The 72,089-nt window shown below is 36.2% G+C and overlaps 2 protein-coding genes across 2 annotated transcripts; one reads left to right on the top strand and one right to left on the bottom strand.

Annotated features, from left to right (window-relative positions):
- Nucleotides 1-38,639: 38,639 nt before the first annotated feature.
- Nucleotides 38,640-39,663, top strand: LOC129884274 (uncharacterized). Its single transcript, XM_055958597.1, has 3 exons — nucleotides 38,640-38,799; nucleotides 38,901-38,976; nucleotides 39,369-39,663. The coding sequence occupies exons 1-3, from the start codon at nucleotides 38,640-38,642 to the stop codon at nucleotides 39,661-39,663; spliced, it is 531 nt and encodes a 176-aa protein (XP_055814572.1).
- Nucleotides 39,664-52,418: 12,755 nt separating this feature from the next.
- LOC129884273 (uncharacterized) lies at nucleotides 52,419-55,694 on the bottom strand. The gene is made up of 2 exons (XM_055958596.1): nucleotides 53,508-55,694; nucleotides 52,419-53,444 (listed from the first exon to the last, which is right to left on the bottom strand). The coding sequence occupies exons 1-2, from the start codon at nucleotides 55,692-55,694 to the stop codon at nucleotides 52,419-52,421; spliced, it is 3,213 nt and encodes a 1,070-aa protein (XP_055814571.1).
- Nucleotides 55,695-72,089: the final 16,395 nt, after the last annotated feature.

Here is a 72,089-nt window from a genome sequence, read left to right as displayed (position 1 = left end):
AGGAAGAAAATTTATGGTTTCAATCTTCAAGTTCTTCAAGCTCCACTATTGTAAGGCTTTGAATATTAAGGTATGTGAAAATTTATCCATGGATCCTTTCCATCCATGGATTCCCAAAGGTTTTTCTCTTCTCTATCAAATTAAATTCTACAAATTCTAGGGTGTTTGATCAAATTGTATTGGGTCAATTCAGTTATGCCTCTACTTAATTCCAATTGTATATTCACACATGATTTGAGTTAAATTACATGTTTTCCATTTGCAAGGACCCATGCATTATTCTATGAATTTCAAGTTTTAAACCATGAACTTATGATCAAGGATATATGTATGATTTATGAAAGTTATGTATTATGATTCAAGTTTGTTTTCAAGTATAAAACCATGAACTGTGAAAGATGTTCTCACAATATGCAAGATATGATGATATCGATGCTTAGAAAAGTAAGTATCCACAAGATCAAGTTTTGATCATGTTTTTAAGCAGCTATTCTTATGGTGTATTTTCATGATATTGGATTAGTTGTTTTACCTTTATTAATGACTATGTTTTATGAATTCCATTGGGATATTGACTAACTACTGAGAGGAATTTGAGGTGGAGTTCAGTCTGGAAGCTCAAGAAGCAATCCAAGGGAGCCCTAGTAGCAACCTCTAGTCCCAGACTACATTGCCCTCGTAGGTTTCCCTTAATTAGCCTAGCTAGTGGATCCATAATTAGCTCAAGTTTATGATGTTCTCACAAAGTCTACCTTGGCAAGTAGGCTCTCTCTTTTTGGTGTGGTAGTGACACCAGATTCCATATCATAGCTTACATGGTCTGAAATGTCGATTAAATGTCTTATCCTACACATGTATATTCTCTATTATACGTTCTTGTTATGTTTTATGATGTATTGACCATCTGATATGTTTCAAGTGTTTCCCACTTTTGTTCAAGTTTTCAAGATATTGGTCATGCATATATAGACTATGTCTGATTATCACTGTTCATGTATGCTTCTCACATACTTAGTGAATTCCATGAACTAACGTATTCTTTTTGCCTACATTATGATATAATATTGGGACCGACGATCATCACGCTCATCTTCCCGCTCTTGGAAAGATTGGATTGCTTAGCTTTGTCTTGATTGGTGAGTCCTCATGCTTCGAGGATATAACCAACATTAGTTTATATTTCTTTCTATGACTTTAAACTTTTCTTAGTTGAGCTAGGGCTTGTCTTATGCCCCCATCTAGACTAGTAAAGGCATGTTTAGACTTTCTTGAGTATGTAGTTTTATTTATTTGGACATATATCTTTGAGTTTTTTCTTTATTCGAGATTTTATTTTTGAGACTTATCTTCTACATTATGTATTCATTAATATCTTTACTTACCTTATCTATGCAATTCATCTTAAGAGACATGGTTGGATTTCTTCGGGATTATAATCATTGTGTCACGTTAAGGGACTAGCTTGGATTGTGATATGAGGTTCAACAAGAAAGGTAAGCTTAGCCCTCGCTATATTAGCCCCTTCGAAATTCTTGATTGTGTGGGGCCAGTGACTTATAGGTTGGCTCTACCACCTATCTTGTTTGGAGTTCACCCCTTTTTTCATGCATCTATGTTGAAGAGGTACCATGAGAATGAAGATTACATTATTAAGTGAGATTCAGTCTTGTTAGACAAATATCTTCAGTATGAGGAGGAACCTATTTTAATTCTTGATCGTGATTTCTGGAAGTTGATGACTAAAAATATCAAGACAATAAAGGTGTAGTGGAAGCATCTTCCAGTTGAGGAATCTACTTGGGAGATCGAGAAGGACATGCAGGATAATTACCTCACTTGTTCGAAGACTCAGATGCTACTCTAATCTTGACTTAGCTAAGTTTTCCTATTTGATCACTTAGGAAGGAGAAATGGATAAATGGATATCTATTGTAATAATAAGTTTCAGCCATTATTGGGAAGCCATTAGTGAAAGATTTTGGACAGAAAAACCATTGAGTAGTAACTTAGACAATTTCAGGCTATGTTAGTCCTAGACAAAATATGAGTGATGCGAGGTCTAGGGAAATTCGGGGATGGAGTGGAATTAATTTCTATGTTTGGATTTGATTTTATCATATCCAAGACATTAAAGATCTGTAAGGCCTCGCGGAAGTGAATTCGAGTAAGTAGAACTCCCACAATCAAATTTGGCGTGAAAGGATTACATTAGAATGTCAAGTTTTGAGGTTGTTTTGAGAAATGGAGGTTTGGGGGGATGAATTCTGAGTTTTTTTCTCCATGAAAGCCTATATTGAGGGACTAATGCCACTACGGCAGGGCCATTATAGCAAGATAGTTGCGGGGTTTAAGTCAGCAAAAGTCCCAAAATTATTTTTAGTGCTGCAACTTGGTTCTTAGAGAGATAGAGTATTTCTTTTTAGTTTCCATAAAATCCTTTGATAAAGATAAGTTAATCATTCCTCTAAATTTTAATTCGATTCTTAGACCTTAGAATCTAAGAAAATTCTCTTAGGTGAAAGTTTTGACCTGAAAACAATGGTGGGAAAAATCTTAGTTGGGTGGTATAATCATGAAATTTGCCAAGTGTTAGGATTTTGATATAACTCGGGCATTATAGGCCATTTTTCATTAATTCTTTATATTTTTTAGACGAAAACACAAGCCAAAGCATTCGAAAGAGGGAAATCTCCAGTTCTTTAGAGTTTCAAAGGCTTGTTTCGAGGTAGGTGATGTGGTGTTTCAACTGTTTGTGTTATATGTGCATGTTAACTACTCCGTTAGTATTGAATGTATGATATATGATTAGGGAAAAGGACAGAACCTGAATTGAAATAATAATTGTGATCATATTGCATGCAATGAATGTTTACTTGGCTATAAAAGTGTTTTGTTATTCATTGTGGTTATGATTGTGATATGTGATTTCTTGTGGATTCGGATCTACATTGTAGCAATGGGATTGGGTACTAGCCGGTACACTAACTAATGAAATTGGCACCACGCAATAAACTAACTATTGGTACAGGAACCACACTTGGTACACTAATAGTTTGGACATGAGTTCCATGAGAGAACCAGTGGTTGTTGTATTATGATCGATCATATTAATTATGTATAATAATTAGAGTGTAGCGACTAGGAGTCCAGTATTTCTATAATTGTGTTGTAATTGTATATTATCTACTTTACTAAGTTGTAGTTTCTTTTTTATATTTCATTTATTGAAAATGATCGTGTGATCCTACCAGTACACTATGGTTATGTGCTTATACTGCACTTGTTTTTTCTTCGTTGAGTATAGGGCATCTTCGGGCGGCTATTGAGAGACCTTAGTTGAGAGATACTTGATTGTTCAAATTCAAGGGTGAGTCGGTTCTTTCAGGTTGCCATGAATTCTTCTTGGTTCTTAGTCCTTCCTTTCAGACTTGGACACTTTCAGACATTTTAATTTATGGTAATTGCTTTTGGGGGTTGCATCCCCGTTTGCTAGAATTTAGATAAAAGTTTTGTATAATGCCTTTCAGGTTCTATGAAGTTTATTTTTGCAATGTTTTTTTACATTTTGTTGAGTTTATGGGGACTAAACTTTTATATGTTTAAACTACTTCCACTTAGTTAAATGCATGATTTTTCACTTATTAGAATCATGATGTTGGGTTAGTTGAGGTGGTATTGATTCCCCCACTGGAGGGTTAGTGTGGGTGCCACTTACGATTGGCCAGGGTCGTGACATTAAATTATTGATTTATATCTCACGTCTAAGAATAAAAATTAACACTCAGTGAAATCGTTTTTGTCAATTATTTTTCATAAATATCGACATACTACTAACAAATTAATTAAGTCAAAGAATAAAGAATGACATAATTAATTCGAATGCAATTTATTTATATATATATATACTACCTTAAAAGCATGAGCTACAAAAACTGAAAGTTAAATTACGTAAATACCCCTCATTTATGTATAACCCCTAAAGTATGTTATTACCCCTCACTTAATCTATACTAAAATAACCCCTAACTAACCAGACGTCAGACTACAAATTCCTCCCATGCGATACGCCGCCACTCCCAACTCCCTCAAACTTAACAATCGTCTGCTTTCATTCAAATTTAACAATCGTCTGCTTTCATCAACAGCTATGCCAACGACCAAACGTTCCCAAGAAATGCAACTTCTGAAATTTACCTATTTATATCTCCCAATCTTATTTTTTCCCCTCACATTAAAAATCATACTTCTCCAAGAAAATGCATAGTTTTTCCCTGCTTATTATTCTTCAAACAGCGTTCTTATTTATCTCAAACCTTCAAGTGCACTTTCTTCTCTACTTATCTTCTTTCCTTGTTTTGGCAGACCACATTTAAACATGTAAGTTTTTATTCTCCTTATTGTTCCAGTAACGCTAATTTGTGGACAACTTTCACCGCACAGTACTTGTGCTCCTAAAATTGTTATTACATGTTTAACGATTCCTTTTAACTTGCAGCACACCATATTTGTGCTCCTAAAATTGCTATAACCTGTTAACCCATTCCTTTTACTTTATCAAATACACATAGACGCCCGTTATTAATATTGGTACTCACTTTCTCCTCTGTCTCTCTATCCATCCAGATTCGGCACATATGGCGACTGAAACAGAACTATCAAATCATTGCCTGCCCATAAACAAGATCCCAAAATAGTCTGTTGATTGGGTGATGAGAGTATTAGTTATTCGAAAGAGTTCTGCAATTCCGTACAATAATTCATGTCATGAAGGCACTTACCAAACGATAATATTAGTTGACGACGAGGTAATATCTTTTACACTCTGCTTTCCTGAATACATGTCTCACTCCATTCAACGTCGTTTAATTCAATATTAGGGGACAAAGCTGCAAGCAACACTATTTAATAAGCATATCGACACATGGAAGGAATTCTTGAAGACAAATAAGAGTTACTACATTGCTAATGGACGGTTGGATCGGGTCAACCCCAACTACACATCGGCGCACAAAGAAGTTGAACTGTCCATTACAGAAAACATAATCATAAAGGAGACTGATCATGATGTATCAACACACAAATTCTCGGATGGCTTGTATCTTTGGAACACGCTAAGAAATTGCCAAATGGTTCTATATTCGGCAACTCTTTACACAATTCAATTTATAAATTCATGCAAATACATGATAGCTATCACTAATAAACATGACCTCTATTCAGATTTGATTTGCGTGTTAGTTACGGTGAACCCCCTCATTGTAAAAGGCGAAAGCAAACGACGCAAAATTGTTGTCACTAATGAAATGTAAGCTTCACTTGTAGTTTCACTTGTTTTCTCACTAGCATTATAAATAACAGACAAGGCATTTACAATATTTGAATACTTATAATCCAGAATGGAGCATACAACTGTTACTCTATGGGAAGATTTGGCAGAAAACAATGGGAAGATTTGAAACAACTGTTACTCTTCAGAAGCTGAAACATGATCAACCTATCCTAGCCATATGTGACGTGCGAGTCTCGATCTATAAAGGTATTACACAACCTCTTCTATCTGCTAATTTAAGAAATATTATACAATTCCTCACTTTCCTAACTAGGGACATTTGGGATATCAACTATACCCGTGAGCAGTGTGTTGATCAATCCTATGTTTCAAAAAGCACTAGACCTTCGTACCTGGTACACTTTCATTTTGTACTATAATAGCCAATATTTATTAAACATTACTTCAAGAAGCTATGTTGCAACTATAATTTAACAACATAGCCAAGCAATTTAATTGGGGGCAACTATATAGCAGAAAAACTATTCTTAATTATGTGCACCAAGTATTTAACCGCATCCGATATGCAGGCGTGAAGTCATAAAGGCCGAAAAGAAGGATATTACCATCACACCAAGCATCGTAATGAAAAAAAGCCACAGAAGTGACGTTACCCAATCTTATGGATGGGATGCTCGGACAAACACAGGTACCTACTAACAACACTTTATCTATCCACAAATGACCATTAGTCGTTACCAAAAATAATGTTGAATATTGATTATTAACAATGTCCAGGAATCATTATACAAGTTCAAAGACAAAATTGTTGACATACTCAACAAAGATGTGTCATGGTACTCGTCCTGCAAGAAATGCCACAAGAAAGTGGAGGTTATAAAAGATTTAGCGAATTGTAGAAATTGCAACATCAAAAATGTCGAATTTGAAATGAGGTTAGACTTCCAAGAAAGGTCATTCTACATTTCCAGATTACAAAAACATGTTTTACTGTTAATTCTAAGTTGTTCCCCTTTGCTTTTAAAGCTATTGCTTACGGCTTGAAGTTTCTGCTGGAGAACAACGTGCCCGGGTTATACTTTTTGACGCAGCCCAGAATTTACTTGGCTGCAGCGTCCAAGAGTACATCGCATCAACCTCGCTAACACCATATACTTATAATATCTTACACTATACATCATCAACATTGACAAATTGTATGAAAAACTTACTTACAACTATTAACTCTAATATATCCAACTGTTGGCATTTCTTATAGAAGGAACAATGTCTGAACAACCGCAGATTGGTGTTGAGTAAAGAAAAGTAATTTAACTTCCTTGCCTGCATCGATATGAATAATTCAAACCCACGAAGGAGTTTAGTTGCTCAGGAAATACATGCAAGTGAAGATGAAGCACCAATAATAGTGGTAGAAGCATCAAAATCACTGACCCCATGAAACAAGAGGGTAAAGAACTGTAGAGCATATGAAATACATGACCAAGAAGATGAAGCACCACACATAGTGGAAGATGAACTATCCGTGAGGCCACAAAGGAAAAGGGGCAGGAAAACAAATAAAGAAAAGCTCCAAATCCAAACTACAAAAACAAAAGTTGAGGCACAATAGATGACTTCCTTCATAGTGCAACTTACCCTGGAGTTCTGTCTACAGCTAAACAAACGTCTCTACCTTAATGTGTGAATCTTATTAGTTTAGTCTTATGTTTATCAAATATACGTACATACTGTAGCTTAATGTATGTATCTTATTAGTTTAGCTGCCTGTACACCTAAACGAGCCCCTGTACCCTAATGTCTAAAACTTTTTAGTCTCATGTTTATTTCATAATGTATGTATGTACTATAGCTTAATGTATGTATCTTATTAGTTTTCCTCCCTGTTTATGTAATGTTTGTATGTTTTCACATAACTTTGTCTCAAATATGAACATTGGAGCGCATGTATTATTCAAACCTCAAATACTTGGTGGACAAATTTCCAACTTGCTGGATTTTCAGTATTATCAATTTACATAACATTTAAGTATGATTTCTTATCAAGTTTACAAGAAAAAAAACCTCTGAAATAATCTGCAGCTCCAATACTACAGAACTTTGGTCGATTTTTAGCAAAAAGGATGCTGGGAGCAGGACAAATTTGTCTGTCAAGTTTAGTGTCGTAAAATTTATTAATTACCTCCAACATATCACCAATGCTGATAATGAATGCATTAGGTAGAGGACTAATTTGTTTTTACCTAAAAACCATCTAAGTAGGGCTTGCTGTGTGAAATTGAATTGATGATTCATTATGTTTACTTCGTTCAAACGATTGCTATGGCTATGTTTAACCTGTCTCTATTGAAAATAACCTTACAAATTTATTCCCCTCAGTAAGTACTATCTTATTCATTAAACAGGAAACATGAAACTGAATGTGTGGATACAATTTGGGATTACTATAAAAAAAGGAGGAAGATTAATGAAACGTCTTAAAAAGATTAGCAAATTACACACATGACTTCTAGCCCCACAAATTTGGTTTAGAATTGTAATTATTGGTGGTTGATAGTTAAACTATCTAGGAACATAATTTCACTATGATAGTTGGTGAAAGTTGATTTGCACATCCAAGCGGCTATTATTTTGGATAAGTAACTACAAATTCATTCTAAAGAACTATAAGGTTATTGCATTAACCTCCTTAACTTATAACTTGCAGGATCCTTTCGATGGATAGCATGTATCAAAATACTACAGAGCTCCACCAGCCCGACAAATGTCCAGGTACATATCACACCAATGTAAAACATTTTAACGCTTATGTGCTTTATAACCCCTTCTTACGCGCGTGTGTTTGGGAACAGTCATTAAGCTACGTAAGATGCAAGCAGATTTGGTGAATCCGCAACTAGCACAAAAGAGAATTCAATATCTGATGAAAACATTTCAACAATTGAGAGCTCGAGTTTATAATGCAACAGTGATTGATCCCCCGTATATAAATTGACTGCATATCTATTGTTTTTTTGCAAAATACTATGTATAAGCTTTTCAGACATCTGAATTACAATTACCGTACTCAAAAATGTGAACCATCTGTACAATATTTATCCATCATCTTTCAATTTAGGTCAATCTATTAATTAAAATGTCAAATGGCACTATGCGCCGTACCACTGAAGACTAATTAACAACTACTTCCATGCTCTAATCCATAATAGCTATCACTAATTTACATATCCTGAAATACGAGAAGACCATCAAAGTGCAATTTTCAAACAGCACACTACTGTCATGTACACTTACAAATTTAAATTATGATGCACTTTATATGGTATTCACAAAAGGTAACCTATATTTATGCATTCGCCATAAATACGGGTCCAAAATGATATTTTAAGCTCAATTAGTTGCTTATAATTTATATTAAGCCTCATTAACAAATTTGGCCTCGAACCAATAAGAAATATTAAAACACCATACTACAATCACCGCCGAACAACGAAAACAAAAGATTGGACACGAAGCGAACTAGACAAGCATAATGGAGAATTACTTACAAAGTTATATTAGGTGAGTCATAATCATTCCTTTCAACTAATTGTTAAGATTTACAATAAATAGTGGGAATCCACAGAGAATAAAATCACCCCGAAAAATACAACAATTAAAGAAGCAATAACATTATTTTGTGTTCTGTTCGTTCACCAACACCAACTTAATAAGATATGAACTACGTCACATATCGTGACGCCTAACACTACAGTACCGTAATTCCTCTATAATGATTTTCGACCCTTTATGCTTTTCCTCAATTCCATCCCGAACAAATAAAACAAATACATAAGCAATAACATTATTTTGAGTTCATTTTGTTCGCCAACGCCAACTTTATAAGATAATGAACTAAATCAGAAATCGAGAGGCCTAACACTACCGTAAAACTGAACACCGAAATTCATTTTTACGGATTTTCAACCCTTTAGGATTTTCTTCAAATCCGGCGTTAAATTAGGAAGAATCTTTTAGAACTACCCACTACGGTTACAGCACAATAACATAAATTGCATCCTCTATCAAAAGATGTCAGTCCAACCATTGTCACCCCTTCACACAGGCCGTTTTAAAAGGAATAGACCGACGTCGATCAGATCAAACTAAAGGTACTCGAAATCTTTAAGGAATTGTTAACATATCGACGCAACATTCAAATACTATCGACTTCATAATTACAGAGTTCCGCCCACTACACATTGAGACAACTACACCATTGATTTATTAACCGTCTATTGGTGCTTTAGTTGCACATACATCTTTACGGCTTTTCAAATTAGGGAATATGCAAAACATTCAGAATTGTTGGAGAGAACAGGAATTGCGAACGGTAAATTGTAGGTACCACATTATTCACATATTCCAATTACGAAGCTTCAGAGTACTCTGGCTATGCGAACATCTCCCAATACTGTCTGCTTTCATATTCGCAAACTGGTACTAAAGCCAAAAATGAACAAAGCACTGTTAGGGACCATGGAGGGAAAAAAACAATCACTGGTGCTGAGATTTGTTAGCGTTACCTGTGGAGGTGTTGAAAAATATGTTTGCCTCCCTAAGTACACTACTTTGAAAGAATTACACCCTAGATATCCAAAAAGAAGTTTATGCCATTCATAATTTGCCTGAAACAAATCAAGCAGACTCAAAAGTCTATCTCCCTAAACCGCACCCAATAGAAAAATCACTCCAAAATAAAAATCCTTATGTTTGCGAGCAAGCCATTGAACATTACTACTACTTGCTGCCCCGTAGTAAACGAACAAAATGGTTAGGTAGGACTGTACACACGGTTAAGGGATGCACACCAGTGAGAAGAACCACACAAAGAGGGATAAAAAGGAAATAACTGCACCGATGAAGACACCTGAAGAAGATGTACTACCAAAAAACCAACCATTGCCGTGACGGACTGTTGTATAGGGGTGATTTTAGATAATTATAAGAGCTTGTTATATGGACTTGTCGACATTTACTTAATATTAGACATCTTAAATCTTAGTTAGAAAATTAACCAGTGTCTGTAGCACGCACACGTTGTTGACATTTCGTAAGAAAGAATCAAACATAACAAAAATCACAAATAAGAGAGAAGGTTGAGATGCCAGAGACTGCTGAAAATATGCCCTCGATTAATTCAAAAATTGTAAAATTTACAGGTAAATATGGTACCGTGTTGACATTGTATTAATGTCTTACCTTATTTACATCCTAATTGATTATTGACTATTATATTTCATTACACTAAATCAAAGTAACAACTGATGCTTTTACTAATACACAAATTCAAATGGTCATAAATTTTGACTCCGAACTCCAAAAATTGCAATTTTGGTGGCGTTGGAAAAAAGACTCAAAGACCTTTAATTTGATAGGTCATGGTCCACCCAATGGATTATATTCTAAGAGATATGGTCGTTTGAAGTTGATCCTTATACAAACTCATCCTAAAAGTTAGTCGATTAGAAGTCTTTGGACTCGACTTGGTGTTAGAGATCTCTTATGATCATAAAACACATCTAATACACTTCAAATATTTAAGAATTGATCCTAACTCATATATAAAATTACAAGTCATTCAGTTCGAGTCTACACACACGTGAAGAAATGTTCGAGTCTTTGCGAAAAACATTCCGGGGTGTTACATTATCTCCCCCTTGGGATCATTCGTCCTCGAATTAAGATCGACCAGAGTTGGACTCGATGAATGAATAACAATCGAGACTCATTCAAATCAACCAATCAATGAAATCAAGCAATCTAGACAATCGGTTATTCAAACTCAAGAATAGACAAATCATTTCAAGTTAAGAATAGGGACATTACCTTCCTCATTCTCATCATTAGGCACGAATAGAACATCGAATTTCTATCAAACGAATCATTCAAACATCTCCATCATCAACCGTCAAACTCCAATTCATGAGCGACATCCCAATCCTCTTCACAATTTCGTAAGACCACCATATCAGTGCCCAAACTTCCCCTTCTTTTTGAGCCTCATAACACCCTTCATGTATATCCAATCATTCCCCCAAAAGTCATCCATAGCCTACTACCATCACCCTCATAGTTTCAATCACACACTCAAGCCTATCACTCTAACCACCTCAACCACATCTAAGAATTGTCAGGCTTACTTTGGTTCATTACCCTATCATCTCCCCCTTAGTTCAAAGGCAACAACTAAAGGATACTAACTAGACACCCAAAGCAACTCATAAAATTAGAGCCTCATTCAAATCTATACTATCTCATATACACCTCTTAAGCCTCTTTTTACCAAATGACGTAGCCTCAATTCACTATTTACATCTGAGGATCACATACCCATCCATTCATAACACATACTCCTCGTAAGTTAATATCTTAATCTCTTACATACGTCATGTCAATCCTACTAAATCAAATCTTAAAACTCGCACTATCACAGTCATTCATTATAGCTCATTACTCACCTTATAGATACTTCACTCTAGTTACAGGCCTCAATCAGCCAACATTCTCACTATTTGAGTTCTACTCCTCTAACACCCTCTTTCTAACTCTACAATCATTCTACCAATCATAGCTCACCATGCCTCAAATCCATTCCATCGGATGGTGACACTTATCATTTAGATACACAACTTCCCCCTCGAAGATAACATTCAAATCAAGATTTAGAGATGAGATTCTGGGATATATCTTGCTTTGGCTCAAACGCATGATTCATTTGAATTTGAGTGCATTCTTTCAAATCAATAGACTTAAGTACACTGATCGGCTCCTCACAAGCCTTGTGCAGTCTCTTCACATTCTCAAGACTTTACTTGAGAGTAACTCCTTAACAAGAATCTGAGATTTACTGTTTCAACCACCTTGAGTATGAGGGGTAGTTAAACAGATTTGAGCAACGACCGAATTAGAAGGGAACTCTCAAAGAGTTAAACTCTATTGCACAAATTTAGAATATGAAAGAAGTGAAACAATTTTTAATGTCCTATAGCCTCCTGATTATAAGTGTGGTTCACAACATACCCATAAGCAAGACTCTACTAGACACAACTTCATAGACTCTCTAGAACTCTTGAACTCTGTGCTCTGATACCAAGTTTGTCATGCCCCGGAAGGGTACCCTAGACGTGGCCGGCACTCAAAGACCATTGCTGGTCCCCAAGCAAACCACCTAGTCCAATCACACATCCGTTCATTCAATTAATCAGCAAAAGGTTTAAAATAAGGAAATAATTTAGTAGGCAATTCAAATCATCAATCTAACTCAAAAAAAGAAAGGTCATGGGCCAACAAATCAAACTCCAATCTATGTCATTAAATAGTTTGACAAGAATAATTCAAGAAAATAAAATACTCAATCGACCCATCATTATGAAGCCTCTATCACTACTATCTAATTGGTGTCAATGACATGTTCATGGCTACCTCAAATCAGAATGAAAAGGACTAAACTCAGCGTAAGAATAACATAAGTGGTGTCCTCCGAATGTAGGGGAGGACTCACCAATAAGCTGAGTGTGAATATGTCACGCCCCGAGAGAGTACCCTAGATGTGACCGGCACTCGAAGACCATTACTGGTCCCCAAGCGAATAACTTGGTCCAATCACACATCCATTCACTATCAATCAATCAGTATAAAGTTTAAAATAACGAAATAATTTGGTGGCCAATCCAAATCAACGATCTAACTCAAGAAAGAAAGGCCATGGGCCAATAAATCAACTCCAATATTTTTCATTAAAATACTTTGACAAGAATAATTCAAGGAAAGAAAATACTCAATCAACCTATCACTATCTAGTCTATGAAGCCTCTATCACTACTATCTAATTGGTGCCACTGACATATTCATGGCTACCTCAAATCAAAGTAAAAAGGCTAACTCGACGCAAAATAACATAAGCGGTGTCCTACGAATGTAGGGGAGGACTCACTAATATGCTAAGTGTGTATAGATCTTTAATGGTGCTCTAATTGATAATCTCTTAAACATGTCTCTATATCATGAAATGATGCAGGTCGAAATAGACGTCAGTACATGGAATATACGAGTATGTAATATGGCAAAATGAAACATACCTCAAGGAAGAATAATGTTGGTTCAAATATCTCAAATCAGAAAGATAAGAGAGACTCAATCAAAGTGTCATAAGTCTAAAGTAAGAATACATTTTTAGAAAAAGACCAATCATATACCATACAATCAAATCCAATCATGTACAATACAGTTCAATCAAATTATTTACAATTCGATCATATCCAATCATGTACAATTCGATCCAATCCAATCATATATCATCCGATTTAATCCAATCATATCACGTATCCAATCCAATCCAATCACATACCATCAACTCTAATTCAATCACATATTATCTAATCCAATCCAATCACATACCCAATTCAATCCAATCCAATCATATGCAATCAACTCAATTCAATAGATATGCAAATTAAAATTTTGCAATATTTTATGATTCAACTCAATCATCTACAATCACAATCAAACCAATCCTACCAAGCAAAATCTATTCAATTGGAAGTTTCTTTAACCGACAACTATCACCATATGAGCGAGTGATAGTACAATAAGTCAACGTTGTTTCCACGTCCGTTCATACCTTGCCAGGGTAAAAACGAATCAACAATCATGGATCCATAACCAATAAGTCCTATCATGTCAGGACAATAATTTAGGAAGCATCCAACTTTAACAGTTCAACCCTCTCCTACGTTTGGTGACGTAGTTTATTGGTTCGAGTATGAACTATACTCTTACCCAATTCGGTGCTCGATACTCCTCCCAAGACTCAATATGCTCATATCTATCAAGTGAGTAAAATACTCAAAATACTCATTTAGTCTCATTGTACTCTTTCAAATCAACTCATTTAGTCTCATTGGACTCTTTTCATAACTCAAATCAAATCTGGCCTCATTGGACCTTTTTTCCAATCGACTCATCTCAAATTATCAAACTCATCTCCTTAAAATTGATACAATCTCAACTCAATCTAAAAATTGATATTTTAAAGTAAAAATGCTCAACTCATTTATACTCAAAATACTCATGTTCAAAAATGAGAATTTAAGAGACTTTTTTAAACTCCGTTTATGCTTAAACTCTTTCTAAATCAAAGATGAAAATAATCACTCTTTAAACTCAAAATAGTGTATAAATAGTTTATGCAAAAATGTTCACAAATCATTTATTTAAAACTCCTTCTCAAAAGATCATTTATTTTCACAATGTTCATAAGACTCCAATCAAATCAAATTATGCAAATCACATATCACATAATCACATTAGACTCCAATCCACTTCACCTCAAGCATCATCATCAACATACCTCTTCATCAATCATTCTACTTATGTTTAAAGATAACCATCACTCACATCATCATCAAACATCACCATTTACATCATCATCAAACATCATTATTCACATCATTGTCAAACATCATCATGCACATCATTATCAAACATCTTGCTCCAAAATCGTTATTTAATTCTATATTCCATTTATAGAAACAAAAGTGACATTCTAGCTCTACCAATATTTCATTTGTTTTTATGCCATCCACATTCATAACTATGCGAATTCTCATATAACTCAAAATCAATTTCATCAAACTAATGTAAAATAATACCTCATTTCACTATGAAAATAATATTGTTTTTATTTTACATAAAAACCATCAATCTCATCTTCAAGATAAATTATGACCAAAAAGAAATTTCATCTTGGGTTCATGTGAATGAATACATGAATCCATACTCTCAATAAAGTCAACTCAAGAACATCATTAACACATTTTAGTAATATTCTATAGTTTAGGAAATTTCAAGAAAACCTTCATAAAAGGTTTAAATCTTTCATAACTTCTATCCAACACATCTATGGACATATGGAAGAACTCAATCCATATTTTAGGTTAGCCTTACATACCTTAGAGTAGATTTTGAAGAAACCTTATTGTTGGGTCTTCAATGGGAAGCTTGAATCCTTGAGCTTTTGAGGGAAAATATTATTGGAGATGTTTTAAAGAGAAGAGGGGATGAAGATTAGGGTTTTTGGGAGGTGAGATGGCTGAAAAAATGATCCCAAAACGTTCTATGTTAGGGTATATATGTTTAGAAAAAATGCCCAAGTTGCCCCTCTTCAAAATCTGGAAAACTGGCAAAAATCTTGCTGGCGCTATAGTGGCGTGTCGCACCACTGCAGTGCCAAGCCAAAATGGGCTTAAAAGCCTGCACACCTAATAGTGGCACATCGCGCCAAGGACCAAACTACTGAGGCTATTTTCTGGCGCTATAGTGGCGCGTCACGCCCTTCCAGCACTAAGCCTAAATTTTCTGGGTTTCGGAAAATGGGCTTAAAAACCCTGCACACCTAATAGTGGCATGTAGCTCCAAGGACCAAACTATTGAGGCTTGTTTCTGGCGCTATAGTGGCGCGTCACACCCTTGCAGCGCCAAGCCTAAATTTTCTGGGTTTAGAGTCCAGGCTTGAAATTCCTGCAGTACTAGCCTATAGAAAAAAGGTCATAACTTTTGACTCCTAACTCCAAAAATTATAATCTTGGTGGAGTTGGAAAGAAGACTCAATGACCTTTAATATGGTAGTAGGGGGCCACCCAGTTCGTTATATTCAAAGAGATATGTTCATTGGAAGTTGACCCTTATACGAACTCATTCAGAAACTTAGTCTAGACTAATTCTTTGGACTTGACTTGCTGTTAGAGATTCCTTATGTCCCCTAAACACATATAACACACTTCAAATACTTAGGAATTAATCCTAACTCATATATAAAATTACAAGTCCTTCGGTTCGAGTCTACACCCATGTGAAGAAATGTTCGAGTCTTTGTAAAACAAAATCAGGGTATTACAGTATAGATCCTTAATGGTGCTCCTATTGATGATCTCTTAAACATGTCTCTGCATCATGAAATGATGCAGGTCCAAACGGACGTCAGTATATGGAATGTACGAGTATGTAATATTGAAAAATGAAACATACCTCAAGGTAGAATAATATCAGTTCAGAAATCTCAAATCAGAAAGATAAGAGAGACTCAATCAAGGTGTCATAAGTCTAAATTAAGAACACAGTTTAGACAGAGAGCAATCATAAACCATCCAATCCAATCTAATAATGTATAATATAATTTAATTAAATCATTCAATCCAATCCGATCCAATCCAATTATATACCATACGATCCAATCCAATCATATAAAATCGGTCCAATCCAATCATATACAATCCGATCCAATCCAATCATATAAAATCCGATCCAATCCAATCATATACCATCCAATTCAATCCTATCACATATCATCTAATCCAATTCAATCATATACAATCAACTCAACAATCACGTCAAAGGACTCAATTTAATAGATATGCAAATTAAAATTTAGCAATGTTTTACAATTCAACTTAATCATCTACAATCACAATCAAACCAATCATATCATGCACAATCCACTCAATTTGGGAGTTTTTCTAACCGACAAACATCACCTATGAGCTAGTGATGTACAACAAGTCAAAGTTGTTTCCACGTCCGTTCATACTTTGCCAGGGTATGAACGAATCAACCAAATCAAGTCCTATCATTTTAAGACAATAAAATGGGAAACATCCGACTTTAACGGTTCAATCCCTTCCTATGTTGGCTACATAGTTCATGGGGTTCGAATATGGACTATAGTCTTACCCAATTCGGTGTTCAATACTCCTCTCAAGACTCAATATGCTCATATCTATCAAGTGAGTAAAATACTCAAAATACTCATTTAGTCTTATTGGACTCTTTCAAATCAACTCATTTAGTCTCATTGGACTCTTTTCAAAACTCAATCAAATCTGGCCTCATTGGACCTTCTTTCAAATCAACTCATCTCAATCATCAAGCTTTTCTCTTTAAATTTGATACCATCTCAACTCAATGAATGCAGAAAATATTAGATGCATTTAAAACATAATTTCAACTCCTCAACTCAAACTCAAAATAGATATTTTTATGTAAAAATGCTTCAACTCATTTATACTCATGTTCAAAAATGATAATTTAGAGACTTCTCAAACTCAACTCATGCTTAAACTCTTTTTAAATCAAAGATGAAAATAATCATTCTTTAAACCTAAAATAGTGTATAAATAGTTTATGCAAAAATGTTCACAAATCATTTATTTAAAAATCATTCTCAAATAATCATTTATACTCATATGAATCCAATCAAATCAAATTATGCAAATCACATATCATGTAGTCACATTAGACTCCAATCCATTTCATCTCAAAATATCATCATCAACATAACCTCTTCATCAATCATTTTTCCGTAGTTAAATAAACATCATTCACCTCATCATCAAACATCATCATTCATATCATCATCAAACATCTTGCTCCAAAATCCTTATTTAATTCTATGTTTAATTTATAGAGACAAAAGGACATTCTAGCTCTACCAAGGTTTTGTTCCTTTTTATGTCATTCACATTCATAACTATCCTAATTCATTCTTTTCATTCCAATCAATACATATACACAAAAACCATCAATTTCAACCTCAAGACAATTATGACAAAAAGAAATCTCATCTTGGGTTCATGTGAATGAATACATGAATCCATACTCTCAACAAAACTCCACTCAAGAACACCATCAATACATATGAATTTATATATAAAAATTCATTTGTAGTCAATAATATGAAAGAAAACTATTTAGTAATTCAAGTCATGAAAATCATCAATCAATTAATAGTATATAAAAAAAGTATTCTATAATTTAGGAAAAATTCAAGAAAACCTTCATAGAAGGTTCAAGCCTTTCACAATCTTCATCCAACACATCTATGGGGCATATGGAAGAACTCAATCCATATTTTAGGTTAGCCTTACATACCTGGAAATTGAAGGAAAACAAGACTTGAAGGAATGGCTTAAAACCTCACTCTTCTTCTTCTTCTCCAATTCTTTCTCTCAACATTCTTGGGTGTTTTTGGAGACAAAACCCTTAAAAACTGAGGTGGGGAGGAAATGGTGATAGCTAGGGTAGTGTTTTAGATATAGGATGGGTGGGAAAGGTCCAAATTGCCCTTTTTTCAAGAAAAATCTAAAAAACGCATCTGAAAACCTGCAGGTCTAATAGTGGCATGTCGCGCCAAGGACCAAACTATTGAGGCTAGTTTCGGGCGCCATAGTGGCGTCGGGCGCTATAGTGGCGCCGGGCGCCACTGCAGCTCCAGGCCTGAATTTTTCTACAGTACTAGTCTGTAGTAAAATGGTCATAACTTTTGACTCCCAACTCCAAAAGTTACAATCTTGGTGGCATTGGAAAGAAGACTCAAAGACCTTTAATTTGATAGATCACCACCCAATTCATTATATTCGAAGTGATATGGTCGTTTGAAGTTGACCCTTATACAAACTCATCCTAAAACTTAGTCGATTGGAAGTCTTTGGACTCGACTTGGTGTTAGAGATCTCTTATGATTCTAAAACGCATCTAATACACTTCAAATATTTAGGAATTGATTCTAACTCATATATAAAATTACAAGTCATTCGGTTCGAGTCTACACACGTGAAGAAATGTTTGAGTCTTTGAGAAAAAAAAATTGTGGTGTTACAAAGGAATGTCAATCTAATCAACACCCCAGAACATCAGGTCAGTTTTACAATCATAAATTTTAGCCGTTACTATTGATAGTTAGAACGAGTTCATAATGACCCAATACTAACATCCTCACATTATAAATTAAACAGGACGCAAATGCAAAATACTGTCGAATGAAGAAAGGGAATAGCGAAGGGTGGAAAAATATATAGCATCAAATAAGCCAATGGAAGATGGCCAGGTTATCGAACCATAGTTGAAGAATACAAAACACAATTGGCTACTAAAAGCTTTAACCGTGGTGAACTATTGTAACACCACCCAAAATGTTTTCCCTAAGATTCGGACCTTCTTGTATACGTGTAGGGTCGAACTCGATTATTGTGAAGTGTATGCATGAGTTAGGTTGAGTTCCCAAGTAATTAAAGAGTGTTATAGGTGATGTGGGGTCATAAAGGATCCCTAGGACCAAGCTACATCCAAGAATTCATTGTGGCTAAGTTTTAGAATGAGTTCGTGTAAGGGGTCGACTTCTAATGACCCTAACTTTTGAAAGACGACGATCTGGGTGGCCTATGACCTATTAAATTAAAGGTCTTCGAGTCTTCTTTCCAACGCCACTAAGATCGTAATTTTTGGAGTTCGGAGTCAAAGGTTATGACTATCCTAAGATGAACTAGCATGGCAGGAATTTCAGTCCTGGGTTGCAACGACTGGAAATTTGGGCTTAGAGCCACAGTGGCGCGATGCGCCACTATCGCGCCAGGAACACGCCTCAGTAGTTTGGCCCCTGGCGTGGCGTTCCACTACGAGATGTGCAGGGTTTTCAAGCATATTTTCCAGAACCCAGAAAATATGGGCTTGGCGCTGTAAGGGCGCGATGCGCCACTATCACGCCACAAAACAACCTCAGTAGTTTGGTCCTTGGCGCGATGCGCCACTATCAGATGTGCAAGTTTTAAGCCTAAATTCGGCTTGGCGTTGTAAGGGCGCGACGTGCCACTATCTCGCCAGGAGCATTTTAGCCTATTTTCCAGATTTTCTGAGAAAGGGCAATTTGGGTATTTTCCCAAATTATATATACATCCGTCTTGAACGGTTTTGGACCATCTTTCAGTCTCGCTCTCTCTCTAAATGCCCTAACATTTCCCTCTCTCCTTCTTCTTCTCCAAATTCTTCTCCAACAAAGAGTGCCTCCAAGAGCTTCAAGAATTCAAGCCTTCCATTGGAGACCCAACATCAAGGTCTTCTTCAAAGTCTTCAATAAGGTATGTAAGGCTACCTAAAACATGGGTTGAGTCCACCCATGTGCCCTACATCTTCCTTGAGATTTATTGTTCATAAGAATGAAGTTTATTGATAGATTAGGTCCAAATAGGTCCTTTTCATCTATTACTCTAATTTCTATTATGTGGATGTTGTGGAGTCAAGGAAGTGATGTTCTTCATGTTGTTTTGAGTTTATTGAGATGAGAGGTCAAACTTATGTTGTTAATTTCTTAACTATGTTGATTATGACAAAGAATGTTAATTTTCTTAAATATGTTGTTTATCTTGAATTATTGATTTAAAACCTTGGAGTTGTGATGAGTCCCCAAAGATTTGTTAAATGAATAGAGAAACGATTGGATATATTTGTATGTTGTTATAAATGCATATTTAATCTACTCTTGAAAGATATGATTGGTATTGATCGGATTGTATGATTGGGAGAGGTTTGATTGTGATAGAGTTGATGAGTTGACAAGGTTGTAAATGAGACTTGTCGATATGATTTGATTGAGTTGATTGGATGGAGTTTTATGAGCATTGAGTCTTTGAAGGAGTATGGAGCACCAAATTGGGTAAGAGTATGTAATAACTCGAATCCAATAACTACGTCGCCAAATGTAAGAGGGGATTGAACCGTTAAAGTCGGATGCTTCTCCAAATTTATTGTCCTGACATTATAGGACTTGGTTGGATTAGATCCATGATTGGTTAATTCGTTCATACCCTGGGAAAATATGAACGAATGCGGTAACAATGTTGGTTTGTTGTACTATCACTGGCTCATAAGTGATAGTTGTCGGATAAGAGAAACTCCCATATAGGTCTTGATAGTACTCTGAATTGGATTGAGTTGAATGGTATGTGATTGGTCCCGTCTAAACCATATTCTTGTTTAGACTTAGGACACTAGATTGAGTTGTTATTTCTCTTGAGTTGAGATTCCGAGTTGATTTGATTCTTCCTTGATGTTTGTTTCTTTCGGCCATTTTACATACTCGTACATTCCATGTAGTGACGCCATTTGGCCTACATTATTTTTTAATGATGTAGAGACAGGTACTCAAGATCATCAACCGGCGCACTATTGAGGATCCCCTTACTTCCAGTCAGTTGGTGAGTCCTCCTAGTTTCCGGAGGATACCAAGATTATCTTTATAGCTTTGCTTTGTTTCCATTATTTTGATTATTGGTAGTCATGGACTTGTCATTGTCACCTCCCAAATTGTTGATAGAGGCTTCATAGAGTAGAGTGTGGGAATATTGAATTATTTTTTTGAGAAGTTCTATTAAAGCTATTTGTTGATTTGATAGTGTTTTGGGCTTCGACCCTAAATTATAAATAGTATTCCTGTGATTGAGTCTTCTGCAGAGAGAATGTAATTGAATGAAAGTGTGACTGTACCAGGTGGTTCGCTTGAAGGTCAGAAATGGCTTTCGAGTGTCGGTCACGCCTAGGGTACCCTCCCGGGGCGTGACAAACATGATATCAGAGCACAGAGTTCAAGAGTCTGTGGGAGTCTATGAAGCCGTGTCTAGTAGAGTCTTGCTTATGGGTGTGTTGTGCACCACACTTATAATCAGGAGGCTATAAGGCATTAAGAATTGTTTCACTTCTTTCATACTCTGAATTCGTGCAATAGAGTTAAACCCTATAAACTTCCTTTCTTATTCATGCATTTATGCATTACAGATAATACCTCCTAAACGTACTGCTAGCCAGAGGAATGCTGATAATGCAGAGATGCCACAATCAGAGGTACGCCTATCGAGGGCTAGAGTCCGACTGGTGAGGTATGTGGAGGTACCTTAAATGCCTACTACTCCACTTGCACCAACTTCGGAGGCAGATTTTCGAGGTGCGATTGCTATGCTCACTAAATTAGTGGCTTCCCGAAATGGTAACCAGAGTTCGCCAACTCTTAGCTCTAGTTCCCAAAAGCCGTCTGCTGCCGCCAGAATTAGAGACTTTCTGAGAATGAATCCACCGGCATTTACTGGGTCTAAGGTTGATAAAGACCCCTAAAATTTTATTGATGAGATGTGGAAAATCCTAAAAGCTATGCATGCTATGGAGATTGAGGGGGTTGATTTGGTGTCTTACGAGCTCAAGGATGTGGCAAACATCTGGTATAACCAATGGGAACAAGGTAGAGGTGAGGATGCTGAACATGTTATGTAGGATGAATTTAAGGAAGCCTTTCTTGACCACTTCTTTCCCCAAGAATTGAGGGAAGCGAAAGTGGAGGAGTTTGTGAATCTGAAACAAGAAGGTATGACTGTTAAGGAGTACAACCTAAAGTTCATCCAGCTGTCTAGGTATGCTCCGAAAATGATCCCAGATATGAGGTCAAAGATGAGGAAGTTCGTCTCCGGATTAGGGAGACATGTGATAAAGGAGTGCAAAGCAGCATTGTTGATCTCTGACATGGATATTTCTAGATTGATGGTGTATGCTCAACAGGCAGAGGAAGAGAAGAGGAAAGACAAAGAGGAGCATCTGAGCAAGAAGGCAAGATCAGATGGGCATGAGAATGAACAGAAGCAGAACAAGGGCAACAGGTCCTTCTTCCAGAAGAGGCCTTCCAACTATGCCTCGTCCACCGCAAGTGCACCTATATCGCAGAACATGTACGATCGGCAGGGACAGAGTCACCAGAATTTTAGACCCCAGGGTTCTCAATCCCAGGCTAGCGTGGGTCAAGGTTCGAAGGGGAAACCACCATGCGGAAAGTGCGGTAAGCTCCACTTGGGAGAGTGCAGAGCGGGGAGGGCTGGTTGTTATAAGTGTGGTTAAATGGACCATTTTCAGAAAGAGTGTCCAACCTGGGAAGACAGAGCCCAGTTTTCTACCACCGCACCGCCAGCTAGAGGTAATCAGAGGGGCACTACTTCAGGTACGAGTGGGGGCATAAACCGTCTATATGCCATGAGTAGTTGCCAAGATCAGGAGAACTCTCCAAACGTCGTGACGGGTATGATTCGAGTCTCTTCTCTTAACAATTATGTTTTGATGGATCCGGGTGCCACCCTATCTTTTGTGACTCCTTACATGGCTAGTAAATTCAATAAAGTCCATGAGTATCTCCTTAAGTCTTTCAGTGTAGCTATTCATGTTGGTGGTTCTGTCTTAGCTGAGAGAGTCTATAGAGATTGCACTGTGTCAATTCATCACAGGGATACCTTGGCTGACTTAGTTGAGTTGGACATGGTTGATTTTGATGTGATCCTTGGCATGGACTGGCTTTATGTCTGTTATGCTTCTATTGATTATAGGACTCAGATTGTTAAGTTCAAATTCCCGAATGAGGCGGTCATAGAGTGGAAGGGGAGTCCTATTATGCCTAAGGGTAAGTTTATTTCCTACCTTAGGGCCAGGAAGCTAATCTCAAAAGGGTGTATTTATCACCTTGTCCGAGTGAAAGATGACAGTATTGAGTCTCCATCCCTTGAGTCGGTTCTGATTGTCAATGAGTTTCCTGACGTCTTTCCTGAAGATCTGCCTGGAGTCCCTCCTGATAGGGAGATCGACTTTGGGATTGATGTCCTTCCTAATACCCAGCCTATCTCAATCCCTCCATATAAAATGGCTCCGGCTGAGTTGAAAGAGTTGAAAGAACAGTTGAAATACTTATTAGATAAGGGATTCATTAGGCCGAGTGTCTCACCATGGGGTACTCCGGTCCTATTCATGCGAAAGAAAGATGGGTCCCTTAGAATGTGTATTGACTATAAGCAGCTGAACAAGGTCACCATAAAGAACAAATACCCTTTCCCCATAATAGATGACTTATTTGATCAACTTCAAGGTGCCACTTATTTCTCAAAGATAGACCTAAGATTGGGCTACCATCAGTTGAAGGTGAGGGAGTATGATATCCCAAAGACAGCTTTTCAGACCCGCTATGGCCACTTTGAGTTCTTGGTAATGTCTTTCTGGTTGACTAATGCCCCCGCAACTTTTATGGATCTCATAAACCGAGTATTTAAACCATATCTTGATATGTTTGTGATTGTATTTATAGACAATATCTTGGTTTACTCCAAGAATGAGGAGGAGCACGCCCATCATCTTAGAGTCATCTTATAAACTTTGAAAGACCAGGTATTGTATACGAAGTTCTCCAAATGTGAATTTTGGCTTGCGTCAATGGCTATTCTAGGCCACATTGTATCTGGAGATGGTATTCGGGTTGATGCATAGAAGATTGAGGCAGTGAAAAATTGGCCCAGACTCATATCCCCGACAGAGATCAGGAGCTTCTTGGGTTTGGCCGGCTATTATCGAAGGTTTGTAGAGGGATTCTCATCCATATCATCACCATTGACCAAACTAACCTAAAAGAAGGCTAAGTTCAATTGGTCTGATGCTTGCGAGGAGAGTTTCTAGAAATTGAAGACCAAGATAACCACTGCTCCTATTCTAACTTTGCCCGATGGAACAGAGGGTTTTGTGATCTATTGTGATGCATCTAGAGTTGGTTTGGGCTATGTGCTGATGTAGAAGGGAAATGTGATAGCCTATGCTTCAAGATAGCTTAAGGTTCATGAGAGGAATTACCCAACTCATGACCTTGAGCTGGCAGCTGTGGTATTTGCCCTTAAAATTTGGCGCCACTACTTGTATGGAGTGCACGTTGATGTGTTCACCGATCATAAGAGTTTACAATACGTCTTCAGCCAGAAGGAACTTAATCTGAGGCAGAGGAGATGGCTCGAGCTACTCAAGGACTATGATATGAGCATCTTCTACCATCCAAGTAAAGCTAACATTGTTGTTGATGCTCTTAGCAGGTTGTCTGTGGGTAGCACTGCCCATCTGGAGTAGGAAAGGAAAGAATTGGTGAAGGAGGTACATAGGTTAGCTCGATTAGGAGTTCGTCTTGAAGAGAACAATGAAGGCGGAGTTAATATTCGGGATGGGTCTGCATCCTTATTTGTGACAGAGGTAAAAGAGAAGCAAGACCAAGTTCCAATCCTTCTCCAGCTGAAGGAAGTTGTTCACAAGCAATAGGTGATGGTTTTTACCAAAGGGGGAGACGGTGTGTTGAGGTACCAAAATAGATTGTGTGTACCCGATGTCGATGATATTCGAGAGAGAATTATGGCTGAAGCATATAGTTCCAGATACTCTATTCATCCTAGCTCTACGAAAATGTATCATGACTTGAGGGAAATCTATTGGTGGAATGGGATGAAGAGACACATCGAGGAATTTGTTTCCATGTGCCCGAATTGCCAACAGGTTAAAGTTGAGCATCAAAGGCCATATGGGTTAGCTCAAAACATAGAAATTCCGGAATGGAAGTGGGAAATGATCAACATGGACTTTATCACAGGCTTGCCGAAGTCCCGGAAGCAATGTGATTCGATTTGGGTGATTGTGGACAGATTGACAAAATCAGCTCACTTCTTGGAAGTTAAGACTACTGACACCGCAGGGGATTATGCAAGGTTATACATTCAGGAGATCGACAGATTGCATGGGGTTCCCTTGTCTATCATTTCAGATAGAGGAGCTCAATTCACCTCCCAATTCTGGAGATCCTTTCAAAAGGGACTGGGTTCAAAGGTGAACTTTAGTACGGCCTTTCATCCCCAAACGGATGGCCAAGCGGAGCGCAACATTCAGAAATTGGAGGATATGTTGAGAGCTTGTGTGCTTGACTTCAAAGGAAATTAGGATGATCACTTACCTCTCATAGAGTTTGCATATAATAATAGCTATCATACAAGCATTCAAATGGATCCTTATGAAGCTTTATATGGGATGAGGTATAGATCACCCATTGGGTGGTTTGAAGTTGGTGAAGTTGAGTTGATTGGGCCTAATTTTGTTCACCAAGCCATGGAGAAGGTGAGAGTTATTCAAGATAGGCTAAAGACAACCCAAAGCCGCAAAAAATCTTACACCGATGTGAGGAGGAGAGACTTAGAGTTCAAGGTGGATAATTGGGTTTACTTGAAAGTGTTACCCATGAAGGGTGTCATGAGGTTTGGAAGGAAGGGGAAGCTTAGTCCCCGATACATTGGTCCTTACCAGATTGCGAGGCGGATTGAGAGTATCGCCTATGAGTTGGAGTTACCCCCGGAGCTTGTCTCTATTCATACGGTATTTCACATTTTGATGTTGAAGAAGTGCTTAGGCGATCCCTCATTGGTAGTCCCCATTGATAGTATTGGAATTAAGGATAGCTTATCCTATGAAGAGGTTCCGGTTCAAATTCTTAATCGCCAAATTCGCAAATTGAGGAACAAAGAGATCGCCTCAATCAAAGTCCTATAGAGAAATCAGTTTGTTGAGGAAGACACATGGAAAGCGAAGGAAGATATGAAGTCTAAATATCCCCATCTATTCATGCCTACCGATGAGAATGTTGGAGGTAATGCCTACTTTCTTGATTTGAATTCATTTGTGCATTTTGGGTTTGGATAGTAAGTTAATTGAGAATTTGATTAGTTGATTGGCTAAATTCCGATTGTGATTTGTACCTAGATTCTATTCTTGGTTTACTCTTCATTCGAGGATGAATGATCCCAAGGGGGAGATATTGTAACACCCCCCAAACATTTTTCCCTAAGATTTGGACCTTTTTGTATACGTGTAGGGTCGAACTCGATTATTGTGAAGTGTATGCATGAGTTAGGTTGAGTTCCCAAGTATTTAAAGAGTGTTAGAGGTGATATGGGATCATAAAGTATCCCTAGGACCAAGCTAAGTCCAAGAATTCGTTGTACCTAAGTTTTAGAATGAGTTCGTGTAAGGGGTCAACTTCTAACAACCCTATCTTTTGTAAGACGACAATCTGGGTGGCCCATGACCTATTAAATTAAAGGTCTTCGAGTCTTCTTTCCAACGCCACAAAGATCGTAATTTTTGGAGTTCGGAGTCAAAAGTTATGACTATCCTAAGACGAACTAGCACGGTAGGAATTTCAGGCCTGGGTTGCAATGGCTGGAAATTTGGTCTTGGCGCCACAGTGGCGCGATGCGCCACTATCGCACCAGGAACATGCCTCAGTAGTTTGGCCCCTGGCGCGGCGCGCCACTATGAGATGTGCAGGGTTTTCAAGCCTATTTTCCAGAACCTAGAAAACTTGGGCTTGGCGCTGTAAGGGCGTGACGCGCTACTATCGCACCACAAAACAACCTCAGTAGTTTGGTCCTTGGTGCGACGCGCCACTATCAGATGTGCAGGTTTTAAGCCTAAATTCGGCTTGGCGCTGTAAGGGCGCGATGCGCCACTATTGCGTCAGGAGCGTTTTAGCCTATTTTCTAGATTTTCTGAGAAAGGGCAATTTGGGTATTTCTCCAAATTATATATACATCCGTCTTGAACGGTTTTGGACCATCTTTCAGTCTCGCTCTCTCTCTAAATGCCCTAACATTTCCCTCTCTCCTTCTTCTTCTCCAAATTCTTCTCCAACAAAGAGTGCCTCCAAGAGCTTCAAGAATTCAAGCCTTCCATTGGAGACCCAACATCAAGGTCTTCTTCAAAGTCTTCAATAAGGTATGTAAGGCTACCTAAAACATGGGTTGAGTCCACCCATGTGCCCTACATCTTCCTTGAGATTTATTGTTCATAAGAATGAAGTTTATTGATAGATTAGGTCCAAATAGGTCCTTTTCATCTATTACCCTAATTTCTATTATGTGGATGTTGTGGAGTCAAGGAAGTTATGTGCTTCATGTTGTTATGAGTTGATTGAGATGAGAGGTCGAACTGATGTTGTTAATTTCTTAACTATGTTGATTATGATAAAGAATGTTAATTTTCTTAAATATGCTGTTTATCTTGAATTATTGATTTAAAACCTTGGAGTTGTAATGAATCCCAAATGATTTGTTAAATGAATAGAGAAACAATTGGATAATGCATATTTAATCTACTCTTGAAAGATATAATTGGGATTGATCGGATTGTATGATTGGGAGAGGTTTGATTGTGATAGAGTTGATGAGTTGACAAGGTTGTAAATGAAACTTGTCGATATGATTTGATTGAGTTGATTGGATGGAGTTTTATGAGCATTGAGTCTTGGAAGGAGTATCGAGCACCAAATCGGGTAAGAGTATGTAATAACTCGAATCCAATAACTACGTCGCCAAACGTAGGAGGGGATTGAACTGTTAAAGTTGGATGCTTCCCCAAATACATTGTCCTTACATTATAGGACTTGGTTGGATTGGATCCATGATTGGTTGATTCATTCATACCCTGGCAAAGTATGAACGGACGCGGCAACAACGTCGGTTTGTTGTACTATCACTGGCTCATAAGTGATGGTTGTCGGATTAGAGAAACTCCCATATAGGTCTTGATAGTACTCTGAGTCGGATTGAGTTGAATAGTATGTGATTGGTCCCGTCTAAACCATATTCTTGTTTAGACTTAGGACACTGGATTGAGTTGTTATTTCTCTTGAGTTGAGATTCCGAGTTGATTTGATTCTTCCTTGATATTTGTTTCTTTCGGCCATTTTACATACTCGTACATTCCATGTACTGACGCCATTTGGCTTGCATTATTTCATGATGCAGAGATAGGTACTCGAGATCATCAACCGGCGCACAGTTGAGGATCCCCTTACTTCCAGTCAGTTGGTGAGTCCTCCTAGTTTCCGGAGGATACCGAGATTATCTTTATAGCTTTGCTTTGTTTCTGTTATTTTGATTATTGGTAGCCATGGACTTGTCATTGGCACCTCCCAAATTGTTGATAGAGGCTTCATAGACTAGAGTGTGAGAATGTTGGTGTAACACCCCTCAAAATTTTTCCCTAAGATTTGGACCTTTCTTGTACACAGGTAGGGTCAATCGTATTTATTTCGAGGTATGTGCTTGAGTTAAGACGCGTCCCTGAGAAATTGAAGGGTGTTGGAGGTGATGTGGGGTCACAGAGGACCCCTAGGACCAAGCTAAGTCCAAAAGATTCATCGTGGTTAAGTTTTAGGATGACTTCGTGTATAGGGTCGACTTCTAATGACCCTATCTTTTGAAAGACGACAATCTGGGTGGCCCACGACCCACTAAATTAAAGTTCGTCGAGTCTTCTTTCCAACGCCACCAAGAATGTAATTTTTGGAGTTCAGAGTCAAAAGATACGACGATCCTAAGATGAACTAGCATGGCAGGAATTTCATTTTTGGCCTGGGTTGCAACTGCTGGGGAAATGGCCTTGGCGCTGTAAGGGCGCGACGCGCCACTATCGCGCCAGAAACATGCCTCAGTAGTTTGGTCCTTGGAGCGATGCGCCACTAAAAGTTGTGCAGGGTTGTTCAGGCCAAATTTCTAGAACCCAGAAAATATGGCCTTGGTGCTGTAAGGGCGCGACGCGCCACTATCGCGCTAGAAATATGCCTCAGTAGTTTGGTCTCTGGTGCGGCGCTCCACTACGAGGTGTGCAGGTTTTAGGCGTAATCGGCCTGGTGCTGCAATGGCGCGATGCGCCACTATCGGGCCAGGTGCATTTTCGCCTATTTTTCAGAACTTTTAAGGAGGGGCAATTTGGGAATTGTTCCAAATTATATATGTATCAGCCTTAGCATATTTTGGGATCATTTTCAATCCCTCACTCTCTCTCTAAAAGCCCTAGAAACCTATCTCTCTCTCTCTTCTTCTTCTTCTTCTTCTTCTTCTTCTTCTTCTCCATTTCCAACAAGAAGAGTTCCAAGAGCTTCAAGGTTTGAGTCCTCCATTGAAGACCCAACCACAAGGTTTTCTTCAAATTCTTCAAACAAGGTATGTAAGGCTAACCTAAAATATGGATTGAGTTCTTCCATATGCCCATAGATGTGTTGGTTAAGAGTTGTGAAAGAGTTGCACCTTCTAGAAAGGGTTTTCTTGAAAGTTTTCCCTAAACAATGGAATGTTTTTAGATACAAATGGTTGATTGATGATTTTAATGACTTGAGTTACTAAATAGTTATTTTTCATATTATTAACTACAAACGTATCTTTGTATATAGATTTATAGGTATTGACGACATTCTTGAGTTGAGTTTTGTTGAGAGTATGGGTTCATGTTTCATTCACATGAACCCAAGATGAGGTTTCCTGTCATAAATGTCTTGAGGTTGAGATGGATAGTTGTGTGTATATATGTATTGATTGGAATGAAAAGAAGGAATTGGTTAGTTAAGAATGTCCCTTTGCTTCTATAAAATGAACATAGGACAAAAATAAGGATTTTGGAGTAGATATTTGATGATTGATGTGATGATAATACTTGACAATGATGTGATAATAATGTTTGATGATGATGTAAATGATAATATATGATGATGATGTGATGATGATGTTTTGATGACGATGTGAGTGATGACGTGAATGGTGCTTATTTAATATGTGTAGAATGATTGATGAAGAGGTGTATTGATGAGGATGTTATGTGATGGAGCGGATTGGAGTCTAATGTGATTATGTGATATGTGATTTGCATAATCTGAGTTGATTGGAGTCTTATGAGTATTTTGGAAATAAAGGATCTTTTGAGAAGGAGTTTTAAATAAATAATTTGTGAGCATTTTTGCACAAACTATTTATAATAACAAAATTTAGAGTTGATTTGTTGGCTCATGGCCTTTATTCTTTGAGTTAGATTGATGTTTGAGTTGCCCACCGAATATTCTCTTTATTTTCTTGTCTTCCACTGATTGAATGAATGAACGAATGTGTGATCAGGCTATGTGGTTCGCTTGGGAGCGAGAAATGGTTTCTGAGTGCCGGTTACGTCTAGGGTACCCTCCCGGGGCGTGACAAACATGGTATCAGAGCACAGAGTTTAAGTGTCCTAGGGAGTCTATGAAGCCGTGTCTAGTAGAGTCTTGATTATGGGTGTGTTGTGCACCACACTTATAATCAGGAGGCTATAGGACATTAAGAATTTGTTTTCCTTCTTTCATATTCTGATTTAGTGCGATAGAGTTTAACTCTATGAATGTTCCCTTCTAATTCGTGCGTTGCTCAAATCCATTTGACTACCCCTCATACTCAAGGTAGTTGAAACGATAGATATGAGATTCTTGTTGATGAGTTAGGATAAAGTCTTGAGGAAGGGAAGAGACGGCACAAGGCTTGAGAGGAGCCGATTACTGTGCTTAACTCTATTAATCTGGAAGATTGTACTCTCATTCGTATGGATCGTGCGTTGAGTCAAAGCGAGATGTATCCTAGAATCTTATCCCTACATCTTGATTCGAATGTTATCTTCGAGGGGGAAGTTGTGTATCTAAGTGATAAGTGTCACCATCCGATGGAGTGTAATCTGAGGCATGGAGAGCTATGGTTGATAGGATGATTGTAGAGTTAGAAAGAGGGAGTTAGAGGAGTAGAACTGAAGTAGTAAGAATGGTGGTTGATTGAGGCCTACAACTAGAGTGGAGTATCTATAGGGTGAGTAATGAGGTGTAATAAATGATTGTGACAGTTCTAGTTTTAAGATTTTATTTAGTAGGCTTGACATGACATATGCAAGAGATTAGGATATTAACTCATGAGGAGTACGTGTCATGGAAGGAGAGGTATATGACCCTCAAATGTAAGTAGTGAGTTGAGGCTAAATCATTTAGTGAGAAGAGGCTTAAGATATGTATATGAAACAGTATAGATTTGAATGAGGTTCTAATTGTGATTCTCTTTGAGTGACTAGTTAGTGTCCTTTAGTTGATGCCTTTAAGCTAAGGGGGAGATGATGGGGTAATGAGCCAAAGTAAGTCTTGAGTTTCCGATAGTGATGGATTGGCCAAGATGATAGTGGACGGAGTTGAGCGAGAGTAGATGAGGGAGAGTGAGTGCTTCCCGATTGTGATAGTTGTGTTGTACTTGTATAGTTGAGGATAAATGTATGGAAGAGGAGTGAGATGAGACCTTGTGATGAGCAATAGATAGGTAAGAGTATGTTAGTGTGTCTTTGGGAAAGAGCTCATACAATGATGAGGGTATAAGTGTTAGAGTAAGCATGACAACTCTTAGATGTGAGTGGCGTAGTTAGAGTGATAAGGTTGAGTGTATGGTTGTCACTGTGAGAGTGATGGTAGTAGACTAATGATTACATCTGGGGGAAAGATTGGAGGTACGTGAAGGGTGTTATGAGGCTTGGAAAGGAGAGGAAGTTCGGACACCGATATATTAACCACATGATATGGTGAAGAGGATTGGAAATATCGCTCGTGAATTGGAATTCGACGGTTGAATATGTAGATGTTTGAATGATTCGGTTGATGGAGTTTCGATGTTCTATTCGTGCCAAATGATGAGAATGATGAAGGCGATGTCCCTATTCCTGAGTTGAAATGATTTGTCTATTCTTGAGTTTGAATAGCCAATTGTCTAAATTGCTCGATTGGTTGATTCGATCGAGTTTCGATTTTTATTCGTGCCTCAATTCCACCATTGGTTTACTCATCATTCGAGGATGAATGATCCCAAGGGGGAGATAATGTAACACCCCTCAAAAATTTTCCCTAAGATTCGGACCTTTCTTGTACACGGGTAGGCTCAACCGTATTTATTTCGAGGTATGTGCTTGAGTTAAGACGAGTCCCTGAGAAATTGAAGGGTGTTGGAGGTGATGTGGGGTCACAGAGGACCCCTAGGACCAAGCTAAGTCCAAAAGATTCATCGTGGTTAAGTTTTAGGATGACTTCGTGTATAGGGTCGACTTCTAATGACCCTATCTTTTGAAAGACGACAATCTAGGTGGCCCACGACCCACCAAATTAAAGTTCGTCGAGTCTTCTTTCCAACGCCACCAAAAATGTAATTTTTGGAGTTCAGAGTCAAAAGATACGACGATCCTAAGACGAACTAGCATGGCAGGAATTTCATTTTTGGCCTGGGTTGCAACTGCTGGGGAAATGGCCTTGGCGCTGTAAGGGCACGACGCGCCACTATCGCGCCAGAAACATGCCACAGTAGTTTGGTCCTTGGCGCGACGCGCCACTAAAAGTTGTGCAGGGTTTTTCAGGCCAAATTTCCAGAACTCAGAAAATATGGCCTTGGCGCTGTAAGGGCGCGACGCGCCACTATCGCGCCAGAAACATGCCTCAGTAGTTTGGTCTCTGGCGCGGCGCTTCACTATGAGGTGTGCAGGTTTTAGGCGTAATCGGCCTGACGCTGCAAAGGCGCGACGCGCCACTATCGCGCCAGGTGCATTTTCGCCTATTTTTCAGAACTTTTAAGGAGGGGCAATTTGGGAATTGTTCCAAATTATATATGTATCAGCCTTAGCACATTTTGGGATCATTTTCAATCCCTCACTCTCTCTCTAAAAGCCCTAGAAACCTATCTCTCTCTCTTCTTCTTCTTCTTCTTCTTCTTCTTCTCCATTTCCAACAAGAAGAGTTCCAAGAGCTTCAAGGTTTGAGTCCTCCATTGAAGACCCAACCACAAGGTTTTCTTCAAAGTCTTCAAACAAGGTATGTAAGGCTAACCTAAAATATGGATTGAGTTCTTCCATATGCCCATAGATGTGTTGGTTAGGAGTTGTGAAAGAGTTGCACCTTCTAGAAAGGGTTTTCTTGAAAGTTTTCCCTGAACAATGGAATGTTTTTAGATACAAATGGTTGATTGATGATTTTAATGACTTGAGTTACTAAATAGTTATTTTTCATATTATTAACTACAAACGTATCTTTGTATATAGATTTATAGGTATTGACGACATTCTTGAGTTGAGTTTTGTTGAGAGTATAGGTTCATGTTTCATTCACATGAACCCAAGATGAGGTTTCTTGTCATAAATGTCTTGAGGTTGAGATGGATAGTTGTGTGTATATATGTATTGATTGGAATGAAAAGAATGAATTGGTTAGTTAAGAATGTCCCTTTGCTTCTATAAAATGAACATAGGACAAAAATAAGGATTTTGGAGTAGATATTTGATGATTGATGTGATGATAATACTTGACAATGATGTGATAATAATGTTTGATGATGATGTAAATGATAATATATGATGATGATGTGATGATGATGTTTTGATGACGATGTGAGTGATGACGTGAATGGTGCTTATTTAATATGTGTAGAATGATTGATGAAGAGGTGTATTGATGAGGATGTTATGTGATGGAGCGGATTGGAGTCTAATGTGATTATGTGATATGTGATTTGCATAATCTGAGTAGATTGGAGTCTTATGAGTATTTTGGAAATAAAGGATCTTTTGAGAAGAAGTTTTAAATAAATGATTTGTGAGCATTTTTGCACAAACTATTTATAATAACAAAATTTAGAGTTGATTTGTTGGCCCATGGCCTTTATTCTTTAAGTTAGATTGATGTTTGAGTTGCCCACCGAATATTCTCTTTATTTTCTTGTCTTCCGCTGATTGAATGAATGAACGGATGTGTGATCAGGCTATGTGGTTCTCTTGGGAGCCAGAAATGGTTTCTGAGTGCCGGTTACGTCTAGGGTACCCTCTCGGGGCATGACAGTTGGATTGTTCTTTTGAGTAGTTCTATTAAAGCTGTTTGTTGATTTGATAGTTGTTTGGCTTATGAATAGTATTCATGTGATTGAGTCTTCCACAGAGAGAATGTAATTAATGAAAGTGTGACTGGACCAGGTGGTTCGCTTGAAGGTCAGAAATGACTTTCGAGTGCCGGCCACGCCTAGGGTACCCTCCCGGGGCGTGGCACCTATACTGGAGGTAAAATTAATAAAACATATTACAATAAAAGTTACAGATCTTTACGCTGATTCAACAAAGAATTACTTATGCTAAAAAATTATACTTTAAACTGTGGTTGTAGGGGAAACAAAGGACAACTTATCCACAACATCTATTCATAAGCTGCAGAAAAAACCTGACCGCATCTACTGTCTTGCCAGGAGGTTTGAGTATGAGCCACCAACATTTTGCTGCGCAAATGGATACATTACGTTGGCACCTAACGAAGTTGAAGAGGACTTATACGCATTATTTACACAAGAGACGGAAGAAGCCAAGTTTTTTCGGAAAAATATAAGAGCGTATAATGGCATCTTTGCTTTTACATCATTTGGAGTTAAGCTCCATAAAGGACTAGCATCCTCAAGAAAAGGAGTGTACAGCTTTAAGGCACAGGTCCAAATATATCACGATCTACCTTCTTTAATACCAAGCGATGACAGACCACATTACTTTCAGTAATACTTTTACGATACCGACCACGAATTGGCCAACAGAATGCCAATACTACAAGATGCAAATTTATCAGAGGAAGTCATGGGGAAAATAATGAAAATAATGGATCAAAATCCATATGCAAAATTCTTTTCACAACTTAAAGACAACTTGAGCTTTCAAAACATAGAAATGGGCATAGCTGCAAATGCTTCTTTAGATCAACGGGCTTATAACATATCCTCAGTAGATCAAGTTGCGGCAATTTGGGTGGATGGAAATAATCCAAATATACCATTTGAAAGAGATGTTGTTGCACATGAATATTCAGGAAATAAACATCGAGGAAAATATTATTATGGTTGTTATGACCCGCTTCAGTATCCATTGATTCTACCCAAAGATGAAGGAGGTTGGAATCAAGGAATAGTGAAATGCCGCAATCCAAATAGCAGCATTCATACATACGGGACAACAAGCCCCAACACAGGGTCTCGATCATATAACAATGCAACAGAGGTTTTGGCCAGCGAAGAACAAGATATGACGTTTACAAATTGATGTTGAACAACTAACTACAGACGCCAAAAAAATAAACAACAAACTTACTAAATCACACAAATACTAACCTAATATGCAGAGGATATGTAACAGAACAAATTGAAATAACTACCACTTATGTAATTTCATTAAAAATTAGGGTCCTATGTTAACTGTATACAATTCACTGTAGCTGGAAAATTGAGACACTTACGTCCAAACTAATTTATTGTACATGAATATATTCATAGGCATGTGATGGTACGTAGGATATTTGCATAAAAGGACGTCCATACTTTACTACTAACAACACTCTAAAGTAAACTATATAAAATTCTTTCTAGGTGTGCGACGCGAAACAAAAGGTTGTGTTTCCTGTAGAGAGTACTACTGTTATAAACTACAAGTCCGTACGGATGAGAAATCAATATTGTTACTATGTGGAAGATTCTTGCAGAAATTTGTGGTGGACATGTACATAAAATTAGAAACCACCAGACTTGATTATTTTAGATTAGAACAATCAAATTTCCGAAGGGAGATATTACAAGGTATCGTTGATAGTGTTATGGCAGGATAATGTACAGGAGACAAGGTCGGACAAAGGGTGTTACTCCTGGGATCATTCATCGGAGGTCCGAGGGATATGCGACGACGCTATATGGATGGTATGGCTCTGGTTTAAGATTTTGGAAGAACAGATCTATTTATCACCATGACCTGTAATTACAAATCGGCAGAGATTCAAGAAGAACTATGTATGGGACAAGTCTCTCAAGATAGGCCAGATTTGGTGACCAGAGTGTTTAGGAAAAAATTACAAGACCTTAAAGATCAATTATTCAAAAAGAAATATTCGGACCCACACAACACATGTTTTTGTGATCGAATTCCAGAAGAGAGGCCTACAACATATACACCTACTTCTAACATTTAAAGAAAGTCATAAAATAAAATCAGCAGATTAGTATGACAAATATATTTCGACAGAATTACCCGCTAAGGACAAGCAACCAGAATTGCATGAATTAGTTATCAGATATATGATACATGGACCTTGCGGTACAAGGCGCCAATCAAGTCCTTGCATGAAGGATGGACAATGTAAGTTTCACTATTCCCTAGCAATTAACAACACAACAATACAAGGAAGGGATGGATACCAAATCTATAGAAGAAGAAATGATGGGAGGACAAGTGAGGTTCGGGGAATGAAGTTGAATAACCAATGGGTTGTACCTTATAATCCATATTTGTTGAAGAGATATAATTGCCACATTAATATAGAGGTCTGCTCAGGAGTAAAAGCAATCAAGTATCTGTACAAGTATGTATATAAAGGGCATGACAAATGTGCCATTTACATAGAGTCTGATGATGGAGATAAATATATTGATGAAATTAAAAGCTTCCAAGATGCACGATTGGTGTCACCACCCGAAGAACTTTGGAGAATTTATGAGTTTAAGTGAAATGCAACCAGCAGTTATTAACCTACAACTACATCTACCCGACAAACAATCAGGTACTCCCAAATATATTGTCAGATACTTTAAATACAAGTCACGGTTGTACAACAAATAGATGAATATTAATATTAAAGTTATGTTACAAAATGTAGTGTACTACTGGAAGAAGCAAAATCTACAAAATATTGCGAGCTCCCAGTTTGTCAATCAAACTATGCTTACAGAGTATTTCAAGATGTGCTCGATTGACGTTGAAGCTCGAAATTATCTATACAAAGAATTCCTAGAGCATTATGTTTGGAACTCCCATAAAAATTTGGAGCAAAAGAGAATCACGCTCCGTGATTGGCCGAATAAAAATTTGTAAGATGATACACTAAATTATCTGGTATGTTCAACTATAACTTTACCTAACTACGATGACCATTATCACAGCTAATCCTAGAGAAGGTGAAAGGTATTACGAGAGACTATTATTGAATCAAGTCCGAGGACCAACATCATTTCAAGACTTACTCACCGTTAATGGAATACACTGTAATACTTTAAAAGAACCAGCCCAGGAACGTGGTTTATTAGAATCTGATAATAGCATTTTGGAATGTTTACACGAGGCAGTAATCTTCACTATGCCATCAGCTCTTCGAAGTCTATTCGCCACTATTTTAGTACATTGCAACCCAAAAAATGTGAGAAGTCTATGGGACACATATTACACCGATATGTCAGAAGACTTTCACAGAATTCATGCCAATTCACCCAAGATAAAACTCCAGAGTACCTTGAAAAGTATTAATTCATACTTGGAGAGTATGGGAAAAAGTGTTGCAAAATTTAATATGCCCCAAATAAGTGAAGAATTGCATCGAAGTGTTACCTGTGAATGTAGAGAAATAATGGAAGAAATGTCTATAAAGGTGTCGCCTGAAGATATGGATGCACAATCAAAATTGAATCAACAACAAGCCCAAGCTTTCCAAAACATATTGCAATGAGTCGACTCAAGAACACCAGGATTATTCTTTGTGGACAGACCGGGTAAAACTACAAAAACATTTCTATATTGGGCATTGTTGGCAAATGTGCGATCCAGAGGTCTGATAGCATTGGCATCCGCAAGTAGTGGGGTAGCAGCAACAATCTTAGCAGGAGGCCGTACAGCTCACTCAAGATTTGAAATACCTTTACAAGAAAATGAATCAACAATGACAAATATTTCAAAATAAGGAGGCGGCGCTAACCTAATTAGACAAGCAAAATTACTAATATGGGACGAAACACCCATGGCTAAGACACACACAATTGAAACAGTTGACAGAAGCTTCCGTGATATAATGGACAACAGTATACCTTTTGGTGGAAAGATCATGGCATTTGGAGGTGACTTCCGACAAGTTTTGCTGGTGGTTCCTAAATCAACCCGTGCAGAGACAGTGGATGCAGGTTTGGTGAGGTCATATTTGTGGCCTTTAATGGAAAAGATTCATTTAACAATCAATATAAGAGCAAGAGCAAATCCAAAATTAAGTGACTTCTTGCTTCAGGTTGGAAACAGCGAAGAAACAACAATACAAGACAATTTAATACAACTGCCTCAACAAATGCTGGTCCAACAAAGTGGTCAGCGTAAGGCAGAAGAATGCTTGGTAAGGGAAATATTCCCCTCGCTGCAAGAAAATTACAGATCACAAATGTTTTTAACTGAAAGGGAAATCTTAGCAAGTAGAAATGAATTTGTAGATAATCTAAACGAACTATTAATTACTCAATTCCCGAGGGAAAGCAAAACATATATCAATTTTGACTCAGCGGAAGATGATACCAACAACTACTATCAAGAGTACCTGAATACATTAACACCAAAAGGTCTACCGCCACATAGGTATATCAACAGGCCCATTCTTTCATTTTCATTCGAATGATTATTTAACATGAACTAGCAAAAACGTATGAAAAACATAGGTCAGCAAAAATACATAACAACTAATGTATATTTGAATATTATGTGTTAGGTTAGTTTTGAAAAAAAATGCACCTATTATGATGCTGCGGAATCTGGACCCATCAAATGGATTATGCAATGGGACACGATTGATTTGTAGAGGTTTTGACAACAATGTCATACACGCCGAAATAACAACGGGACAATTTACAACAAAGCAGATGTTTATACCAAGAATCAAACTATCACCGCCTGAGAATGAAGGACATCCATTCAAATTTATTCGCAAGCAATTTCCAATACGTCTATACTTTGCAGTGACGATAAATAAAGCTCAAGGACAAATAATCCCTAATGTTGGATGACGCACCCTATTTTCGAGCGGGTCAAAATAGTTCGCAACATAAAAGTGGTTATGCCTCTGATTTTGAAATTGTTTGTTTAGAGTCGCCACCTAATTTTAAGGAAAATATTAGGAAAACCATTGTAAATGTAAACTCTGTTTTGATTTGCGAAACCTGTGAGATTCTAAATAAGGGTTTTAGTTACTCGAGGGGAAGGTATTAGGCATCCCTCAGAGCCTATCCAAAGATAGTCCTTAAATTTAGTTTTAGAAAAATGATTAGGGATATTTATTCATTTTTGTTTTGTTTTAGAAATATTAAGAAGAAAGGTTTTATTAAATTAAAAAAATATAGTGAAAATATAAGGTATGTCATATATATACATCTTATATATGAATGACCCAAATTTAATAATAATATATTTATTGTGTAAATAAATAATAAATAATATACTTAAAATATATAAAAATACAAATGTATATTTTAAAATCATTTAAATAATTAACTTACTTAATTTATGGTAAAATAAATGTCTAGTATTAGCAAATGGTTATTTTATTTGTAGCCACAATAGAAAGAAAAAAAAATGAATAAGATAATAGACAAGTGTAGATATATGAATATATAATATGTTGTAAATCTAATTTGGGTGAAATCTCTAATAAGATTAAAGATGCGAAAAATCATTGAGTTTTAAAATATTAAACTTCCCCAAATACAAACAAAAATATTTAAAAGTCGACAGGAAATAAAATTATCTACATTCTTATTTTTCTTCGGATCAGCGCCGGCTCATTAATCGGAAGACAAAATATATAAAGTTTTTGTCATTTTTCTGCTCGGGTCAACTTCCATCATTTCCGAAGGGCCTAATTACCCCTACCCCTCTTAAGTTTATTTATTATTATAATCCTAAAGCGATCTAAAATAAATAATAACTAACGTCCTAAAGCGTGTCTATCGACCCAACTTAATGTCCAAGAGGCATTGGATATACTATTAGGGTAGGTTTTAGACCAAAGAAAATATAGGCGTCCTAATTAGACCCATCGTCAAACAAAACAGATAGGACAAGCAGTTAGCACATAAAATCTCAAATAAGCCTCTAGATTAATTAATTAGCATGCTTGAAAACACAGATAAGTTGTGAAGGTCATAATAATTATGTGTGTGCATATAATCAGACGTAGATATTGTAAAATATAAAACTTGAATAAGATAGACGATAAATTTCATTATTTTAATATATGAAGGCAATGTTAATTACAAAGGCGATTGTAATAAAGAAGGCATGCTTGATAATTTTAGTTATTAACTAATAGTATTTATAAATCCTATTAATATGAGTTAGTTAATAACATGCTGAAGATTTATTAAAATACTATAGATATGGTTTCTAAATGAAATGAAAATTTATTAAAAATGTAGACATGGCCTCAAAATGGAATAATACAATAAATATTTGTTAGAATCTTATAGACATGATTTTTATACATAATAACGTCACATTACAGGGGATATGATTTTAACCGGCAAAATTAATTTTTATCTATGAGTATGATTTCTACATGAAACAATGTTCTTAAAATATTTACAATCAAAAGATATGCTGAAATTATTATTTAAACCTATGAACATGATTTCTAAAATATAGAAATATGATGAAATATTTATTAAAGGCGCAGAGACTATAAGCATGATAACTACAATAACTCGTGTGAGTTCTTCCTAATATTTAGAATACATTTTTTACTACTTTGCTGAAAATCTTGGATAAAGTTTATAAATATGGAATAATATGATTTTAAATAAAGAGAATGTTCTAATATAAAATTGATTAATTAACAATTATTCAAATAGTATGAGGATTGGTAATTTTAACTCAAACGAGGCAAGATTTTGGGCATATTATTACTTCATATGTATATTTAAAGGAAGTTCAAAACATTAAACTAGATGACACGTTTTAAATGCATAACAAGGATAGTAAATTAAGATTTGGTCTTTCATCGTCCTAACAAACATAAAATCAAACCTTATTAACAAACTATTGCTTTAAATTAGATCTAAACATGATATTAATGGCATGATTTCTAAATTTTATTAAAACTATAGGTATGATTTATGGATTGACAACACACTACATTAGACATGATTTCTATATGAATCAATATAATGAAAATATTTGACATCTTATAAGCATAACTTAATTCCTATAAAAATACTAAAATATTCATTAAGTCCTATAGACATGATTTGCTATATGATATTCAACATAAAATCTCATGTACATGATTTCCAAATGACTAGCATGTTAAAAATATTAATTAAAATATTTAAATATGATGTAATTAAAATTGTAGATCCAATGAACATAATGTCTACATAAAATGACATTTAAATCTGAATATGATTATTACTACATTCAAAATTATTTAGTAGATCCTACATATATAATGCCTAAATAATTAATATGACAAAGCTATTATTTGAAACTATATTCATGGTTTTAGTCTTAAAGTACAGGTTATAATGTGGAAATATCATCAAAGTAATTATTAAATGAGATTTTTCATAAACAAAGATAACACATAAAAATAAACAAATTATTTTTTAAACATGTATGATGATAAATGATATTTAACGAACTATTCTTAGATCATTTTTATTGTTATTTTTATATATATATAAAGTAAACATCTTGTAAAACATATAAATTTTTATATCGTGAATAAATGGACCTAAGCATGTGGAAATGAGTAGTATAACTAGATCACATGCATTCAAACACATAAATTTATGATAAACTAAAAAATAAATAAATAAAGCAAGTAGCAAGTATATCCCCTCCCCATATATTTTCCCCAATTTTCATTATTTATATAGAGAGTTACTTACAAAATTATTACAAAACCGCATAGAGAAGCAAATAAATAAAGTAACATAAATTATAAATAAAAAAATCGAAGTAGAGTAATAAAATTTCAGATCTCCGGTCCAGGCGAACTCTTCATGTCTTGAACTTTAAAGTTCAAATCCTGCTTAAAGCATAAGCAAAATACAAGCAATATACAAATATGTAGCGATATATCATGATTATACAATCTTACTACAACAAAGCAAACAAACAAAGCAAGAACATATTTCAAAATAATAAACTAATATATTGAAGAAAATGGGAACTAACCTGGATACTTCATGTATTTATTTTGACAAGATATAATATGTAAGAATCTAAAGTGAAGACAGTACAATGAAATAGGAAAAGAAAGTACTAACCGGTTAATATGAGTTTTATGTCAATGAAAAAGCGGTAGCAATATCCGAGATCCAAACAAGTTGAAGTAGCAAAGAGGCAAAAGAAAGAACTCAAAAGCAATTAAGTATTTTTGTTAAAGCGCTATCTTGTGTTCTAATGTATTTTGTTTTTCTTATGTGTTTCGTCCCTTCTTTTTTTTTTGTCTGTTTGTTGTCTTTTCTCTCTGTTTGTTCTCTGTCTGTTTTCTCTTTCTTTCAAATGAAGATGTGAGTCTCCTTTTTATAATGATGGAATATGTTCTATAAACAAGAAAATCAACAATAGTAGCTTCACTATTCTTAGTCAAAACTTTTTCAAATAATTCAAACAAAAGAGCAAATATTTCAAAAGGGGTACAAAATTTCAATAAAGTCAAATAAAATTTTCAACAAACAAATCAATTAAGATTTCAACAATGAAATCTATCAAAATTCAAACAACCAAATGAAAAAGTCAGAAAGAACAACTCCATTTGTCAAAAAGAAGTCTCAAATATCATGCCAAGAGGGACCTACTCTCATTAATTGTAGAAGAAACTAATTATAGAGAATAAATTAATTTCAACGGGAAATAAATTATGACTACAATTATCAAATCCAACCATCAACTTAAGGCAAGAATTATCAATTCTAACAACAAATCATATTCATACTGCTGAAAATTTTAATGTTTCAAACTGGTTGTTTCAAAATAAATCAAGGCAAAAGGAAATATCAATCTACAATCTAAGCAGAGGACCAATTCAATATTAACAAAGGGAAAGAAATAAATAAATAGCTCCACACAACTCGCTACAAATTCTTAAATTTAAACATTTAAAGCCACAATAATTTGAAACTCGTAAAGTTATGCAATTCAGTACATTTTTTTTTTAACACAATCAAGCCTAGATATGATTTTCCACTTATTGAAGAAACATATATGATAATTTACATTCTTAAAGACATAAACATACAACTCAACTCTAAAATCCGAGATAAATAGGCATGGTTAATTGACCAATTGATCACATATCAGTGAGTATGAAATTGAAGAACAAACGATTTAACCACCAAACTCACATCACATACAAATTAATAATTAAATGATTTGAATTTAATGGGATACAAACATATCATAGATTTTGCAATTTTAAGATTTTTCATATTAGACTCTTTGAATCATAACCATAGGCAAAATAAAAAATATGTTCAAAACAAAAAAAAATGAGATAGATGGCAATCAAACTTTAAAGAAACGAACCTGGACGGATCTGTTAAGATCCGTCTTTAACAAACCAAATCTCAAAGCTTCTAGCAAACTAAGATCTGTCCATGGTGGTTTTCGAAGTTGGTGGTTCTCGTCTTCGTCGACGGCGAGAAGAGAGAAGATAGGAGTCATCGATGGAGTCGCTGCTGCTGTTCATCTCGTCGGCGTCTGTGCGTGAGGTCGCCGCTGAGGAGCTGCTGTCCGTGTTCGCTTGGAGGTTTCGCCGGTGGAGAGGTGACGGAGCATAGCGATGGCTGCTGCATCGAGCAGCTGGCGGCGCAAAGGGGCTGCTGTCGGCGCGGTACTACTGTTGCGCATCGTCGCCAGTGGTGCTGGACACGTCGCTGCGCGTGGCGCTGCTGCAGTTCGTCATGGTCGCTGCCAGAGAAGGAGTTGTTGGGCAGCAGCTCGCTGCTGCTGGTCACTGGAAGTGAGGAGGTGCGACGATGGCGACGCAAAGAAGAGAAGAAGAGAGCAGCGAAGGGAGAGAGCGTGAGAGCGGCGGTGTTGTGAAGCGGAGAAAAATCGAGAGAGAGAGGGAGGCGGCGGCCATGGCTCTTCTTCTCTCTTCTTGGAGAAGATGACCCCCCAAAAAATCCAAAGGCCAAGTTTTGTTAGGGCTGCTATTTAGTAATTAGAAATAGAAAACGTAATCTTAGCCGTTCATCAATTTTGATGAGCGGTTAGGATTAAATCTTGATATTTGATAAAGATGGGATGGATGGATATGATTAAAAATGGATTCAAGATTTAAATTTGGGTGGGTTATTTAGTATAGATTAAAATGGATTAAATAAAATGACTATGCTTAAAATAAAATAGAGGAAAATTGAATAGATAGTCATCTAATTAATAACGTAATATATATATATATATATATATATATATATATATATATATATATATATATATTGAATAACTAAAATCATACACTTCATCAAGTAGTAATATTATATATATAAAGTAAATATGCATGTACATACTATATAAATACATGCGTATATATACATATATATATATATATATATAAATACCACATGCATATAATATGTACAAAAAATAGATGTGTAACATAAACAAGTAAGAATATATAATAAACTTAAATAATAACCCTTTTATATACATATACACATAAAACATACTAAAATAAACATGTAATACGTATATATTATTATGAATAAGTAAAATTATAAAATAAACTTAGTAAATAATATATTTTTTTATATAAAGAAAATACTCATGTATATACTATACAAATATATATATATATATGTTGCAACGTATGCACACTAAAATAGATGTATGACATACGTACTAACTAAAATCTACAATAAACTTAAATAAGTAATAACTTTATATGCATATGTATATAAGTCGTATTAAATTAGGTATGCGATATGCACAAATAAATATGAATAAGTAAATTGATAAAATATACTTATTTCAGTAATATTTTATATGAAGGAAATACACACACGTATAATATATACTAAATAAATGTGGAAAAAATATTTGAATGTACAAAGCTTGTTATTTTCATAAACGATAAAAAAAATGATGTTAATAATATTAACAAAAATAAAAAAAATAAATATTATAAGCTATGAAATCCAAAATATATGATTTTTATTACTATTATTATTATTATTATTATTTGGTAAAAACTAAAAATAATTAACTTTATACATATATATATATATAATTCAAGAAAATAATTTAAAAAAAAATGTCTATCTATTAAGATAGTAATTCAAAAAATAATTATAGGTCGGCCAAAATTGGGTGTCAACAGCTTGCCCCTTCTTTGCTTGGGAATGAGGGATGAATTGACGAGCAAAGAAATTTGACGGAGTAGCCGATTTTGTCCGACCGATGAGACAACCTTAGAGGAACCTAATAAAATGAATGGGAGTTGAAAAAATATTGCAGCCGATACTTCAGTTTCAAGTTGCCTACATATCTCTGGTTATACGAGAATCAGGCCGTGTGTAGTTCTGGATTGTAGAATCACAACAAATTTTGATCGAATTCAAAATTTGCCCCAGTGTTGGATTATGGTGACACCGAGTTCTTAAGAGTGATGAACGTATGAGGATGTTAGCACGAATAAAATGAATATGATCACGCTCGAACTGAGGTTATCAGCATATTCTAGTATGTGGGAAATGAGGTTGGAGGTAATTCTAAGAAATAAACTCGGAATGAGAAATGCTCCATAGTAATTTCTACTAAAGACCTATGGTAGAGAAAAGAATGGGAATTTTCAAAATAAATTGCCCTAGTATTGAGTCATGGTGATGCTGAGACATGAAAAGTAACGCCTGTATCCGGCGGTGTAGAAATTGTAAATGTAACGCCTGTATCCGGCGGTGTAAAACTGTAAAGTAACGCCTGTATCCGGCGGTGTAGAAATTGTAAATGTAACGCCTGTATCCGGCGGTGTAAAACTGTAATGTAACGCCTGTATCCGGCAGTGTAAAATTGTAATGTAACGCCTGTATCCGGCGGTGTAAAACTGCAAAGTAACGCCTGTATCCGGCGATGTAAAACTTGTAAATGTAACGCCTGTATCCGGCGGTGTAAGACTTGTAAATGTAACACCTGTATCCGGCGGTGTAAGACTTGTAAAGTAACGCCTGTATCCGGCGATGTAAAACTGTAAAGTAACGCCTGTATCCGGCGATGTAAAACTTGTAAATGTAACGCCTGTATCCGGCGGTGTAAGACTTGTAAATGTAACGCCTGTATCCGGCGGTGTAAGACTTGTAAAGTAACGCCTGTATCCGGCGATGTAAAACTTGTAAATGTAACGCCTGTATCCGGCGGTGTAAGACTTGTAAAGTAACGCCTGTATCCGGCGGTGTAGAAATTGTAAATGTAACGCCTGTATCCGGCGGTGTAAAACTGTAAAGTAACGCCTGTATCCGGCGATGTAAAACTTGTAAATGTAACGCCTGTATCCGGCGGTGTAAGACTTGTAAAGTAACGCCTGTATCCGGCGGTGTAGAAATTGTAAATGTAACGCCTGTATCCGGCGGTGTAAAACTGTAAAGTAACGCCTGTATCCGGCGGTGTAGAAATTGTAAATGTAACGCCTGTATCCGGCGGTGTAGAGATTGTAAAGTGATGCCTGTATCCGGCGGTGTAAAACTGGTAATGTAAATTTAACTGTAAATGTACGACGTTGTAGTATGCATGCTCCTGATCGAAGAAGTTTGATGGGGTTTGCTATGTACACCCTCCAAATGGTAGAATTTGGACTATTTGGTATATACAGCCTCCAGATGTCGAAGTTTGGACGATATTTGTTATATACAGTCTTCAGACGACGGAGTTTGAATGATGTTCGCTATATACAATATTCGGTGGATATATACAATCGAACGGTGATGGATATATACAGCCTCCGGTCAGCGGAGTTTTGAATGGTGTTAGATGGCGTTCTCCAATCGAGGGAGCTTGTTTGACGCAGTTAGACGATATTCTCCGACGGAGGAGTTGTTGACGAGGTTAGAAGATAAGCTCCAATTGATGGAGTTATATTTGACAAAAGTAAACTATCCTATTTATCATATGGGCCCCCCTTGTCTTCAGTATTTTGATCTGGATCTCGATCGTACCTGCAAAGATTTAAAGGGAAATCCTTTAGACAGCACATCGAAGTATAAAGTATTTCTGATAAATAAAGTAAGGGAAGAATATTTTGGCTTATGATTTTGGAGAAGTCGAATGGCGTCTGCAGTCATCCTCTAGACTTGAGGTTGTCTTCCTCGATCTTCTGTTTTCCTGCGCTCAAAGAAAATTTTAGTTTGGGAGGGGGTGTTGATTTGTATCGACTCGCTGATTCAGGCCTCGTCACTGGGAACCTCCAATACCTCTATAGTCCGTCCGTAGTATCTTAACCTAGAGACTTAGTAGGTGGAATAGTAGAAAAGCATTTTTTATTTTTATTTTTTTTTTTAAAAAAATAATAATAAATAAATAAGAAAACAAATGAATAAAAATAAATAAATAAAAATAATAGTTTGTTTTTAGACAAAAGAGTATATCATATATATATATATATATATATATATATATATATATATAGAGAGAGAGAGAGAGAGAGAGAGAGTAATCCTGGATCATCTTAAGGTTATGACATGATTTGGAGTCCATCATGCTTCTCCATATCCAAATGTAATCTTTCTTGTAGTCTTGTCTTGTGACGATGCTTCTCTTGATTTATTCGCGAGATCCTTCACGTTCTAATGATACCTAACTAAAGGAGAGTTTTCTAAGGTATGACCGAACCCTTAAGGTTGCCTACGTATCCAAGTGGAATTAGGTCAGGACGTAGTTCGAGTACAATAGAAAAGTTAAACTATAAAGGGACCGAATCCGGCAAGGATTGCCTACGTATCCCGCTGAGGGAAGTCAGGTCGAGCGTAGTTCTAAATACATGGAAATGATGTTTTTGGATTTTCTAAAAGAGGACCGAACCCGATGTGGGCTGCCTACGTACCCCACCGTGGGAAGTCAGGTCGAGACGTAGTTCTGTTTACATGGAATGTAAGAGTAAAAAAAAATGAAAGCTAGTCTTGATGTCTTCAGATGTAGTACTTCTTGATGGAGTCTGAGTTGATTGGCTTCGTGCTCACTGTACCGTCCATTTCTGCCAAGATTACTGCTCCTCCAGATAATACTCTATGAACCATGTAAGGACCTTGCCAGTTTGGTGCAAATTTTCCTTTAGCTTCTCCTTGGTGAGGAAATATCTTCTTCAATACTAATTGTCCTGGTGTGAACTGTCGAGGCTTGACCTTCTTGTTAAATGCTTTGGCCATTCTGTTTTGGTAAAGTTGACCATGACAAACTGCATCCATTCTTTTCTCATCAATGAGCATCAACTGTTCAATCCTGCTGCGAATCCATTCTGCATCATCTAAACCGACCTCTTGAATAATCCTTAAAGATGGTATTTCCACTTCAGCAGGTATTACTGCTTCTGAACCATAAACCAACATATAAGGAGTTGCCCCAGTGGAAGTTCTGATTGTGGTACGATAACCGAGAAGAGCATATGGTAACTTCTCATGCCATTGTCTGTGACCATCCACTATTTTCCTCAAAATCTTCTTGATGTTCTTGTTTGCTGCTTCAACTGCTCCATTCATCTGTGGCCGATAAGTTGTGGAATTTCGATGAGCAATCTTGAATCGCTCACAAATTTCCTTCATAAGATCGCTATTGAGATTGGCCGCATTATCTGTTATAATTGATTCTGGAATCCCAAATCGACAAATGATATTGTTACGAACAAAATCTGCCACGACTTTCTTAGTTACTGCCTTATATGTAGAAGCTTCGACCCATTTTGTAAAATAATCAATAGCTACAAGGATGAAACGATGTCCATTTGATGCGGGAGGCTCTATGGGTCCAATTACATCCATGCCCCAAGAAGAAAATGGCCATGGGGAACCCATAACATTGAGCTCATTTGGTGGAACTCGTATAAAATCTCCATGCACTTGGCATTGATGACACTTCTGCACGTATCGAATGCTATCTCTCTCCATGGTCATCCAAAAATATCCAGCTCTTAAGATCTTCTTAGCTAGAGTGAACCCATTCATATGAGGTCCACAAGTTCCTGCATGTATTTCTTCTAAAAGTCTCGTCGCTTCCTTGGCGTCAACACATCTTAGCAATCCTAAATCTGGAGTCCTCCTATACAAAATTTCTCCATTAAGAAAGAAATGATTGGCCATCCTTCTCAGGGTCCCTTTTTGCTTGCTGGTGGCATTTTCGGGATATTCTCGTGCTTCTATCAATCTCTTGATGTCATAGTACCATGGTCTTCCATCCAATTCCTCATCAACATGAAAACAATATGCATGTCGATCATATAACTTTACTTCAATAGGGTCGATGTAATTCTTGTCCGGATGTTGAATCATTGAGGATATTGTTGCCAAAGCATCGGCAAATTCATTTTGAGCTCGAGGGACATGTTTGAAGTCAATCTTTGTGAATCTCCTACTCAACTCCTTTATGCAATGCAAATAAGGAAGGATCTTCACATTCTTAGCAGCCCATTCTCCTTGCACCTGATGAACCAATAAATCAGAGTCACCTATGACCAAAAGCTCTTTGACGTTCATGTCTATGGCCATTCTAAGTCCGAGAATACAAGCTTCATACTCTGCCATGTTATTGGTGCAATCAAACCTAATCTTGGCTGAAATTGGGTAATATTGACCCTTTTCTGAAATTAAAACCGCTCCTATTCCAACCCCTTTGGAATTTGATGCTCCATCAAAAAACATCCTCCAACCATCGTATCGTTCTGATACGTCTTCTCCTACAAATAATACTTCTTCATCAGGGAAGTAAGTTTTTAGAGGCTCATAATCTTGATCCATTGGATTTTCTGCGAGGTGGTCAGCCAAGGCTTGTCCTTTGATGGCCTTTTGTGTCACGTACACAATGTCGAACTCGCTCAACAAAATTTGCCATTTTGCCAATTTACCTGTAGGCATTGGTTTTTGAAAGATGTACTTGAGTGGATCCAATCTTGAGATTAAGTACGTGGTGTATGCAGACAGGTAATGCCTAAATTTCTGCGCGATCCAAGTCAAAGCACAACATGTTCGTTCCAACGAGGTATATCTTGCCTCATACGGTGTGAACTTCTTGCTCAAGTAATAAATGGCTTGCTCTCTTCTACCTGTCTGATCATGTTGTCCCAATACGCATCCAAATGCATTATCCATGACAGATAAGTATAGTAGCAACGGCCTCCCAGGCTCAGGTGGGACTAATACTGGCGGGTTGGACAAATATTCTTTGATTTTGTCGAAAGCCCTTTGACATTCCTCCGTCCATTTTGTGGCAGCATCCTTCTTAAGTAATTTGAAAATGGGTTCACAAATTACTGTGGATTGTGCTATGAACCGACTGATGTAGTTAAGCCTTCCCAAGAAACTCATCACGTCCTTCCTGGTCTTCGGGGGAGGTAATTCTTGAATTGCTTTGATCTTAGAGGGGTCCAACTCTATGCCTCTCCTGCTAATAATGAATCCTAACAGTTTTCCTGCAGGTACTCCAAATGCACACTTTGCTGGATTTAATTTTAGATTATACTTTCGCAACCTCTCAAAGAATTTTCGCAAATCATATAGGTGGTCCAAACTCCTTTTGGATTTGATAATGATATCGTCCACATATACTTCAATCTCCTTGTGGATCATATCATGAAAGAGGGTGGTCATGGCCCTCATATAGGTTGCACCAGCATTTTTTAGGCCAAATGGCATTACTCTATAGCAATACACCCCCCATGGAGTGATAAATGCTGTCTTTTCTGCATCGTCTTCATTCATCAATATCTGGTGATATCCCGCGAAACAATCGACAAATGATTGCAATTCATGTTTTGCACAATTGTCAATGAGTATATGGATATTTGGGAGAGGGAAATCATCCTTAGGACTAGCTTTGTTGAGATCTCGATAGTCCACACATATTCTGATCTTTCCATCCTTTTTTGGCACTGGTACTATATTTGCCAACCAAGTGGGGTAATTTGTGACCCTTACAATGTTCGCCTCAATCTGCTTGGTTACCTCTTCTTTGATCCTTAGACTCAAGTCTGGCTTGAACTTTCTTGTCTTTTGTTTAACGGGTAGGCAGGTGGGATCAATTGGTAGTCTATGTGAAACGATATCGGTGCATAACCCTGGCATATCGTCATAAGACCAAGCAAATATGTCGACATGTTGCCTAAGCAATTCTATTAACTCCTTCTTTCTTTCGGCCTCCAAATGTATGCTAATTCGGGTTTCCTTCACAGTTTCCTCATCTCCTAAATTGACAACCTCTGTTTCATCCATATTAGGTTTCTCCTGACTTTCAAACTTCTCGATCTCCTGTGGTAGATTTTCAGGCATCATGCTTTCATCATATTCTTCTTGATCGTGTTCATTCTTTTCACTTTGCTCGATGGATTCATTACATGTCATAACCGTTGAACTAGGATTTTTAATATGAATGCTGAAACGTATAAAAGGCGAGTAAAAATAAATAAGTAGGTAGAAATAATGAGATAATTTTTTAAAGAAATTAAAGACTTTTATTTAAAAGCGTTCTAGCTTTTTTAGAAAAAGCAACCAAAAACAAAGATCAAGCATGATACAAGCCTCAGCTTTGATCATTCAAATTTAAAAATACAAAACTACGTTCCACACTACCAGGACTTTTGTCGAAACAGGGAAGGACTGACGGTCCAATTCTGCAAGCTTTCTCCAGGCTTGGAATCACGGATGCTCAATTTGCGGAGATCTATCTCTTCCTCTTCTCCAATCATGGCCACGAACAAATTTCCTATTCCTTCCACTATATCATCGTCAGATGCGTGATCTAGAATCGGAACTTGCTCTGGTACGAACGTTGTCTTGATGGATCCCCTGTTGTGGACTCGTCCCGATGTAGATCCATATCCGAGTCCAGTGGTACCTTTCTGATGCTTCAACTGGATGGGTTCAACTATGCCATTGGCCCTGGGTCCAAGTCCTGTCTTAGGCTGATACCCGTATTTCAACATCTCTGCTGCGACCATCTTCGCTGCCCCTGACAATTTCACACCAACCGACTCTAACTTCTCGTCAATCCTCACAGCTTGCATGATTTCTAAAGTGTGAAAAGTGGCTCCATCTAATTCCTCAGTTACTGGAACAGAATTGACAGAATAAATGGGGTGATTGAGCTCCCCATGAACAGTAACTTCTGTGTGACCCCACTCAAACTTTACACATTGATGAAGAGTTGAAGGGACTGCTTTTGCCATATGGACCCATGGTCTTCCCAGCAGCAGGTTGTAGTTCGATGACACATCCATCACTTGAAATAAAATAGGGAATTCTGCTGGTCCCACTTGCAATGTGAGATGGATTTCTCCAATGACGCTTCTCTGTGCTCCATCAAAAGCTCTCACCTTTACACGACTTTCCTCTATATCTCCCATATTCAAGCCTAAAACTCTCATAGTTGTGAAAGGGCAGATGTTACATCCAGAACCGCCATCAATCAGAACTCGGGTCACAATCTTATCACGACATTTGACCGCGATATGAAGTGCTTTGTTGTGTCCAGTCCCTTCCGTTGGTAGCTCATTATCATGGAAAGAGATTTTGTTAGATTCCAATACTTGTCCAATTGTTGCAGCTAAGGTTTCACTTGCGGTCTCTTTTGGAATGCAAACCCCATTTAACACCTAAATCAAAGCATTCCTATGAGCCTCAAAACTCATTAGCAAAGACATTATGGATATATGAGCCGAGGTCTTCTTCAGTTGCTCTTCGACTGAATAGTCTTTCGGCTGCATCTTTCTCCAAAATTCTGTGACTTCAGCATCCGTAACATTCTTCTTGGGATTCGGCTCCTTCCCAATAACTCCTTGATCCAGATTCTCGGGAGTATAGCACCTTCCTGATCTAGTCATCCCCTGAGCCACAGCGGTGTCAATCATCTTGCCCTTGGCTTTTGTTTTATAATCCCATGGGACTTCTTTGGTGTCAAACTCAGCCTTTCTAGCAACTGTAGTGGTTACTACAACTCTCGGGAGATATGTTTGGACAGTAAGAGGTTCCTTTAGCTGAACAGTGATAATAGGTTGCACTGGAGATGCAGTGGCAGCTTCTTCGGCGTTCCAGACAGGCGTGATGGTTTCTCCCAAGTTGTACTCTTCTTCTAGAGAAATCATGTTGACTTCTCGATTCTCATGATTTGGCAAAGGGTTGTTGTTCACATTCGGAGGTGTTGGAGTGCATTTTATTATTCCTCTTCTGATCAACGTCTCAACCTGGTTTTTCAAGCCATAACAATCTTCTGTGTCATGCCCTTGGATTCCCGAGTGGTAAGCGCATCGCTTGTTTCCATCAAAATTGTAAGGGATTGGGTCGGGGAGTTTTCCCTCAACTGGCTGTAGTACTCCTGCTATCCTTAACCTTTCAAACAATTGAGCATAAGGTTCAGCAATGGGTGTATAGGTGCGAGTATTTCTGGCTTCGAGATTTGGACGTGGTCTTGGCACATATGCTGGTCTGTTTTGGTGGGTTGGTGCTTGGAGTGGGACATGTGGTCTTGTTGGACTTTGGTATGTTGGTGCTCGAGGTGGATTATAGTGTGGTCGGGTATTATACACTGGATACGAGGTGTATGGAGTATGTGCAACAATTTGGGGATTGTTTGGGTATTGGTGGGATTGTCCTCCATGTTGGTAATTGACGACTGAAACATCCTCCCTTTTCTTCTTGATGCCACCAATGGATCCTGATTGTATGGCCTTACTTGCAGCTTGCAATGCAGCCATGGACTGAATTTTACCTGATTTGATGCCTTCCTCTATAAAATCTCCCATCTTGACCAATTCTGCAAACTTTTGGCCCATCATTGACATCATCTTGTCAAAGTAGATACCTTCTTGTGCTCGAATAAAGTATTTTGAGAGCTCACTCTCATCGAGCGGTGGTTGAACCCTTGCAGCCTCGGTTCTCCAACGTCGTGCATACTCCTGGAAGTCCTCCGATGGTTTCTTTTGTATGTTGGCTAATGAGAACCTGTCCGCAGTGATTTCAGTATTAAATCTGAAACGATTCATGAAATCCTCAGCCATTTCCTGCCAGTTATACCATTTGCGAGGATCCTGGCGTGTATACCAGGTCAACGCTTCTCCAGATAGACTTCGAATGAACAACTTCATTCTTAGTTTCTCATTTCTCCCTACACCGACTAACTTGTCACAGTATGCCCTCAGATGTGCGTGAGGATCGCTCTTTCCATCAAATATGTCAAACTTTGGGGGCTTGTATCCTACCGGCATGTCAATATCTGGGTGGATACATAAGTCATCATAATCTAGGCTCTCTGTTCCCCTAGAGACTTGTAGGTTTTTCAACGCCTTTCTTAGACCTCGAAGTTGAGCGTCTATTGACTCATCTTCTTTCAATCGGGCATCCTTCTCCATCTCTGCATATTGGTCCACCTCATGCGAGACCTTGACCCTAACCGGTGTCGTGAAAGTAGGGGCCTCAACAGCATATACAGGTGGGATCTGTGAATCATAAGGAGCGACGGTGTGTGCTCCAAATATCTGGTTTGTCACTGGGTAGGTAGGTGTGACGGGGTCTTGAGTGGGAAGGTCAGGAGCAGTCCTGATTGCAGACGGATGAGCTAATGGTGCTTGACCATGAACGGGAGCACGTTTAGGCATGTTTGGAGAATCTGTAGGAGGCAGGTCAGCTCTAGGGAGGTAGCTGGGCATCTTGAAACTTGGGAAGGTAGTAGCCGAAAGCTTGGCCAAGTCTCGCACTCGTCGTAGTTCCTCTCTCAAAATCTCAAACTCTTGCGCCATGTGAGCCATCTTCTCATCATTTTGGATGTCGGCTATATTTTGAGAACTTTCAGGATTTTCTACTGGTATCATTATGTTTGCAGCAGCATTAAATTCTTCTCCACCTGTCATCCTTCCCCTTGATCGAAGGTTGTATCGTGAGTCAGCCAGTTCGCAAGTCGACACAAATCAACGTTCTTTTAGGGATTAACAAAACAAAATAAAAGAAAGAAAAAAGGAAAGTATGTTAGTTTGGGAAAGATTTAAAAGTACAACAAGTATATAATACACATACACGCCAAGTTAACGACATTCAAATGTGTCCTATACATAGCCTCTTTTTGCTAGAGGATGACATATATTGCAATCAATTTGATGATAAATGATCCATTAAACACATTTCGGATTTGGAATAACATAATTTTATTAATCAAAGATGCCTTGGATCTTTGTAATGAAGTACATGGGCATAAATCTAAAAAATGAAATTACATGGAGGCCATAAGGCGAACAAAAGGATGAGAAAGCACATGATAAGAATGAAACTCTAAGGCCATGTTGGAGCATCATCATCATCATCATAATCATAATAGGGCCCTGGATAGTACTCCGACAGTTCGTCAATCTGGTTCGATCCTACCTCTTCATCGAACCCTATCGAACCATACTCAGAGTGAGCTTTTTCCTCTGGGTCCTCTTCTGGATCTTCTTCCGGATCTTCCTCTTCCGGCTCCTCAGGATCTTCACTTGGATCCTCTTCAGGATCTTCCTCTGGATCTTCTTCGATCATTGGTATCAAATGATCTACTGATCCTGGAATTATTTGATTGTACATTGGTGTTGTGAATTCAATGTGAGGGAGTACTCCCTGCTTAAACCAATTAATCCATTGGTTGTCCGCAACACCCACAATCCCCTTCGTACTTGGCCGAGCCAAATGTCTCACAGTGGTACGCCACACATAATATTCTGGCGTGCACCATTTTTCATTTCCTGCCTCTATCGTAATCATGTGATCCCATTCTAATTGCAAATTCCTTATACGCCCTGCTGGGACCAAAGTGAGATCATCCTCGTGTAGTGCCATATTTGCCCATAATGGTATGTCTTGGACAACTCCGAATTGTCGTAACACTCGGAGAGGAGCATATGGCTGAATACCTCCTAGCCCGACCAGATTAATGAAATAGAGGTATTGCGTCCTGACAAAAACCGATCCTCTCGTCCAAAAATACTTCCAGTGGATGGAATCTCCTGTGAGGTTGGTCAAAAACGGACGCCATTCTTCCTCTCCCATAGGTGCGTCCCAATACCTAAGACGATCATTGTGGCTTTGGATCAAATTGCGGGCGTCTATTGTGTAGTCCCTTTGTGGTTCTCGGCGATAGAAGTGCTCTATTGCCCAGATCTGTAATAATAAATTACAGCCCCCAAAGAAGTTATTCCCCCTTGTGCATGCTGACAATGATCGAAATACTTCAGCGAGAATTATATGCACCAAGGAATAGTTATGCGGTACCGCAAAAAGTTCCATTACAATTGGCAGAATGTTGATATTTATCGAATGAAACCTCATTGGGAAGACCATAGCCCCCAAAAAGGCCATCACAAATACCCTTGGTCTCATATGCATCCATTGTCTACGAGTGCATGCAAATTCATCTCGGTGCTTATCGAAGCTCTCGAGACGACCAAATCTTTGGAAAAGATAGTCCAACTTTACCTTCCCATTTTCTGCACGCCTTAGTGATGGCAAGACACGCAGCCCCAACAACCCAAGGAAACCTTCTGTACTTATGGTTGATGGACATATTGGTGTTCTTCCTCTTATTGGTAATTCAAGAAAAATACTAAATTCCTCTAGTGTTGGAGTGATTTCAAAATCCAAGAACTTAAAGGTCACAGTGCTTGGGTCCCAAAACTCCATCAGTAATATAATGAAGATCTTGTTGGCTCGAATTCCCATGAGCGACAACAAAGCACCTAAATGCCTTCTGATCTCAACACCATGCGCCCTACGAATGTTTTGCCACCAATTTTGTATTGTATGGGGGGCCGAAACAACCATCTGAATGTTTGGAGGTTTTGGTTGATATTCATCTGAAAGAAAGGTAAGGGTATGATAAGTATGTTTATTCCAAATCCGTCATGTGTTCTTTTTCTTTGGATCATTCATAACAACTTTCACAAAACAAATATGTCGTTAGGTGTATAACCTTTGACAAAGGGTGGATTTCCTAATTGCGAAGACGGTGCATTGGATCGCCTCGCCTAAGGTGTATGCATCATGGCCTATTTTCTAGAGTAAGAATTTTTCCTAGATATTCAAGAGTGGACTGAATTTTTGCGAGAAGGCACACTAATCTTATTGTGCAAACTCTGAAACTAAAGAATCCAAAAGAAGGTTTGGGGGAGTGTGAGACACTCCCCGCGTGAACCAGTGTGTGTATTGTGTACGGCCAAAGACTCGATAGAAAATGCAAGTGACAGTGTAAGAATATCAATAACATGTAGTGTTTTTCAAGCAAATAAGGAGCGCAAGTTTGGATTTAGCTTGCGTCCTTTCAAATAACAAGTAATATAACAAATCACAATAAATAATTAAAACAAATAAAAGGCAAGTCATAAACAAATATCCCATAATTCTAAAACTAAATTTTACTAAGGTTAAAACCTAAAATGCTAAGTGCATGGGGTTTCCCCAGCAGAGTCGCCAAGCTGTCGCACCCTATTTTCGAGCGGGTCAAAATAGTTCGCAACATAAAAGTGGTTATGCCTCTGATTTTGAAATTGTTTGTTTAGAGTCGCCACCTAATTTTAAGGAAAATATTAGGAAAACCATTGTAAATGTAAACTCTGTTTTGATTTGCGAAACCTGTGAGATTCTAAATAAGGGTTTTAGTTACTCGAGGGGAAGGTATTAGGCATCCCTCAGAGCCTATCCAAAGATAGTCCTTAAATTTAGTTTTAGAAAAATGATTAGGGATATTTATTCATTTTTGTTTTGTTTTAGAAATATTAAGAAGAAAGGTTTTATTAAATTAAAAAAATATAGTGAAAATATAAGGTATGTCATATATATACATCTTATATATGAATGACCCAAATTTAATAATAATATATTTATTGTGTAAATAAATAATAAATAATATACTTAAAATATATAAAAATACAAATGTATATTTTAAAATCATTTAAATAATTAACTTACTTAATTTATGGTAAAATAAATGTCTAGTATTAGCAAATGGTTATTTTATTTGTAGCCACAATAGAAAGAAAAAAAAAATGAATAAGATAATAGACAAGTGTAGATATATGAATATATAATATGTTGTAAATCTAATTTGGGTGAAATCTCTAATAAGATTAAAGATGCGAAAAATCATTGAGTTTTAAAATATTAAACTTCCCCAAATACAAACAAAAATATTTAAAAGTCGACAGGAAATAAAATTATCTACATTCTTATTTTTCTTCGGATCAGCGCCGGCTCATTAATCGGAAGACAAAATATATAAAGTTTTTGTCATTTTTCTGCTCGGGTCAACTTCCATCATTTCCGAAGGGCCTAATTACCCCTACCCCTCTTAAGTTTATTTATTATTATAATCCTAAAGCGATCTAAAATAAATAATAACTAACGTCCTAAAGCGTGTCTATCGACCCAACTTAATGTCCAAGAGGCATTGGATATACTATTAGGGTAGGTTTTAGACCAAAGAAAATATAGGCGTCCTAATTAGACCCATCGTCAAACAAAACAGATAGGACAAGCAGTTAGCACATAAAATCTCAAATAAGCCTCTAGATTAATTAATTAGCATGCTTGAAAACACAGATAAGTTGTGAAGGTCATAATAATTATGTGTGTGCATATAATCAGACGTAGATATTGTAAAATATAAAACTTGAATAAGATAGACGATAAATTTCATTATTTTAATATATGAAGGCAATGTTAATTACAAAGGCGATTGTAATAAAGAAGGCATGCTTGATAATTTTAGTTATTAACTAATAGTATTTATAAATCCTATTAATATGAGTTAGTTAATAACATGCTGAAGATTTATTAAAATACTATAGATATGGTTTCTAAATGAAATGAAAATTTATTAAAAATGTAGACATGGCCTCAAAATGGAATAATACAATAAATATTTGTTAGAATCTTATAGACATGATTTTTATACATAATAACGTCACATTACAGGGGATATGATTTTAACCGGCAAAATTAATTTTTATCTATGAGTATGATTTCTACATGAAACAATGTTCTTAAAATATTTACAATCAAAAGATATGCTGAAATTATTATTTAAACCTATGAACATGATTTCTAAAATATAGAAATATGATGAAATATTTATTAAAGGCGCAGAGACTATAAGCATGATAACTACAATAACTCGTGTGAGTTCTTCCTAATATTTAGAATACATTTTTTACTACTTTGCTGAAAATCTTGGATAAAGTTTATAAATATGGAATAATATGATTTTAAATAAAGAGAATGTTCTAATATAAAATTGATTAATTAACAATTATTCAAATAGTATGAGGATTGGTAATTTTAACTCAAACGAGGCAAGATTTTGGGCATATTATTACTTCATATGTATATTTAAAGGAAGTTCAAAACATTAAACTAGATGACACGTTTTAAATGCATAACAAGGATAGTAAATTAAGATTTGGTCTTTCATCGTCCTAACAAACATAAAATCAAACCTTATTAACAAACTATTGCTTTAAATTAGATCTAAACATGATATTAATGGCATGATTTCTAAATTTTATTAAAACTATAGGTATGATTTATGGATTGACAACACACTACATTAGACATGATTTCTATATGAATCAATATAATGAAAATATTTGACATCTTATAAGCATAACTTAATTCCTATAAAAATACTAAAATATTCATTAAGTCCTATAGACATGATTTGCTATATGATATTCAACATAAAATCTCATGTACATGATTTCCAAATGACTAGCATGTTAAAAATATTAATTAAAATATTTAAATATGATGTAATTAAAATTGTAGATCCAATGAACATAATGTCTACATAAAATGACATTTAAATCTGAATATGATTATTACTACATTCAAAATTATTTAGTAGATCCTACATATATAATGCCTAAATAATTAATATGACAAAGCTATTATTTGAAACTATATTCATGGTTTTAGTCTTAAAGTACAGGTTATAATGTGGAAATATCATCAAAGTAATTATTAAATGAGATTTTTCATAAACAAAGATAACACATAAAAATAAACAAATTATTTTTTAAACATGTATGATGATAAATGATATTTAACGAACTATTCTTAGATCATTTTTATTGTTATTTTTATATATATATAAAGTAAACATCTTGTAAAACATATAAATTTTTATATCGTGAATAAATGGACCTAAGCATGTGGAAATGAGTAGTATAACTAGATCACATGCATTCAAACACATAAATTTATGATAAACTAAAAAATAAATAAATAAAGCAAGTAGCAAGTATATCCCCTCCCCATATATTTTCCCCAATTTTCATTATTTATATAGAGAGTTACTTACAAAATTATTACAAAACCGCATAGAGAAGCAAATAAATAAAGTAACATAAATTATAAATAAAAAAATCGAAGTAGAGTAATAAAATTTCAGATCTCCGGTCCAGGCGAACTCTTCATGTCTTGAACTTTAAAGTTCAAATCCTGCTTAAAGCATAAGCAAAATACAAGCAATATACAAATATGTAGCGATATATCATGATTATACAATCTTACTACAACAAAGCAAACAAACAAAGCAAGAACATATTTCAAAATAATAAACTAATATATTGAAGAAAATGGGAACTAACCTGGATACTTCATGTATTTATTTTGACAAGATATAATATGTAAGAATCTAAAGTGAAGACAGTACAATGAAATAGGAAAAGAAAGTACTAACCGGTTAATATGAGTTTTATGTCAATGAAAAAGCGGTAGCAATATCCGAGATCCAAACAAGTTGAAGTAGCAAAGAGGCAAAAGAAAGAACTCAAAAGCAATTAAGTATTTTTGTTAAAGCGCTATCTTGTGTTCTAATGTATTTTGTTTTTCTTATGTGTTTCGTCCCTTCTTTTTTTTTTGTCTGTTTGTTGTCTTTTCTCTCTGTTTGTTCTCTGTCTGTTTTCTCTTTCTTTCAAATGAAGATGTGAGTCTCCTTTTTATAATGATGGAATATGTTCTATAAACAAGAAAATCAACAATAGTAGCTTCACTATTCTTAGTCAAAACTTTTTCAAATAATTCAAACAAAAGAGCAAATATTTCAAAAGGGGTACAAAATTTCAATAAAGTCAAATAAAATTTTCAACAAACAAATCAATTAAGATTTCAACAATGAAATCTATCAAAATTCAAACAACCAAATGAAAAAGTCAGAAAGAACAACTCCATTTGTCAAAAAGAAGTCTCAAATATCATGCCAAGAGGGACCTACTCTCATTAATTGTAGAAGAAACTAATTATAGAGAATAAATTAATTTCAACGGGAAATAAATTATGACTACAATTATCAAATCCAACCATCAACTTAAGGCAAGAATTATCAATTCTAACAACAAATCATATTCATACTGCTGAAAATTTTAATGTTTCAAACTGGTTGTTTCAAAATAAATCAAGGCAAAAGGAAATATCAATCTACAATCTAAGCAGAGGACCAATTCAATATTAACAAAGGGAAAGAAATAAATAAATAGCTCCACACAACTCGCTACAAATTCTTAAATTTAAACATTTAAAGCCACAATAATTTGAAACTCGTAAAGTTATGCAATTCAGTACATTTTTTTTTAACACAATCAAGCCTAGATATGATTTTCCACTTATTGAAGAAACATATATGATAATTTACATTCTTAAAGACATAAACATACAACTCAACTCTAAAATCCGAGATAAATAGGCATGGTTAATTGACCAATTGATCACATATCAGTGAGTATGAAATTGAAGAACAAACGATTTAACCACCAAACTCACATCACATACAAATTAATAATTAAATGATTTGAATTTAATGGGATACAAACATATCATAGATTTTGCAATTTTAAGATTTTTCATATTAGACTCTTTGAATCATAACCATAGGCAAAATAAAAAATATGTTCAAAACAAAAAAAAATGAGATAGATGGCAATCAAACTTTAAAGAAACGAACCTGGACGGATCTGTTAAGATCCGTCTTTAACAAACCAAATCTCAAAGCTTCTAGCAAACTAAGATCTGTCCATGGTGGTTTTCGAAGTTGGTGGTTCTCGTCTTCGTCGACGGCGAGAAGAGAGAAGATAGGAGTCATCGATGGAGTCGCTGCTGCTGTTCATCTCGTCGGCGTCTGTGCGTGAGGTCGCCGCTGAGGAGCTGCTGTCCGTGTTCGCTTGGAGGTTTCGCCGGTGGAGAGGTGACGGAGCATAGCGATGGCTGCTGCATCGAGCAGCTGGCGGCGCAAAGGGGCTGCTGTCGGCGCGGTACTACTGTTGCGCATCGTCGCCAGTGGTGCTGGACACGTCGCTGCGCGTGGCGCTGCTGCAGTTCGTCATGGTCGCTGCCAGAGAAGGAGTTGTTGGGCAGCAGCTCGCTGCTTCTGGTCACTGGAAGTGAGGAGGTGCGACGATGGCGACGCAAAGAAGAGAAGAAGAGAGCAGCGAAGGGAGAGAGCGTGAGAGCGGCGGTGTTGTGAAGCGGAGAAAAATCGAGAGAGAGAGGGAGGCGGCGGCCATGGCTCTTCTTCTCTCTTCTTGGAGAAGATGACCCCCAAAAAAATCCAAAGGCCAAGTTTTGTTAGGGCTGCTATTTAGTAATTAGAAATAGAAAACGTAATCTTAGCCGTTCATCAATTTTGATGAGCGGTTAGGATTAAATCTTGATATTTGATAAAGATGGGATGGATGGATATGATTAAAAATGGATTCAAGATTTAAATTTGGGTGGGTTATTTAGTATAGATTAAAATGGATTAAATAAAATGACTATGCTTAAAATAAAATAGAGGAAAATTGAATAGATAGTCATCTAATTAATAACGTAATATATATATATATATATATATATATATATATATATATATATATTGAATAACTAAAATCATACACTTCATCAAGTAGTAATATTATATATATAAAGTAAATATGCATGTACATACTATATAAATACATGCGTATATATACATATATATATATATATATATAAATACCACATGCATATAATATGTACAAAAAATAGATGTGTAACATAAACAAGTAAGAATATATAATAAACTTAAATAATAACCCTTTTATATACATATACACATAAAACATACTAAAATAAACATGTAATACGTATATATTATTATGAATAAGTAAAATTATAAAATAAACTTAGTAAATAATATATTTTTTTATATAAAGAAAATACTCATGTATATACTATACAAATATATATATATATATGTTGCAACGTATGCACACTAAAATAGATGTATGACATACGTACTAACTAAAATCTACAATAAACTTAAATAAGTAATAACTTTATATGCATATGTATATAAGTCGTATTAAATTAGGTATGCGATATGCACAAATAAATATGAATAAGTAAATTGATAAAATATACTTATTTCAGTAATATTTTATATGAAGGAAATACACACACGTATAATATATACTAAATAAATGTGGAAAAAATATTTGAATGTACAAAGCTTGTTATTTTCATAAACGATAAAAAAAATGATGTTAATAATATTAACAAAAATAAAAAAAATAAATATTATAAGCTATGAAATCCAAAATATATGATTTTTATTACTATTATTATTATTATTATTATTTGGTAAAAACTAAAAATAATTAACTTTATACATATATATATATATAATTCAAGAAAATAATTTAAAAAAAAATGTCTATCTATTAAGATAGTAATTCAAAAAATAATTATAGGTCGGCCAAAATTGGGTGTCAACAGTTGGATTGTATCTACCGCAACATGTTTTGTCACATGGGCAACTATATGTAGCACTATCAAGAGGAATCTCAAAGGCCACGACGAAAGTATTGGTTATGACAGAACAACCAAATAGAACAATAGGGACATACACAAGAAATATCGTATACAAGGAAATATTAGGTGAGAGACAATTGATATAAGCTTTATCATAAATCATTTGGGATAAAACCAAACACCTTACATGAAGCTAATGAAAATGTCATTGGTCATATTGACAGGTTCGGTTGAATGAGAGATGAGCTGACTATCACTATGCAACATTAAAGAAAAAATAACTATCCTCTAGAGTGACTTATAGGTAATTATTATACAAGATATTTGGTACTACTTAAACGTAGCCTGTCTTACTGGAGGACCTTAATATGGGTCCTAAATGTGAATTCGATAAAAGATACATAACTACATATTATGTAGAGCTCCGGCCACAAGTTTTATGCATCTCATTTCAGCACATTAGTACACCGTAATGGAGTATTATTTACAAAGAAGAATTTTAGGGATTGAAAACATTCATTCAAACAATTCGTTTAAGACATGCAATATGTTCAACAAATGTCGGAGGCATACATTTGCACAGTTAAATGACTTAAAAAGAATATGCAGAGAGTAACGGCAATATATTATCACAAATATACAATGGATACATTTTAAAAGTTGAAACTATCTCAAGACAAGGCAACCACGTGCAAGCATGTGCGGTGAATCTAGTAAATATATATATACCGACGTAGATCTAATAAAATTTAACAAACTTAATCTCTACCTTGTCTAGACATTAGATTATATCATTTGAATATATATTTGTAGTTCTTATCATTAGTTCATAATGTGAGATCAAACTCAAAGAATGGGGTTGTGGGAGAGCAATACAAGCGTCGTGCAGCTAGGCGAAGCAGCCCGAATGCTGCACCCTATTTCAGTCCTTTACTTGACTTTTAATTTGTTCATTTTTCTCTTTCTCTGGGTATCAAGTTTCAAAACCAATAAAAAATACATTTACAGATTCAAATCCAATAAACAAATTATAAAAATGAAAAATAACTAGAACATGATTTGAAATTATGATAAAAGTAAAAGGAATGGACCTTTATAAATCAAGAGCTTTCAATAACATAATCACAAATCGTCATGTCAAAAGGTCGAAATAATCGAGAATAATTTATTTAAAAATCATGAACCGAGACCTCAAACTCCAACTCATTTTCCTCTCCGTTTTTTCACTTTTGCAAATATGGGTGTTGAGTTATTGTTGGGTGTTTTGTTTTTCTTGTGCTGCCTTTGTTTTTTTCTCTTTTCTGATTGTGTGTGTGTGTTTGAGTGCAGATAGGGGATGTGGTAGATGAAGGGGGTTGAGTGAAGGGTATGTAGATGTGCTGATGGGAACAAATAAATGGAAGGAAATGGAGAAAGTGGGTAGTTAAGTAGTTTTAAGTGGTTTTGTTTTCTTTCTTTCTTCTTTTTGTTTAATTAGTTTCTTTTCTTGTTTTGTTTTTTCTTTTTTTTTTGAAGACAAGAATAAAAATCTAGCGGCAGAAATGAGAGTCTTTCATGGAGACTCCATTTTGCTCCGAAAGTATTCATGCAAATGAAGAGAGAGCACAAATATTAGTATGACGAATCAACTTTAAACTATAGTGAAAAACCAAACATAGAACTAAGTAAAGTCGTAGAATGAATATGCTATCCAAAACACGAAGACTTGCCAATGCCTATCAAGATATTCGTCTCACAATTGGTAATTTTAAACAAAACTCAAAATAACCAAGCTGCAGGACAAAAGTAATTCTCAACTTCATCCGACTTAAGCTATAAGGAAATTACTTTCTAAGGCGTGAGAAAATTAAAACAAGATACTTTGAGATTTATACATGCCATTTGTTTAAAATCTGGAAAGAAATTTATACACACATATCTGCTAAAGAAATAACATGAAAGAAGTTTAAAATTCATATCATGTGTGTAGGAAGCTATATGCAGTATGTTTGCAATTTAATAAAGGAAAGAAATAGCTTGCACCAGAACATAATCTTTCCTACCAAATAAAAGCATCAAATTCCATTAATTCATAACAAAACTCATTTCAAGTGAATATATAATCATGAAAGTATGAACCATTTCTTTAATACATGATGGCTAAACTTGAAAGGGGGAGAACTTCAGATTTCTACGAGCCTCAAGCTAGGCCAATATACATTTTAAAACATCACTTTTATTATAGCTAAAGAGAAGAGACAAAATTTTATCATAATGACAGAGAAAACAGAAAAGAGGGAGTGAATATACCTATTGCGGGGCAGTGAACGGGGACAAGTTTCAAAGGCTACTCGAGTCTCTTATTTAAGCACTCTTTGCCAACGGAATGATTTCAAACTGAATGTAATAAGGCCTATGTTACCAGTAGTACTAAGAAGAGAAAGAGAAGTGTTTTGTAGAGGAAAAAATCGAACATAAAACATGTTGGGAAAAAGGCATCGACTGTTTTTCCACCCCTTCCAGACCGCCTTCAAGCAGAAAATAACAGAAAAATTTAAATAGAATAACAAGACAAATATTTAATGTGGAAAACTTCCCAATTGACGAAAAACCATGGACCATCCAAAAAAATATTCACTATATGAAAATTGTTACAACCATATAATACAAAATATTTTTCTCACACACCCAAATACCTAAAATACTACACCCAAGAGATCTCCGAGAAACAATTCTCTAAATGTCACATGTAATTATCTAGATTTTTATTGTTATGTGTTCATGGTGGAGATGCCTATTTATAGGCAATTTAGAGTCATGGTTTGTGCTTATGAATATATTTATGCCACCATATTTGATAAAATGTGTGAAAATCATTAGCTTTCTTTCTTGACTTCCACCAACCAAAAGTCTACAATTTTGACATTTTTCTTCTTCATTCATCAAATACAACGAATCTCTACCTTCGAAAAAGAAGAAAAATATAACTCGTTGGCTTTTACAGTTGTCCAGCTACATATAACAGAATCAGTTCTCCACCTAATTCTAAACTCAACCAATCATGCGCAATTGCAACCTTCACATTGTCTTCTACCGACAATCATAATTCTAATATCAAGAATTATCATACCCCCACCATAAAGAGTACATCCACGCAGATTGAAAAACCAATCCAAGAATTTTCACTTGAAATTACTTCACAATTTCAAGAATTTCAATTTTGGCTCATGTTGAAAAAACCCGCTAATAACTTATGGTGCAACCCTCTTGATGATTTCCTGAAAGTCCATTATCCATCGACATCCTTTCCACCACATACCTTGCATCACTTATCAACTAATGCCCATGTGCAAACTTTGGACACGCTAAAATTATTTCATTCTCTATCATGACAATCTTGGAGAACATGTCATAAGGATACCTATCTAGTGTAAAGTCGGATCCTTTGCCGAACAGCTCCTTACAATCCTACCTTGTCCGAGTTTACTAGTTGTTGATCAAAATTCCCAGTCCACAAAGATTCCAAAATTTCACTAGTCAAATCCTCAATTTTATTTTTACCATTTGACCAGACTTGAATCTTTGACCACCTCTTTTGATCCCTCCTTGCGTTAACAAAAAAAAACACAAAATCCAAAAAGCTACATCCCCACCGCAATTATATATGTCATTAATCACAAATGCCATAATTTGAGAATCACCACTGAATCTTCTTCATCTCTTAACTAATGCATACCAGATTTTGACAACACTTGCGGATAATTTTTCATCATCCTATTTCTGTATTCTTTCTAGATTCAATTAACTGATCTGATGGGTCCAACAAGTGTTTGGATCTATTAGGACATAGCCTTGAGGCGCTCAATGGACCTTTTAACCCTTTAAAAACCTTTTTGGGCTTTGGATTGATCCAAAAAGGACTTTTTATGCAACCTAGAAGTTATTAAATGGATCTCATTCATTTTTACCTAGAAGATTTTAATTACTCTAACTCTATTCCAAATCACGCGAGTAGCAACGCTTGTAAGGAGTCCTATTAAAACCAATTTTGACTTTATTTTCTCATGCAACCATCTCCAAAACTCATTCTCTAACCAAACTTCTCAAATGTTGTCCCCACATGCTTAATAATACTAATAAATAGATAATATCAATGAAAAATTACCCACTAAATTAGTTCCCAGGAAAGAGAGATGGATCACAACGGATATACTTAAGTACCAAGTCTTTCCTTAGACAGAACCTATTTGAATTGTACTTATTCCCACTATTACCAAATATAGAAGTACCCCAAAAAAGCTCAACCAGAATACCAAACTCCACCAGAATCATACTCCACTTGCTACTTCACCAGGACGAAACTTCTACTCAGAAACAATAATTTTAATTCAGAATTTTTTTCCTGATGTGGAAGATCAGACAAAGTTGCAACCACAGAGCATACTAAAATTTTAAAATAATTCTTCCACACCAAAGGCTCTGATACCACTTGTTGAAAAAAGGCACCAACTTTTTTCCCACCCCTTTCGGATGCCCTTCGAATAGAAGATAACAAACAAAATTAACTAGAATAACAACACAAAAATTTTACGTGGAAAACTCCCGAATTGGATAAAAACCACGGACAACCCAGAAATTTTTTTACTATATAAAAATTGTTACAACCATATAATACACAATATTTTTCTCACACCCAAATACCTAAAATACTACACTCAAGAGATCTCCAAGAGAAAATTCTCTACTCACTTGAATTTCTCTAGATTTTTGTTGTTATGTGTTCATGGCGGAGATGCTTATTTATAGGCAATTTAAGTTCCTGGTTGGTGCTTATGAACACATTTAGGCCACCATATTTGATAAAATGTGTGAAAACCATTAGCCTTCTTCTTTGACGTCCACCAACCAAATGACCACAATTTTGACATTTTTCTTCTTTATTCAAATAAATACAACAAAACAGTGGTTTCCGATGTGGAATGATACCAAAAATCTTGGTCCAAAACGAATGCAAAAGCAAGTATTTATAGGAACCAACTAGGGCTTCTAGGTTTAGCATTTGGGTAAGATTTCAAGAATGAAATAGTCGTTTGAATTCAAAATCTCTGATTGTTGATTCTCCCTCAAAGGTTTCAGAAGCATTTTGGACTCTTGTTGACTAAATTAAAGAAGAGAGATGTAAATGAAGAAGAAGGGAGAGAGCATCTTGCAATTTTTAGAAGAAAGAGATGAGGCTTGCATAAAAATAGAGAGGATGAGCTCTCTCCATGGCTAAAGGTCCAGGAATTTATCCAATAGAATAAAGCGATAGAGAAGAGAGAGGGACGAGTAACTACTGGTTCAAAAAGAAAAAATAGATTAGGTTTTGCTAATTTGCAGCAAATTTGGGCTTGTTTTGCTGACCAATTTTGGACTAAAAATTAGAACGGAATTGGGTTGATTTGGTGGGTTTTAACTGATTGACTGAAGCCTTTTCCTTTCTTCCTTTAAAATTATTTTGGGACTTCTAACTTAAGAAAAAATTACCTAATTACACTCATTTATTTATCATATTTTCCATTACTCTCATCCACTTCAAAAAATTACAAAAATCCCTTCTTTCTATCCGGATTATTAAATTAATAATCCAGAAATATTAATTCATTAATCTGGATATATTCATTTTGATTCATAAATTATCTCTATGTTCAATGTATCATGCTTTAAATATTACCTACCAATACATAAAACCCTAATTAATGTATCCAGATTACTAAATTAATGTATCTGTGTTATCATGTTTTAAAGGGATTTCTGTAAATTGAAAAATGGCAGGAAAAAATGACAATTAGCCATTTACACTATGTGATTTATATAAGTTTCCCCTAGATTAATAATAATAATACAATATATATTATGTGATTATAATTATTGTATACAAAATAAAATATTAATATTATAAATTTCAACTAATATAAAATATATACACAAAATACCCACTTATAATTAATTAAAGAAGTACGATACTTGAAATAAGATGACGACAAATCATTGTTTAAAAATAAGGCATAAAAATATAATGACCCTCTAGGTCATTTTTGAGTTAATGCATTTCTTTCATTGTTTCAAACATTCTTATAACGACCCCAAGTCATTTATGACTTGCTGGCACTGACTGTTTGGTCGCCTGATCGTCAGTCTGGGTTGTAGGCCCATTTCTTTTTTTGGAGCTTTTGAAACTTAAAAAGTTGATTTCGATCATAATTTAGGTAAACGATCTCAAAACAGAATTCTGATGGTTCTATCAACTCTAGAATGGTAAAATTAGGCTAATAGCATGGATGATACGAGTATTGAGGCTTTCAAAGCGTGTTTGAACTATTAGGCATTTTAGCATTTAAAATTTAGCCTAAGTTTGACTTTGGTAAATATTCTTGAAAAATGCACTTGAATAAAAATTATGTCTGCACAGTTAGTTCCAAAATATCGAGTTTGGTCTAGAATGATATTTTGTTTGCTTTTCGAGGCTTCCGGTCTAATCTTGAGGCCTGTTGTGGAATTTAGCTAAAAATGACACTTGGGTGTGGGACCCAGTTTTTGTCAAAGTGAACTTATATGGAAATTTTGTGTGCGCCATTGAGTCTGGAATGTGGATTTTGGTGGGATAGCATATCTCGTTTGCATGCACGGGTATGAATTAATCCCAAGCACCCCTTCGAAGATTTTGAACTTGGCAAAAATAGTTGTTGCAGTAGCTGATTTTGTAGGTCCTATTTGTTCTCCGCGATCGCGGGCAGAGGATTGCGTTTGTGGAGGCCAGATGAACTGGTCCTCGCATTCCCAGAGCCTTAGCCGCATTCACGGAGGTCTATTGGGTAAGCCTCTGTGTTTGTGGGCCACGGGCTGCGTTCGCAGATGTCTATTAGGTAATCCTCCGCATTCACGGGCTAGGGGCCGCATTCACAGAGCTCTGTCTCCTTTCCCTCAGCATTCGTAGGATGGGCTCCATGTTTGCGGAGGTGTAGATTCCTTCTTTCCGCGTTTGTGGTCTATTGTAGCAGCGTTCGCGAAGATCAATTCCTTAGTCTTTTACTTGAGAACAAAGACTTGTTTTCCATCTATTGTTGCATATTTTAAAGCTCATAACTCTCTTAATTGAAATCCGTTTTAGGTGATTCAAAGTCCTAGGTGTCCAAAATTGTTGTGGCTTCATGGGTTAGTGATCAAAATGTGTCGGGAAAGCGTCGTTGGAGGTAAATTTCTAGTTATAGTTGCTATCCTAGTTCTTTAATGGTGATTAAATTGGGTTTTTATTGCATGTGATGTTTTGGGCTTTTTCGAGCCCCGAATTGTGTTTTATTTTGGAACACAAGTTTCAGGAGGTAAATAAGACCTTTTTATTGAGTCAATTTTAGAATTATAAGAGCGGGTCCCACATTCTCATTTTTAACTACGAAATTAGTCTGTCTTAGATTTGAGTAATTGCAGTGTTAAACGACCGC

The sequence above is a fragment of the Solanum dulcamara genome, chromosome 4 (assembly GCF_947179165.1).
Source record: "Solanum dulcamara chromosome 4, daSolDulc1.2, whole genome shotgun sequence".
NCBI lineage: Eukaryota > Viridiplantae > Streptophyta > Magnoliopsida > Solanales > Solanaceae > Solanum > Solanum dulcamara.
This window is presented reverse-complemented; position numbering and strand designations above follow the sequence as displayed.

Bases quoted from the DNA above. Each gene is read 5' to 3' on its own strand.
- LOC129884273 (XM_055958596.1), bottom strand. From the start codon at position 55,694: ATGACAGGTGGAGAAGAATTTAATGCTGCTGCAAACATAATGATACCA. The intron at 53,445-53,507 runs GCTCATATATCC...GCTTTGATTTAG, and splicing joins AGCAACTGAAGAAGACCTCG to GTGTTAAATGGGGTTTGCAT.
- LOC129884274 (XM_055958597.1), top strand. From the start codon at position 38,640: ATGGCTAAGACACACACAATTGAAACAGTTGACAGAAGCTTCCGTGAT. The intron at 38,800-38,900 runs GTTTGGTGAGGT...TTCTTGCTTCAG, and splicing joins TGCAGAGACAGTGGATGCAG to GTTGGAAACAGCGAAGAAAC. The intron at 38,977-39,368 runs GTCAGCGTAAGG...ATTATGTGTTAG, and splicing joins AATGCTGGTCCAACAAAGTG to GTTAGTTTTGAAAAAAAATG.